This window comes from Hoplias malabaricus, chromosome 3, assembly GCF_029633855.1.
Source record: "Hoplias malabaricus isolate fHopMal1 chromosome 3, fHopMal1.hap1, whole genome shotgun sequence".
Classification (NCBI taxonomy): domain Eukaryota; kingdom Metazoa; phylum Chordata; class Actinopteri; order Characiformes; family Erythrinidae; genus Hoplias; species Hoplias malabaricus.
Window position 1 is genome coordinate 1,024,943 of NC_089802.1, and position 72,089 is coordinate 1,097,031.

General features: G+C 41.9%; 2 protein-coding genes across 2 annotated transcripts; both read left to right on the forward strand.

Moving 5' to 3' along the window:
- Positions 1–16,381: 16,381 nt before the first annotated feature.
- On the forward strand, positions 16,382–32,184 carry kcnj16a (potassium inwardly rectifying channel subfamily J member 16a). Its single transcript, XM_066666302.1, has 2 exons — positions 16,382–16,395; positions 30,352–32,184. The coding sequence occupies exon 2, from the start codon at positions 30,368–30,370 to the stop codon at positions 31,460–31,462; it is 1,095 nt and encodes a 364-aa protein (XP_066522399.1). The 5' UTR covers positions 16,382–16,395; positions 30,352–30,367; the 3' UTR covers positions 31,463–32,184.
- Positions 32,185–35,349: 3,165 nt separating this feature from the next.
- On the forward strand, positions 35,350–43,324 carry kcnj2a (potassium inwardly rectifying channel subfamily J member 2a). The gene is made up of 2 exons (XM_066664872.1): positions 35,350–35,564; positions 38,690–43,324. Exon 2 carries the CDS (start codon positions 38,946–38,948, stop codon positions 40,227–40,229), a length of 1,284 nt encoding a protein of 427 aa, XP_066520969.1. The 5' UTR covers positions 35,350–35,564; positions 38,690–38,945; the 3' UTR covers positions 40,230–43,324.
- Positions 43,325–72,089: the final 28,765 nt, after the last annotated feature.

Genomic DNA, 72,089 nt, shown 5'->3' on the forward strand with positions numbered 1-72,089 from the left:
GAGTCACGCTCTGGGTGACTGTCTGTGAGGAGTTTGGTGTGTTCTCCCTGTGTCTGCGTGGGTTCCCTCCGGGTGACTGTCTGTGAGGAGTGTGGTGTGTTCTCTCTGTGTCTGCATGGGTTTCCTCCGGGTGACTGTTTGTGAGGAGTGTGGTGTGTTCTCCCTGTGTCTGTGTGGGTTTCCTCCGGGTGACTGTCTGTGAGGAGTGTGGTGTGTTCTCTCTGTGTCTGCATGGGTTTCCTCCGGGTGATCACTCAGACCAGGATCTAAATGAAGCTTGACAATATGCTGATGTCTGTCATAGATTTGCAACATTAGCGGAGTCACTGCAACATTTTGCAGAATTACAGTGGAATACTTTCGTTATTTTTCTGCATAAATGGTAAATGTTTTAAACAAATGTGTGTGCCCATATGTAATGTTTAATGGTTATGTTTTAGTTATGTCATATTTTTGCAATGAAAATACATCATAAAATTATAATGCTAACAGTTTCCTTACATCTCCTTGTGATTCTGCATCTGAGGAACTTGTGAAATGATAGGTAAAGTGTTTACTGCTGCTGAAGTTTCTGCAGAGGCTTTGGTGAGCAGTGAAAACAAAAAACAGCTTGAGGGTCAAGTAACACACATGTTCATCCTTCCTTCATTCATTGTCTGTGTCACACCTTGACACTTTCTGTTTTGTTTTCCCCTTTCTATGTGGCTCTGTTCGTTGTTTTCCTTCTCCTCACATGGCTTTGTTTATGTTCACTCGCTCCACCTCTTGTTCCGCCTCTTAGTAATTGTCCTCGTTATCTGTGTCAGTTGTGTCTAGTTAGTTCATGTATTTAAGCCCTCTTCCCTCACTTCCTGGGATCGGTCATTTTGAGTTTGAGTTTGAGTTTGTTTGTTCGTTCTCGTTGCTTTGTTCATCTCTTTGTTTGTTTCATGGTTTCATTGTGTTTGTTTCACGCTCACGTTTCTTCGTAGTGTTTCTCGTTTGTGTTTTGTAATGTGTGATCTCTAGCTTGCCCTGTTTCCTGCTCGTTAATGTTATTTCGTGTTTCTCGTCTAGTTCGTTTGTTTTGTTATTTCTTTATTAAAATTCCGTGTTATAGCGAGTGTGTCCGCCTCCCTGAATCTACTCATCACACCACCCTGACAGTCTGTAAGAGCTCCAGTTCAGAAGCCCACACAGAATCACTGGGTGCAAGGCAGGAACACACTCTGGAGGGGGCGCCAGTCCTTCAAAGGGCGACACACACTCCGTTTGACCGTGGGAGGAAACCGGAGCAGCTGGAGGAAACCCACACAAACACGGGGAGAACACACCACACTCCTCACAGACAGTCACCCAGAGAAAACCCACGCAGACACAGAGAGAACACACCACACTCCTCACAGACAGTCACCCGGAGGAAACCCACGCAGACACAGAGAGAACACACCGCACTCCTCACAGACAGTCACCCGGAGAAAACCCACGCAGACACAGAGAGAACACACCACACTCCTCACAGACAGTCACCCGGAGGAAACCCACGCAGACACAGAGAGAACACACCACACTCCTCACAGACAGTCACCCGGAGGAAACCCACGCAGACACAGAGAGAACACGATGCAGTAAACTAAGAATGGACAAAAATGGAGATACATGTTTTTGATTGGACAGGGACGATATGAAAATAATCATTCACCTATAGTCTCTGTTAGCAGTGGTCCTCTGTCTCCATGTTCTGTACATGGCTCTGATTTTGGGACTGAATACCCATGTTTGGAGGATATAGAAGAGAGAGAATGAGAATAAAGGAGTGCGACAGTCTGTTGTGTCCCGGGGATGATCCCCTTTACTGTATTAAATGGCGTCAGTAGGCTCTAGGAGGTAATAAGTGTGTTTATTGTCGCAGGTGGGCCAGTGTGTGCATCTCGGTGTTGGAAACACAGCTGTAGGAAACTGTCTGCCGGAGTGTGTGTGTGTGTGTGTGTGTGTGTGTGATACCCAAGTATCTTTCTCATATTGTGCTTTGCAGTTAAGACACTTGACCCCAGATTAGCAGGATTGAGGATTAGTTCAAAAGCAAAGTCAGATAACTCTGTTTTGTTCGTCCTTGGGATGCACATTTTGTGAAGTGCTCTCTCTCTCTCTCTCTCTCTTGTTTTTTATCTGACTGAGAGAGTCCACTGAGTTCCCCGAGGAATCGTGCCAATACTGTAGCTGCTGAAAGAAAGACATGCTGCTTTTCAATGATTCAGGGAAAATGGTTTTATTTTTAACGAACAATGAGCTGGCCGCCCAAGAGTCCAAGCCTCAACGTCATTAAATGTATTTGAGATGACTTTTAAAGTGAGAAGCAAAAAAATCAGTTTGTTCATATTGTCTCAGGGACAACTGAGGTCATAGATCCTGGGAGCAAGGCATCCTCTTACTTAGGGACAAGGCCTTTCCTCCAGATTGGATCTTCTCTCATCAGAGGACTACTTTAAAGTTCCTTTTTGTACAGCTCCATGTTCTTTCAGACCCATAATGAGTGTTTGGTGGTCTTCCTACAGTGGAAGGATGGACACAGACTGCTGTGGATTGGTCGTGGTCAGGTCAGAAGAGTTCTAGTGTGATGTCAGGTCTTGCACTGCTCTTACGAGTCACATTACCTCTTTATCTTAAGAGTGGACTGATCTGGATGACAGACAGGGAACAACAAAAGGGGAGAGAGAGTAAAAGAAAGAGGGGGGAACCTGGATTTCAGAGAGAGAGAGAGTGAAGAAAGAAAATGGGAATAATAAAGAGAAACAAAGTCACACAAAAAGAAAGGAACAAAGAAGAGAGAGAGAACATGAACTTGGGAAACAAACATGAAAGAAAATACAAACAAGAGGCTGAGTGAGAGAGAAGAAGAGAGAAAGAAAGGGGGAGCCAGTAGTTTAGATAGATAATGAAAAGAGAAAGAGAGAAAAACAACAGTTTAGAGAGAGAGAGAGAGAGAGAGAGAGAGAAAGGGAAAGAGAGAGAAGGGGAGACTTGCAATTTTGAGACTATGAAAAAGAGAGAGAGCAAAAGAGAGAAAAAAAAAAAAGAGAGAGAGAGAGAGCCTGCCAGACAGTGTGGTGCGTGTTGGCTGGGCTTCTGTTCCTCCTAAACAGCTGATTTCCTTCTGAGCGTGAGCCTGAGGGCTGGCTGTGTGGATGGGAGCTGACTTCGTCTTCTCACTAGCTCTCAGTTCATCCCAGGACAGATTCTCATGCACTCGCTCACCAGGCAGTTTCCAAGGCCAAGAAACAGACAGGTCTCCTCAAATACACTGCAGTGACACATGCAGGGCACAACGAGGGTAAGAGAGTGGTCTTAAAAGACAGCCAACCGTCGATAAGCAGCATTTCTTTGCGAAAGAAAAGGGGACACAGATTTGCGGTTGGCCTCCAGGCCCGAGGCTCCGAGAGATAGCATCGAAAAAGGTAGAGAGTCCATCACAACGAGAAAGTTGAACACATGGAAAAACCCAATGGCTGGAAACATTCACATGGCAATACTCCTCCTCCACTTCTATCTACAAATAAACTCCAACAGATTTTCCAAAGCTATGCTGAAGTGTGAGAGTGAGAGGGAGAGAGAGACAGAGAGAGAACTCTTCACAAAATGTGCATCACAAAGACTTCTAGCACTTAAAGACAACATGTTATGGTTGGTGGAGCCCACCAACCCACACACTGTGAAACAAGACCGCCCAGTCTGTTATTTTGTGAGATGCCCAATTCCGAAAACATGGGATAAAAACGTTCAGACTTTTTGCTGCGTCTTACAAAGGGTGCAGACACTTCAGAACTGCCCCACCTCCTCATCTGAGTCTCTCTAATCACCGCGCTCCCCAAGTCATTCGCTCATACACACCCACACATCTCTGGACTGTTTTACTTTCATTTGGACTGTTGGAGAAAAATAGAGCACCCACACAGACACAGAGAGAACACACCACACTCCTTCCAGACAGTGACCGAGGAGAGGGACCCGGGAGACCTGTGGCAGTGTCACTAACCATGCTGCAGGGTATATATCAATACTAGAAAAGTATCTCAATACTTTGTCATTAAAAACGGTGCAATACCACTTATAATCAGTGCTCGTACTTTAAGAAGGAATGAGCGGTATTTCCAACGAGTGCCACAGGGGGCCAGTGTGCGCCCGCAGCGCTTTGCCTCCTCTCCCTCTGGATAGTTTTACCGACTTTTCAGACCTTCTAGTGAGTTATTTAAAAAACAAAAACCTGAGTAGGACCAGTGACTTTCTGTACAAACCTTTGTTACCTTTTAAGAAGAGATAGCACAACGCGTTAGAACACCGGGAGTGATCGTGAGCGGGAATGTCGGCTCTCACTCGCTCTCTCTGAGAGACACAGCTCCCTCAACACGGCTCGTCTGCTCCAGAGACGGGTCAGAATGAGCTGTGAATGTGCAGTAGGTGCTGCCAAAGACACATTTGCTTACTTTTATTTTAAATGTATTCCTATTTCCAAACTGAGATCACATAATTGATTAAGGCATTCAGTTTTATTCAAACAGTACATATGTCTTATGAATGTGTGACATGGAGCCGAAGGCACAATTGGACCCAGAAATGGTGAAATGCCACGTGCTGCATCACACTTAACAAACAGATCCCATAGATTTTGCTGACTGCCCTCAGCTTGTAGAGAAAGTACATTATTTTTCCTGATGATTTATGTTTTTGTCATGGTATCATTTCAGTATCAGTATCGAAATATTTAGGTATTGTATCGAAAGTCATAAATTGGTATCGTGACAACACTACTCAGTATTCAGGCTGGATGCTTTGTCTGATTTGATAATAAGGGGCAACACATCTATATAAATATATGTGTGTGTGTGTCTGAAAATATCTGCAGCATAGAGACTTCATTAAGTTTAAAACCAGAAATAAATATTGCGGTTGAACTAAGGCACATTTTGTGCTGCACATGCTCTCAACTGCTTGAAGTTACATAACAATAAGTGCTCATCTATCACTGTAAGTGCTCTCTCTCTCTCTCTCTCTCTCTCTCTCTCTCTCTCTCACGTTCTCTCTCTCTCCCTCCTTCCCTTCTTAATCACAGGTATCAGGGTTATAGAGGTCAACAGACACACGGCTGAGAAGACCCATAAAGCCTCCACATCCAGCTGCTCAGCAAGTTCACCGATACATGAAAAGCTGATTATCTTAGGATGCTATTATAACCGTCACTCTGTATTGGGTGCTGTGTAAAGAGGTATTAATGGAGCTATATACAGGATTATTCCCTTCAAAATATAGTCAAATGACCACGCTGAATCAGTAGTTTTGACGCATGGTCAGGCTGCCGCTGTGAATGCCTCTGCCAAGTCCAGGCTAGCCGCTGTAGCTTGCTAAGCATTGTGTTTGGGACATATTTGGACACGTGCCATGTGAGTCGATCCAATCAGGTTTAGCTCCAGGCGAGAAAGTGTTGTGTAGAAATAGAGGTTGAGATTTTAAAGAGAAAAACGAGGGCTAAAAGAATGCAGTTTGAAACTCTGGATGGATATCTGTGGTGAAACTTTCAAACAAAATGTTGCAAGAAAGACTCTCCATGCAGCAAAATGAACAAGACAACAAGCTCATATTTTATGGAATAATTGTTATAACATTTGTAATATTCTCAGTATGAAAGGCAATTAGGCAGTAGCTATTATTGTGATTTTTTTATGCCTCTCTCATTCGGTCCTAGAAGCACTACAAGTTTAAATTCCTAAGTCTAAGCAGAATAAACGCTAATAAACCATTTAAGCAGCTGTAAGCATTAGCTGAAAACCACCAGGTTGTTACAGGAATGTTACATTAAAAAAAAAAACAAAGAAATCTCAAGATAATCACAAGATTCTTCTTTTCAATCAATGAATAAAGAGTTGTTTCATTATGCCGTCAGGATACTATTGTATCATAAGAACCAAAAACACGCTGCTATTATCACAGAACTCTGTATCTGTTGGAACTACTTTCAGAAAAGCTACAAATTAATGGCAAGACAATTTACAATCTGTACCTCAAGTACCATTTGATTTTAGCTGAAGTTACATGACAGGTCCGTTAGATACCATCAGTTTTATGACTCAAAACTATATCACTCATATCTTTAAGATGAATTACTGAATAATCTCTGACTAAAGCTTTTATTAAGAACTGCAGTCCAGAGTGAAAATTGGTGCTAGACGTTTGCTAAAATAAAGTGTGTAGTTACCACAAATAATTAAACTCTCGTCGTAGCCTTTGACCTGTTGTACTGGTAAATTATTCGCTACAGAAACCCGCAGAGAGGTAAATGCACATGTGCCCACACTACAGTCACTGGATGTGTTGGACACAATTTATTCACAGGGAACGTTACACACAAGGCTAGTAAACTCAATCAAGGCCAGAAGACTACATCTACATCTCGTTTTCTCTGAACATTATCAGTGCTTTCGCTATTCCATTTTTAGCCTTTTTTCTCTTAAACAATGAGGTAGCTAAAAGTCCCTGTTAGGTAACAGAAGTGAGTCCACATTACAGAAAGGAGGTCAGACACTGGCACAACAGAGCAAACATGGCAGAGCAGCCAAAACTCCACTCAGCGCGTTGTGTGTTGGTTTGCTCCATTCTCTCTGTTCTACAGTCATTGTTTGGGTAGAGGGCTGGTGTGAGCTTCACGGCTCATCAGAAAGACCAAACACGGCGACGCTTAGCCCTGCCGGCTGCTCGCACTCACGTTAATCAGTGTACTCAGCCCCTCCACAGCGCAAAGGAAAACAAGCCTGTCACACATTCTTCATGGAAATCATTTTCCAACGAGAAACAGGAGAGGGATAAAAGCGAGAGTGCGATAGAAGAGGACAACTTCCTTTCATAATAGACATGTAAAATTCTAATGCAACACATTCAGACAAAAATTCTTCATGCAACAACGGACACGAAGCCCAACTCAGGAATCCAAAAGAGCTCTGTCCAAAGCTAGTAAACTTTCTGCTACTCAGACACTAAAAACAAATGGTATTTTTAGTGCAGCTGGAGACAGATCATTTACATTTGATTATTTCCAAAAAGAGAAAACTTATTAAACCCCTCAGCCCCAGGGCGCTGTATCAATTTACACAAACAAGAAAAGAACAGAGGAAAAAAATAATACAATAATGTTCAGCACTCATGAAAAGTCAGCAACAAGGTTCAAATGCAAAACAAGGCCAAACAACACATTTAAAATACAACTCTCATTAATACCAGTTATACACAGTTCTACACAGATTAGGTCTCTTTCTGACAATGAGACAAGCTCAAAGTCTTTGGACTGAAAACGTTCAAAAGTCAAAGGCCAAATAAATTCAGTGAAATCATTATTCCTAGTTCTTGCATTTTAACTCTGAAAGTACTGGTGTAATGCCTTTATTTCAGTTGTAATACGACAAGACACTATCCCTTCTTCAAAAGTGAACACAGTTCTGTGACCTGCTTTAGTCAAAATACCACAAGGATCAAGTCCCACCGCAGCGTTCTCTCCCTGTCTAAACAGCCCTGTTCACAAGGCTTGCCGCCCTGACCCGAACACACAGCAGTGTGATCAGGGAGATCAGACATTAATATAATAAGGAAGATTAAATCTAACTATACTTCAGCAAAAATGCAAAACAGAAGCAGCTCTTTACTGAAGGACTCACTGAAAAACTGCTTTATACAAGTTAGAGCTCACGGTAATGTCTGTTACAGCATCAAAATTTGTGATAATATTCATGCACAGTGTTAGCTCAGCACTCAATGTACAAGTAGAATCTTATTTTGGCCTCAGAATCAGACTTGTTTTTCAACCGTTTTCACATTTCTGACCTGACCTAAGCCTACGAAATTTACAATTTTGAATTTTCCATTCTCTGACACAATTCGACTCATCATGTCACTGTAAACCCTGAGCTCCATTAGTAGACCACAACATTGCGCATTGCATGGGGTCAGCGGGACTGGCCTTGAGTAGCTCTGAGCTACTTTAAGCAAGCAAACATCTAAATAGCCAGTGCCAGTGTTGTCCAAGAGCGGAAACATAATCAATGTGAATTTGAGTGGAAGAAAGACAGAGTAAGGACAGTGTAAGATAGACCCAATTGTGGGGGGAAAAGTAAGGGTCTGGATGCAGCATGCAACATGGAAAAAGTGGGTTGGAGATGGAAAGTGACGGGGGGAGCCAGATGCTTGGGTCAGTTTGGGCTGGGCTGCTGCAGAGCTGGAAGAAAGTAACTGCTTCCCCTTACGCTGTTCCTTCAGATTAGCGTCAACACACCGCCTCATCAGCCCTGACATGAGAACCCTTATGAAACTGAGACACAAACAAGCCAGAGCTACTGACCAGCACCGGAGGTCTCAGATATATCACTGTTTCATACAAGTACACACATTTTTCGCTTAAATTGTAATGCTGATAGCCTACAGAAGCCCTTGATAATGTAACACTATGCTGCACTAGTCAGATAGAATGGCTAAGGGCACAATAAGCTTTTGGGTCAGTGTGTGAAATAGAAACTCCAAACTGAACTGATTGCACGTTTAAGTGCCTGTGGACACTCAAGATAACCATCTTCCTCTAGATGGCACTGAACATCTAAATCTAACCTAGACCTAAACACTAAACCACACCCATCCTATTACTCAGAGGCATAACAGGGATTTACTGTAAAACAAATGGAATTTTAGTCACAGCTGAAGACAATACATACAGTGATTTTGCAAAGCACAAACACTAGATAACTTCAATGCTTATAAAATTATACGGTTATGAAAACAAACACTATCCATTACATGATGTGCCCCAACCATGCTGACCTTTAAAGTTTCCTGGACAAAAAACAAGGCCGGGAAATAAACGCATCCTCAAATCTATCCATGTCTCTTCTTATAAAGAATATTTAATTATAAGGACTTTTACATGAATAGACCTAAAATGGACAATGGTCAAGTAACAACTAGACAGGATTTCATACAATTTACTCCTGATTCTAACCATGATTTGGCCCAAAAACATCAGTTTTATGTTTTTAAATTGTTGTTGATCTGATGAGGGATGAGAAGAATTGCACTAAAGGAAAATAGCAAGGGTGTCAAAGTTAAAACATCGAAAACACATTAATGTCATAAATTAAAATCACAATGCATTCATCGCTATGAACCATACAGACGTAATTTGAACCCAGATATACCCTGCTGAAGCTACCAGAGATTTCTTTTTGTGTAAAAGATGTAACAGTGAATGGGCAAAAGATCAGACTTTTCTTTAAACCAGCCAATGCTGAACGAGTATTTGCTGTGTGCATGAAATGGCTAGAGATACACTTTGTGTCTGTGGAACCCTAGCTTTGATGAAGACAGTGTTATAATCAGGTTTTCGAGAGTTACTGATGAACGAGGGCGAGTGCTAGCGCCTGCTTACTTTAGCCCGATTAGCTCAATTTTTAGCATTGGATACTGATTCTGGTAACAAGTGCTTTTCTGTTGGTTGCTGTGGTTATAACGGCTAGTGTACCAGCAAAGTTACATTTACTTTTTACAGTTACAGTTACAAGTTACTTACGGTCCAGTGTGTATTATGAGCAATATATGGGTTTGATCATGTAGTCAACATCATTTTATTCGATTACACACTTTCCCCCAGCTCAACATCAGCTGAAGCCCAGAGAGCCATTTGTGACCGATGTAAATATCCCACTGTCTATGTGTGTGTGAGAGAGAAAGGGAGAGAGGTGAGCGTGTGTGTTAGTAGAAGCCCTGAGAGCTGGTGAGTGAGACAGAGGGAGAGAGAGAGAGAGAGAGAGAGAGAGAGAGAGAGAGAGAGAGAGAGAGAGAGAGAGAGAGGGATTTGATTTCACGACAGTACTGTAAACATGAATTACACTCAGCAGCAGGTAGAGGGAGCTCAGGAGACAAAAAAGCCAATTCATACATTGTATTCCTTTAAAGGTCCATTCACATCATACAAAAACTCACTGCAGAAAGAAACAGAGCGAGTGTCTCTAAAGCTTTTTTCACATATGATCACTGGAAAATGACAATTTCTAGAGTAGTCCTTTCACACATGTAGCAAACAGCTGGAGTCAGACAAGCTCTCAAAACAGGAAATGTTCATTGGGCTTCAGGCATGGGTCAATCCAATGTGCATGCAGGAGACACAGCACAAATTCACAATGAATTCTCCAGAAATCACCTGCTCTATTTACACATACTCTCACTCGGACATTACCAGGACGAGGCTGGCACGATGAAGTCCAGGCAATGGCTGATACAACTGATTTGGACATTGGTGTTCACACGTACAGCTCCTCCAGGTGATGAAATTAAAAGTCTTTCTAATATAACTGTATTTTGGATATTTTAGTGTGCTATAGCTTCAGAAAAGAATAATTATTTTCTCTAAAGGATCTATCTGTTCACTGCTAAAGTTACTGTCTCACGGCTGAGCATCAAATAAACACATTTGGATGAAGTTCATTCTGTTCGCTCTTATGTTTGTAACTAAATACACTTATATTTAACAGGAAAATCTAGACACTGGAGTCAAATATGAGCAAACTATTGTCATTAATTACGATTAAGTACACAGAAATGCTTAGCTGCAGACTCAAAAACACATCCATTTTTATATAATTCATTAAATAATCAAAATCAGCCAGAGACATCATATCCAAATCCCAAGTGAAAAAAAAGAGCAAAGAGAAACAAGGCAAGCCTAGTTTAGCCGAACCGCCATAAGCCATATAGTCATTGTCACTGAGGTTTCAAAACCAGGAAAGCTCAAAATACATCCCCTCATCACTGGAAGGTCTGGAGAAGATTTGGTGCTTCATATCAATGTCTTTATTTACAATAATAACAAAAAATAAACTATAAAAGTAGTTTCTCTCAGTTGCTGACAGTGTGTGTGTGATCAGTGAAAGCCTGTTATTTTCTGTTCACACAAAGCTACAAAACTGAAGAACTGTGTTGAGTCGACATTAAAGCCACTCTTTTACCAGAAAACAACAAGATAACATTTAAGTTCTTGAACATTTCTCAAACCACATGCTTTAACATTTTATCAGTGATCTACACTCGATAAAGGAACAGGGCCTCGCTGGGAACTAGATATTTATCACTGATTTACATTTCTATAAGTGTCCGACTGATAAAACAGTGCTGTCACTGATCCACAGACTCATTTATTTTGAGGAACACCTCGCTCTGGTGCTCTTTAATGATCCGGAGATTTCCCCCGTCGTGGTGTAAAGTTAAACACAAAGCCGTTCAGATGTAATTCACTCGTCAGAAAGTCAATGATGGTGAGGTGTGTCCGTGTATTCGTGTCGTTATAGAGACACACAAGATGACTTTCTGTTTGTTAAATACACAGTAGAAAACAAAAGGCTGTGTCACAGAAACATTCTCCAAACATAAAGAAGAGACTATGATAAATATCACCTCAACAACGTTCAACACATTTCTGTTGGAGGCTCCAGTAAAACACTGAGCTGCTCCGCGGCGGACGGTGGAGCTACAGCGCTGAAGCGGCCCGAGTGTGTCCCGATTCAGCTCTCAACTCTCTGACCCCTTGAACATGCATTTTTAGGTCCCAAAATGAGACTTGTCCAGGGAAAAATTAGAAGCATGTTTAACCTTTTGTAAACTCAGTGTTCCACACTTTAAATATCAGAAAAAAAACTAAACTGATTAATATAGAATTACACAGAATATAGCACAAACTGTGCTATTCTTAAATTATAGAAGTGAAGAAAGCCCAGAACAGCTTGCTTTCATACTCTTTGTTCGTTCCCTCAGCTCCACTGAACACAAAGATGCATTTTGCAGATTTACTACAGACTGTATTCTGTCTGTTGCTCTGCATACTTTGTTTGCCCCCTTCCCCCCTGTTCCTCAGCGCTCAGGACCCCCACAGAGCAGGTGTGATGTGGTGGTGGATCATTCTCAGTGCTGCAGTGACACTGACGTGGTGGTGGTTTGTTAGTGTGTGTTGTGCTGGTGTAGAGTGGATCAGACACAGCAGTGCTGCTGGAGTTTTTAAACCCTGTGTCCACTCTCTGTCCACTCTGTGAGACACTCCTCCCTCGTTGGTCCACCTTGTAGATGTAGAGTCAGAGACAGTAGCTCATCTGTCGCAGCACAGTGTGTGTCAGTCGTCCTCTATTCCTTCATCAGTGACACAGGACGCTGTCGGCTGGATGTTTTTGCTTGGTTGATGATCTTCAGTGACACTTAGGGATTTAAAACTCTAGCATCATTGCTGTGTCTGATCCACTCTACACCAGCACAACACACACTTACACACTTTTGTGAGTGCAATTTATTTTTTAAATACTTATTTTGCTCAGTCTACTTTGAATATAATAAAAAGTAAAACATAAATAAAAATGAAAAGGCCATTACAGAGACATTTATTTACATACCGAAACATCCTGCAAACAGCAAGACTTGTAGAGCACATGGAAAGTTATTTAAAGCCTGTTCAAAATCATTAGCCTACTTGAACTGTTATTAGGAAGCCTTTGGTGCTCTTTGGGAGTCCACTGCATAAATAAACCTGTCTCAAGTCTTTTATTCTCTTAATCGTTTACATGTGAGAAGAGCTAATGACCCACCTTTAAGCAGTGCTCATGCAGTGAGGGGATACAGTGGAGGAGGGTGGCCCATGAGGTCCCTGCAGAAAATGTCCTGGGTCCTTCTAGATCTTGTTTGTTTGGAGAGATAAACTTAAAGGAGGGATTCTTCTGGAACAATTACACACTAAATACCCGGAACCTGTTAACACGCAAACTCAAACACGCACACGCGCACACACACACACACACACACACAACATGAGTCAGCAAGCTAATAAAGCAAATGAAACAAAATGCAATAATGAGATTATAAAGGACATTGAGGTTATGCAATAAGTCCAACATTTGAAGACAACCTTTACAAGCCAATTTAAGGTACACCCAATATAAATGTAAAGATGACAAAGATGTTCAACTGTTTACTCTCCATAGCTGAGCAAGAATGAAAAATGACACTTTGGAGCAGCTGCACATGACCCTAAATTGACCATACCCAATTCTAATTGTGAGTTAGAGGTGTTTACACTCCTGCTGTTGAGCTGTCGTTTCAGGTTCCCATGACTCAAAGCCATCAAATCCTCACAGAGATGTTCCTACATCTATTGCAATGCCTTATAAGAAGAGCTGAAGATCTACTGCAGCAAAGGGGGACAAACAACATGTGTCCACGAGCAGGTGTCCACAAAGGTTTGACCGTCTCGTGTATGTTCCAACATGAATAGAAAAGATGTCCAGGAGCTAAGGAGTAACTACATGTTTCCTTTTGAAGACACACACATTGCCAGACACACAGCAGCCACAGGGAGATGATCTGAGATCAGAGAACTGGAAGTGAAGGCACAGTGGACATATGGGCTCAGGTAATGGGCCTAAATGATTTTAAGTGAAGTGCAGTTAAAAGGGTGAGAGCTTTGGCACACAGGCCACACAAAAGCACATTCTCTAATTATCCAACCACATTAAAGGCCCTGATTGGATTACAGCATGGGACACGGTGCTCTGTGATCCTTGGAGCACTGCTGCACAAACAGAGCGACAGTGGGCTCCTGAGAACCAGGGCAAAACAAAGACCAGGGAATGTTAGCTAACAAGTTTCCCCTGTTTAGAAAAAGGAATAAAAATACTTCTCGATTCTTTTTATTATTATTTTATTTCATGTTTTATAAAATAAACAATAAACAAACCAAAAAAGAAGGTTTCAATCTCCTCTGGTAGAGTTGCCATTTTGAAAACCCATGGTCCACTGAAATCACAGGCATCTTTAATAATAATTATCTTTTTAGAACATTTTGAAATATGGTGATAGAGTGCAATTGCTTTTAGATCAGTACTGTTGTGAATTAGCTTAAGCTAATTTACACAATACTTCCACATAAAATAAAATAAAAACATCAAAATAATAGTACATATTTTAGATATATGGCACTTCAGATATTAGTAATATTTGTACAGTTTGAAATTCAAAGTTATAAATCATAGGTCATGGAGCAAGCTCCCATCCACTGGTGGCGCTGTTCTGCTGAATCTACTTAAATTCTCTGTTATGTTCTTCAAAGGCAGTTAAAGAAACTGTAAGAAGATGTAACCTGTTTATGAGAGCATTACACAAACAGTAAACACTGCGCTTGTTAATGTTTTAGAGCTGTGTAAATGTTTAGGATTGTGATTTAGTTGCAGCATTAAACGAGGACAACATTTTGCTGTTTCTATCTTTTAGAGCCTAATGTTAGGTTTAGTGTTAAAGGAAGGGTGATATTCCATGTTGGTTTGCTAGAAATTCATATGAACATCCACAACTGTATTTAGCACATGTTTTACAAGTGCTAATTATATTTCATACACAGCACAGTCTGAATGCAATGTCTCTGGATTATAAGTACTATATATGGTCATTTCTTTTAGCTGTTGATTGATGAGAAAGAACATATTTAGTCTCCAATGTCAGCCGTTAGGGACTGTTATAATATTCTGATGAATCTGACATCATTTATTGTGGGTTATCCATTTTCTATCAGTAATCAGTAACAGACACTTGCTCACTCACAACACTTTTACACATTCCATTACTACAAAGTGCACTGACATTCAAGGGTCACTTTCTCTTGTAGCATGTTGTTAAAGGGTTCAATAGCCACATATCTCCAATTTCCACCAAGCAGAACGGCAGAAACAATCCACCCCACTTGTGTTTACGAGTAAAGCTAACCTTGTTTCCAAGCCGATAAGAAGACAACACACTCCAATGGCTGAAATCTGAGCGAGAGCCTGTTCTCCACAAAGAATGGACCAGTCGGTCCCCATGGGAAAGACAGATGCACGTTCTCAGATAGCTCACAACCTGGGACGTGAAGAATAGAGATCTGAACCCAGACTCCTTTGTCAGTCAACACAATCATCATTGTCAAGCTTCTTTGTCACATTGTGTTTTGGAGCATTGTGTAAAAGCTGTTCCTGGACGACATCTCAGTTTTTCCTCTGAGGAACACTGCCAAACCGATTGGTTCAAAGTGCTTTTTCTCAGAGGACTGAGTTGTGTTTGAGTGGTTCACGCTGGGTGTAAACAGAAAGCATGTATAACGCAAGTTAGTCATAGTTTACTAGTTAACAATTCACCCACAGCTACTGTTTTTGTATCCTTTGTAGCTGATGTGAACACAAATCCATTAGAATTATACTGGAAAAACCTCTGTTTTCTTTTGTCCACAACAGAGCAGTGACAAAAGCATTTTCAAAATGTCCTCCATGTGGACGGGGCCTATATATTATTTCATAAAAGGTTTCCCTCTTTTCTCTTATACCTCACACAGAGACTTCAAAACTGCTCCATATTATGCCCTGTGTGATTAAAGGGTTCAGGGTTTTTGAAGGTTTAAAACTTAAAGAACCAGAGAGACACTGGGGATTTTAAAGAACTGAGGTCATGTTATTTAAATGCACACAACATACAAGAAGAAGAAGACAATGGTCTACCTGATCTGAGCAAAAACCCTGAGAAAACCAAAGACTACAAAAAAAAGTGGCAACCTATCACGCCTACAACCAAAAGTAGACCACAGCTAGCGGAACATTGCACTGCAATATTTTGTGATTTAATACACATTGCTTGACAAAGGGAGATACAGTTATGAACCTCAGTTCAGACTTGTGCTTGTCCACTACACTGCAGTGTAACATGCAGTTGAGCAGTCTGAAATCTGATCTCCAAGTCAGCGTCCTTTAACCCCTGTGTAATGTGATCCCTACTGTTTTCACATCTGTAACTTAATCTTTTTAGATTGTTTTGTGGCTACAGCTCTTGTAGCCTTGGTAGTTCTGTGAAGCATAATCCTAGAAATGAATGTGCAGGTGCATGCAGTCACATGCGCAGTCTGTTTTTTTGTGCTGGTTTCTGTGCATAGAGATTTGAACTCCAGCTCAGCAGTGCTAGCTCTGTTACATAAACATTTGCATAACCATATGTACAGGGTCTCGGTGTCTATGACTGAAAGGAAGTCTTTCTTGTTTAGTACAGAATCCCAGAATTTTCCTATTCTCTTGATAATATTTGTAAATAGGTGAAAGCATGGTTTCATATTTATTCCTGTAAAGAGATTAAAACAAAGTACACACCCACCCTCATGCACACTCACAACTTTTACCCTCTGGGAATATGCGAGTGTGTTTCTAGGTAAAGGTACAGGTGGGTTGGTACTCCCTCACACACTCTTGCCCAATCCGGCCTCTGCTGCCAGCTAAGCTCAAGTGTCGTCCTGTTTTCACGTCCACACTCCGCACAAACTCAGCAGGGAAGAGGGACACGACTCAGGTAAGACACTTCTCCTCCTCTCAGATGATTAGGATCTCAGACACATCTCTGTAAGAGTGCTTTTCAGACTATGGAAACAGAAGCATTTATGAGAATGAGATTGCGAGGACGTGAACCGAGTGGCAGCCAAGCATTGAAACCGTCCCAAGCATCAAATATAGTCGTGGCCATATTAAGCTGTGGATTGTGGGTGTGCGGCATTAGAAAGTGTGAGAAAATGTGAGGTGTGGTTAGGAACATGCATTCAGTAAAGGCTCTTAGCTCAGGCTTCCGACACCCTTTCTCCATTCTGTTCGCTTGCGGTTCCCTCTTTTCCTGTTGGACTCAGGGAGGGATCAGATGTGGTGTGTGGGTGTGTGGAGATAAAGCCCGCTGGGTGGGCCGGGGGACCGACAGAAGGAAGGGCTGGAACCGGGCGAGGGGGACACTTGAGCCATTTGAGGGAGGAGATGCTTTATGCAAGAGCCCCTCAAACATGAATGACACAGGAACAGATTGTAATCTGAGGCATGTGATCACAGGAACCGAATCACACGGCCCAACAAGTGCAATCTGCCCAGAACAGACCGTTGACAGAGAGCAGATCAAGATCAGATTCTTTAAAAAAAAGTAATAAATACATGAGAGTTTCGAAACCCAATGTGTTCAATAAACTGGTGAAGATCAAAGACTGCATTACACTCACAATACAAAAGGAAAATGATAACTACATCATAGTCAACTCTAAACAAAACACACAACAGATGGTCCACTTTGTAACCCCTTAAAGAGGACATATTCTGAAAAAAATACTTGCTCGGTGTACATTAATTTGAGCATCTGGAGCCCACCTATCCACACACTGTGAAGCAACACCTCACAGCCATAAGTCAAGTCAAAACGAGAAAGGAAAGAGAACCAAGTGAAAGTGGCTAAAAACCAGAGCTTCTGCTCCTCGCTCCTCACTGCTGTGCGCTCGGGGTCGGGGTGAACAGCGAGCGGCTCATTATCATTTAAAGGAACAGACGCTGAAACTGGCCGTAATGATCAGGGCTGTTTACACAGGGGGAGAACCCTGCTGTGGGGTTTGATCCTTGTGTTATTATCAAGAAAGCAGATCACATTTGTCTTATAGGAAAGGAGAGAAAATGTTCCTTTCAAAACATCATTATGCTTAATTACATAACCGAACATGCCTCCTCGTCATGGTAGAGGAGATGTAGAATGTTGTTGTTTCATAAACATGCCTCACAATCTCTCACAACTCACGAATACCACAAACCATCTCCAAGTTCTGGACTGTTACGGTAAGAGCTGGGGTGGGGCTGTCATGTGCCATTGTTTACATTTCAAACATTCTTTCTGGTGCCATTTATAAGATTTTTGTATTTCCTAGAAACACAGTTTGAGCACAGGTGTCTGAGCCAATGAGGTTTATTCCTATTTTCTTATTCACAGCCGGCATTAAAGGGGACATATTCTACCCCTTTTCCATAAATGAACACAGTGAAATGTGTGTTACTTTGTTTCTCAGAACCTTTTACTCGGTTCTCATTTATTTCTCCGCGCTCGTTGAGTCTGTTTTGGTGAATTCAACCTTGTTCGGCGATCTCACATAAATGCGGATTCGAGGGGGCGGGGCAATTCTAAAGTCTCTGCACTTGACGTCAGGAGTGGAGCAGAATCAGAACGGCTGTGTTTTCTGACTTAGACAGCGCACAGAAATGGATTGACAGTTCATTTTACAGTCTGTGGGTCGGTGAGCTGTAGATCACAAAACCAACGTGCAAATGATTTTTCTTTCTTTTTTATTTTAAAGACAATTGCAAGAAACATTGTAGAATGATTCTTAATGGACATCAGCAGTTTTAGCCAGCAGCAATAGCCGAGCGGTCAGATGCACTTTACCTTCCGCACAATTCGGTCCCTAACAGATTCCTTTGAGTCAGTGTTATGCAAGATCTAACTCAGACCTCACGTTCCAGTTCATAGGTCCTCTAATGGAGTTGGTGAAACTTTAGCTAAATAATGTACACTTGACTTCCAGAGCACAGAAAGAGTGAAGGTCAGAACGGGGGAATCTGGACCTGGGGCAAAACAAAAGAAATAAATGTCCTGATCTCCACACGGCATGGTTTCGTCCCAGTGAACCCTGAATGGCTGGAAGAATGTTACTTGCTTAAAGTGGGCATGTAATGGTCTTGTAAGGGCCTAGAGCAGTACAGGAAACATGACATTGGCCATGGAGCTCAGAGTGCTGCCATATGACCTGGATGACCAGGAGCTAAAGGCCATGCCTCCGTCCAGTTCCCCCATTAGCAGTGGGGCGTAGAGACATCCACAGGCCCTGAAACTGAAAACTACTGTACGCTGAAAGAAGTGGGTGTGTCCTGTGGTTGGAGTGAAGAAGGTGTCTTCCTGAAATGCAATACCTACACAACAATGTGCACGGAGGAAATAAATTTGAGATTCAGAAAGAGATCAAGGGAAAGACAAAACAGAAAGTCGGGAAGAAAGGCTGCGTGTGGTTGTGTTTTCCACTGCTTACAATCTTCCATCGTGTCCACATGAGACACTCGCTCCTGATAGTGGCTCTAATGAGCTGTTTTGTACACACTGAGTTCTAGCTTGACAAAACACACACTGTTCTGATACGCGACATTACACAGTTGCTGTTTTGGGCTAACACACTTCAGACCGTATGTATCCAGTGTCGTGTGGGTGAGAGGAATTTAAATGCTTTCAGGAGGGAATGTTTACTTGATTGGATATTTGTTTCATTTGGAAAATTCAGGCTTAATTATATAAACTAGATGTAAATTAGCTTTTATAAAGCTGGAATTCTGTGAGTAAATCTCTGAGCGTGTGAAATTGTCCACAGGTGTGTGTGTGTGTGTGTGTGTGTGTGTGTGTGTGTGTGTGTGAGAGAGAGAGAGAGAGAGACGGGGTGAGTTTATGACAGTATCCACAGGTCTGAGTGCATGAGTGACTAGGAGTGTTTGAAATTGTCCCCAGGTGTGTGTGAGAGAGTGGGTTAAAGTGTCCCCAGGTGTGTGTGTGTGTGTGTGAGTGACTGTGTGAGTATGTGATGTCCTGTGATGGATTGGTGCCCTGTATAGACTGATTAGATTGTTTCTGATTAGGCTCAGGACCTACTGTGACAATGACCAGGATGAAGTGGTTACAGAAAAATGAATGAATGAACAAATTTAAATCATGCGAACAGTTTAATAACCTTCGCCTCACTCAAAACTCTATTCCGTCATTAAAGGTTACTGTTACTACTTACTTAATAGGTGCAATAAATGCAATCAAACAGTTTGAGCTGTGATCCCTGTTGTCCTGTGTGTAGTCAACAGGTGCTGTTCACCACAACATGTCATAATTTACTCAACTTCCTGTTTGTAGAGAAATAAGTCATTATTTTGGCCCAGTGTTTCACAATGAATAACTGAATCAGAGAAGGAATGCAAAAAGATATACTTCATTCTCCTGATGGTAATGTACTTTCATATAAAAAAAAAACATCAAAGCCATTAAACATAGGTTTTGTGCTGGTAAAATTTCAACTGACGAAACTAGGCCTGTGTGTATTTGCATGGAAGTTAATCTTCGAACTTTGACCTTTGGAAAAATTGGAAAAAAATTGTTAGTAGACCAGTGGTAGGTGGTTCTTATTCTCCACATTTTCCAGAAGGCACCACATTTGTGGGTTCTTAACAAAACCACAGCAGGGTTCTCCTCTGTCTAAAAGGTTCAGCGCCTGTTCCTTTAAATGATAATGAGCCGCTCGCTGTTCACCCCGACCCCGAGCGCACAGCAGTGAGGAGCGAGGTGCAGGAGCTCTGGTTTGTAGCTGTTTTTCTCATATTTCTACACGCTCGTTGTGCCCGTTTTGCTCCATTTAACGTTGTCTCACATTAACACAGGTCGAGGGCTGTGATTGGACAGACTCAAACGAGGAGGTGGGACAATTCTAAAGTCATTGCACTCTATTTCAAAATGTAGCACACAATCAGAACGACTAATTTAGAGTGCAATGACTTTAGAATTGTCCCACCTCCTCGTTTGAGTCTGTCCAATCACAGCCCTCGACCTGTGTTAATGTTTTCAGACACAGCCCACAAGAAAACAGACTGGGTGGTCCTGTGTCTCAGTGCGTGGGTTTGTGGGCTCTTATTCGCTTGTGGGACACACAATAATGTGCTCACGCAGTGAACAAGTGATTATATTTTTCATAATATGCCACCTTTAATGTAAATCTGAATGTTGTTCTTCGGCAGTGTGTCCAGCTGAATTAAGGTCAGTAATGCTGCACACGTCCCTGCAGTAATGTGTGTTATTTACAGTGAAAGTCTGAGCAGATGTAACACGCACAGCAGGGAGTTTAAGTATAAACTGTGCCCTCTTGTGTTATGTGAAGTGTGGTCTATGCAGAAGCAGGTTTCTACTCAGTATCTTTGCTGATCTGAGTAAACTCAGGCTCAAACTGTGTGTATTCAAAGCATGCAGAAGTTATCATTAGGACTTGGTGTTATTTTATTACTTTTTAATTTTTTCGTGACCATTGCTTGTGATATTGTAACCGTTGGCCTTCCTGCATTTCTTGGGCTTCCATCAACTCGAGAGGAGCCAAGTAAAACCAGAAGGGGTTTGGATTGAACGCCCAGTGTGACTCACTGTAAGTGCCAGCATTCTTCATTTCAGAGATGCTGGGGCTCACATATAACACTCTCCTAGTTTTGTCTAACATGATTTAGCAGCGTTTGAAAATAATGTACAAATTGATTTAAGCCTCGTTGTGTCCCAGTGGACAATGTGCATGAAATGGAGGGAAATTTGGGTCTTGAAATAAACCAAGAAGACTTTGATGAGCCCATGAGACTTACAGCTTTAACCGTGTTAAGACTTAACGCACTTTAGAGCGAGGAATTACCAGAGTGTCGGCTCTGATTAGACCGCATGAAGGGCCTGTTGTAAACTGCATTAACTCTTCTTGCTGGACACAAGGAAGGCTTTGTATGTGGAGAGATGTGCAGCTTCATTAGGCTGCACTGGTTTCGATTTAAGTGAATATGCCTGTGACAGGCTTCAGGGCGATGAGGGCAGTTAGACACCTGCAAAGCGGGGAGAGGAGTAGCACCGCTGTTATATGTTTGAACTGGGTCTCCTTTAAATCAGACATTCATTCAATATCTGTAAGCACTTATCCAGTTCAGGGTCGCGGTGGGTCCAGAGCCAACCTGGAATCTTTGAGCACAAGGTGGGAATACACCCTAGAGGGGGCGCCAGTCCTTCACAGGGCAACACACACTCACACACACACACATTCACTCACACCTACGGACACGTTTGAGTCACCAATCCACCTACCAACGTGTGTTTTTGGACTGTGGGAGGAAACCGGAGCACCCGGAGGAAACCCACACAGACACAGAGAGAACACACCACACTCCTCACAGACAGTCACCCGGAGGAAACCCACGCAGACACAGAGAGAACACACCACACTCCTCACAGACAGTCACCCGGAGGAAACCCACGCAGACACAGGGAGAACACACCACACTCCTCACAGACAAGAAAATACATAATGACCTTGACCCCAAATAATAAAACTGATTTACAACCAACTTACACTGACCTTGAAAATGAGTTCTGTTGGGAATACGTAGGTTGTCCCTCTTTACAACATGTGCAGACTTTGCTCCTCTGGGAAACTCATTCAAAACCTACTGAAGACTCCAGAGAACTTTTATATACCAGTCTAGCTGATGCTAGAAACAGAGAGTGGTGACATTAGGCTCTTTTGCCAGTGCTCTAGAGCTTTCTGTTTCATTTCATGTTCTTTCTACAACCTGAATCACTTTCATTTTATGTTTAAATCATGTGAGTTCCCATCACTAAAAGGCCTCTGGGCCAAAATGTGAAGCACTTGATCAGATTATTGTGGAAGCTGCAGAAACAAAGCAGCATCAGAACAGGACAAGATCCATTTTTATGACCTCGCTTGAATATTTTGGAAACCTGTCACCCAGGGCGCATTACTTTTAGTGGTATGCGGTGGGAAGATAACAGGATAACATTTTCCCTTTCACTCTTATGAGCATATGCTGCACAATCTGGCAACCACAGCCATGCCTGTGTCCAGGAAAAGAAGCCCGGGTTTGTATTTATCAAGAAGTGAGATCCCCATCTTCCTAATCATGAGGATATTAAAGGCAAGAGCTGCTCCTAAATCAGCACTCTTAATCTAACCACACGCTCGGTTCACACAGTTCAGACCTTCAGCAAGTGGAGCCTGAAGCCCAGCAGGGTGGGGTTAGCGCTTAACGCTGAGGACGCTAGTAGCGGTTTGGCTGTGACGGATCTGTCTCTTGCCTGTGGATTGCACGTTGAGATGCTTCCAGTTTCCATCTTTTCTTTTCTCGCCCTCTCTCTCACCCGGGTGTCTGGAGTGCACCAGAGCTTCCTCCACTGGCCAAGGGACAGCGCTCAACACTCCACCCAGATCTCAGACACTTCACACAGCCAGCAGAAGACCGCTCAAGCCTCCAACAGCTAAGAGAAAACAAGGAGATATCATTTGTGTCTCTAGTCCCTGGACAACATCATCGTCAGAAGGAAAAGCTTGAGGCTTGTACTGCTCATATATTTCTCTGGAGGAGCACTGATGCACTGATGGAAAAGACATTTCAGTAAACTCTCACAATGTGCTCACATATGTTGACACCTTTATCTGCAACTTGATTAATGCTGTGAATAACAATTATTGATTATTCATTTTCCACTGGGAATTATGCTTTCAGACTCCAGGATCAAAAAGGGAAAAATAAATGTGTGGCAGGAGGAAACAGCACTTTAAAATGAACAGCTTAATGGCCTTGCTAGTATTTAGTGGCCAAATATGTACATTACAGGGGGTCTCTGACATTTGCACAGCATAGTGTTAAACAGGGGAGCTCAGTTCTCTGGTCATATCTGGGAAAAGATACAGAAAATCAATGAGATCAATGAGATTCAACACTTGTTGTGGCACTATACTTTCAATAATTAAGATACACTAGTATCACCAGTAAACAAAAATATGACTTGGATGACCTAAGAAATATTGGAACAACTGCCTCAGAATCAGTCAGAGTCAGTGAAAACATTGGAGATTATTATATTCTTATATTCATTCATCTTTTGTAACCACATCGTCCTGAGTCCAGGGTCATGCTGAGTCCAGAGACTATTCAGAGTCACTGGGAGCAAGGCAGGAACACACACGAGATAGAGCACTGGTCCACACAGAACATCACACACTCACCCAGTCACTCACACTGTGGACTGTTTCACACAGCCATTCTACCTACCAACACCTACCACACACACACACACACACACACAGGGAGAACGCCACCAAACTCCACACAGTGACCTGAGGCAGGGACTGAACCCACAACCCTGGAACTCACCGAGCCACCCTCATATTCTTACAACAATCTCAAAATGAGAACTGCCACAAACACAGACTACGCTTAGAACGAGCTACACAACCCTTAGCAGCACCTTTTTAGCAGTGTCTTGTTGTGAGGAATTTAGCATCTCCAGGCTACCAACCTGCTATGACAGACTTTACTGACAATAAACAATGAAAGTATGGAAAATAAGAGAATCACAAACAGTAAATATTCCCAGATAGACGTCTTAAAATAGAGCTAGGAAGTGAGCAAAGAGTACCAGCCGAGCAAATGACAGACAGGAATATGAACAAACACGTGAATAAAATTATGACAAAAACCACTGTGGAAAAACTATGGAATGAATTCTCTCCATCAACCCTTTCCCAAAAAACCGCTGCCACTAACACACACACACACACACACACATGCATGCACGCACAAACACACACTTTCTCTCTGCTCCATTTGTCTACATTTCAAAGCATCCAAACTTTTTATGGTCAACCAAAAGAAAGAAAGAAAAAAAAAAGCACACAAATCATGTCCATTTATTAGAGGACGTTGCCATGGAGAAGGAGACAGAGGGTAAGAGAGAGAGAGAGAGAGAGAGAGAGAGAGAGAGAGAGAGAAAAGACAGACTGGAGAATTCCACTGATCGGCCAGTCCGCGTTTTGATACGTAGCAGACGATTCCGCTTAATTATTTCCTTTAACGGTAAGAGTAGGAAAAGCAGGCGGAAAATGGGCGAGCCAGGGCCCGGGTGAGTGAGAGGCCATGTGGTCCACTGACAACAACACACTCAGAGGCAGCATGCCTGCATCTCAACACAGCCGCAGAGCTCCGGTGGCGGCCAGCAGCTCGCTCGCCCGCTCATTTATCTGTCACTTACAGGCACTGCTTTGGGAGAGGAAATGGAAATAAAACTTTATCTGTGCGGGCGTAGTGTTTTTTGGGCTTGTGGCTTGGTTTCATTCATTGAACAACGCGATGGGTCCTGCGTCAAGGCCAGCTGTAAATGCGCTCGCAACAACCGTTGCCCATTTTTCACTAATACACACTGAAGTGAGTGGAGAACATTTACAGTACTGGCATTTAGAGCTTGAAATATTTATCTGAACCTGAAGGCCCAGATTTCAGTTGGCATCTCACATAAGTGTCAGACATAGAGGTGAGCACCATGAGAACATTTTACTGTTATTGTCATTAGTCTCAAAATATGCTTTGTTTGTATTTCTTTCTCTTTATTGCCAGACCGCCTACCTCCTGTCTGCATTAATTAGTCCTGCTCTCCATATTTTCTGTACAACACAATCACAGAATAAAAACCACATGGAAACAAAGACATTGATGTGAAGCACCAAAGCTTCTCCAGACCTTCCAATGACAAGGGGATGTATTTTGGGCTTTTCCTGTTTTTGGAATGCCAGAAACACCTCTGTAACAGTGGCTATAGGGCTAATGGCGGTCCGGCTAAACTAGGCTTGCCTAGGTTCCTTTTGTTGTTTTAGAAACACAGTACGAGACGTTTTTTAGACGTTTAAGGACTAATAATGTTTGAAATCACTGTTTGATAGATACTTTTCTTAAAGCTAAATGAAACTAAAATTGAGCCGTTCGGAATATTCTTAAAGCAACTATAAGCTGCTCTTTGTTTATGTTCTACTCTTTGTTCGTCATGGTTGCTCTCTATGGTTGTTCCTCTTTTTCCGAGGGAGTTTTTCCTGCGACTGTTGCCTCAGTGGCTCTCACTAGAACCCATTATTTCTTAAAGCTGCCTGTTGCACAAGTTGATCTTACTATTTTTGCACTTTAATTTTGTTAATACCCAGCATACATCAGTCTCAGGAGGTCAAAGATGATCACATCCTTCCTCAGAGAATCATGAGGCCACCAATCGCTCAACTTCATACCATTGATCCAGAATCCAGGCAGAGATTTTAACATAGCTGGCTCATAGGACACTACCTGGCCAGTGAGGTGCATTAGGTGTTGCAGCTATAGTGTCTAAACAGCTGTCTGGCAGACAGCGCTCTGGCAGACGGTGTACGGTTCGTTTAAAAATGTGAGTAGTTTTACGTCACTGGATATAACGGTAGACACGTCTTTAAAGCAGTCCTCTACTCTTCTCTTCACACACAAACTCCCACAGAAGTGCTAAAGCGAGAAAAACAGCTACTGCCACTTTGGGATTCATCCTGTCTAAATCACTGGTACAAACGAAGGTAAGCTAAATGGCTAAACTTGAGTGACAGCTCTGAGTAAACAGCTCACAAGCGCAGCGCACTAGACGTATGACATATGATGACTGTCCTGAATGAGGGAGCTGCCTTTGAAGTCAACGACTGACTAGGCAGCCTTCAGATTGGAACACACCTTTTGTCCTATTATTTTAAGTATATTTTTTAAAAAGGTAGTGTCACACAGCTCAAGGGTCCTGAGGTTGTGGGTTTGAGCCTGTCTTTGGTGTTTTATCCCCGTGTCTGCATGGGTTTCCTCTGGGTGCTCCTGTTTCCTCCCACCCTTCAAAGGACTGGCGCCCACTCCAGTGTGTGTTCCCGTCTTGCGCCCAGTGATTCCGGGTAGGCTCCGGATCCACCGCCGCCCTGAACTGACCCTGAATTTAAGTCATGTGACTCAGATCAAGTCAGTCTTGGGTAAGATCTTGTCAGACTGTGATTCTTTTTCAAAACTTGGTGCTGTCAAGTTGGTCTGAGATAGAAAGGATGGTTTTAAAGTGTGGACCAAAGCTTCAGCTCTGATTAAAGCTCTGTAAGTAGGAGTGCTCAGTTCCTTATAAATGTGGGTTAACGTGTACAATGTATTTTAATGCATGTAGTGTAAGTTATCACCTGCTTCTCTGAACTCTTTAGGTCACGGGCAGCTTTATGAGATGAACCTTCACACGGATCTGTCCTAGCAGCGATTAAGATTAGCATCTGTTTCTGTTTGAATGTGTGGCTCTGAACATGTGCAAGTATGTGTGTGCTTCTGTGTGTAAACCCTGAACAAACCCAGAGTTGCCTTGTCATAACCTTTGGAAAACGTGACTCTGTGGTTCTCACTGGTGTATGTGTTTGTGCACGAGTGTGTGGAGGTGGGTTGATATTTGTGTGTGTGTGTGTGTGTGTGTGTGTGCCTATGCATGAAATGAAGCATAAACAACGTGGCCTTCTGTTCCGGCAGGGAAAGTCCACATTACAAAGTAATTGCACAGACACTGACGCTGCAGCTACAATAAGAGACGTAGATATAAATTATATCATGCACCATAACTTTAGAACATAAAACATGTTCGTTTACTCTACAAGCTTAATCACTGACTTGGTGTCAACACTGCTAGAGCACTGCTTAGAAACAGCCAAGGTCTGAGTTTACAAACACAGAAGCCGGTCAGTGCCTGTGTGAGTGCAGTTGTGTCTTTTCAGTACTACATTACAGCCCTATTCTGAACCCTAACCCTACATGTTATATATCAGATATCCTCAGGGATATGACCCTCATGTCTGGACAGCAGCATAATAAATATAAGATGAGCAACTCTTACATGTTTATTATATATGGTCATATAATTATGTAATAACCCACAAATAGTGTAGAGATTGTATTAAAGTAACACTATGTAAGATTTGCTGTGAGGAGTGTGGTGTGTTCTCCCTGTGTCTGTGTGGGTTTCCTCCGGGTGCTCCGGTTTCCTCCCATCTACCATCTTTCCTTTTCTACCATCTTTCTACAAGGGAACACAGATCTTACAGAAACATCTGTGGCATGCTTTGCCCAAAAATACCACAAGGATCAAACCCCACATCAGCTTTCTCCCCTGTCTGTACAGCCCCATTCAGACCAGCCAGTTTCAGCATTTGTTCCTTTAAATGATAGCGAGCCACAAGCAGCTCACACCCAAGTAAGCAGCAGCTTCAGGCGAGGCACACAGCTCTTGTTTTTTGTCGGTTTTAGCTCAGTTCTCTTCCCCCTCTGTTGCTAATCCAAAATCCACCCATTTAACCTTTGAGAGTGGAGCACAATCTGAAGTGGTTTTATTCATGTTTTCTGACTTAGGCAGCCCACAAAACACAGACTGGGTGGCCTTATGTCACAGTTTGTGGGTTGGATGTCATTCCAGATCTAATTTTTTAATAATGGTTTAGTTCATTAGTATACAACAGTGGAGTCATGCTCCTACGTAACCACTCTCCCAGAGCTTCAGCAGGCTATGTTCAGCAAGCTATGTCATGTTTCCCAATCCCATTCTTGTAGAGCCCACGGGTTAGGATTTTCCCTGGTCTAGGATATAATCTAGCTTGTTTGAGGAACATTGATTCATTGCTTGCGGTGATTACAAAGCTTTTATAGTGAACTGAATCAGAGTGTGGCCGTGTTGGAGAAACAGAATCTGGGCAGATCATGGCTACTACAAAACAGAGTGGGAACTACAACTCTGAAGTGAATCAAAGACGATGTTACTCTGATTCTCACTCAAAACTCATAAAGCCATATTTCATGGATGACCACAACAACACAACTTTAGAGGAGAGGGCAAAAGATATTTATTAATAGTTACGCATTCACACAGTGTAGATAGCAGCAGTTGTGTTCGGATGGTGTTAAAAACCTGGAAAAATATAAAGATGTGTGGGGGATTGTGGGGGATGCAGTGATTTTATGAATCACATTATTTAATCACTGAGCATTTCCACCATTTTCTATAACCATTTAAATACAGAAGTGGCAAGATTTAATACCTGTATGATATCAGGGGAAGCCCCTGTAAGAGCCTGTTTCCAGTCTCCCTGCTGTTAAATCTCTACCCTGGAATGACCAGCCTCTTTGACCACAACCTTCTTCCACCTCCACCCAAGCAGCTCGGGCTCCGCAACACTGATGACCAACACACAAAATATGCCTCTGTTTACTAAACAGCTTACTGCTGCCATATTTAGGCAGGTCTAGTTCATTAAAATAACAGTGGTTAGAGCACATTGTTAAAAAGAGAAAGTACATTGTAAAGGTCATGGAGCTAGTGAAGTATTACAGCAAGGAATCAACAAATGTATCCATTAATATGATTCAAATTCATTCATTCATATTCTGTAACAGCTTCATCCTGATAAGGGCAGCTGTGGACAGAGCACCAGTCCATCACAGAACATCATACACTCACCCAGTCACTCATACAATCCACCTACCAATGTGTGTTGTTAGATTGTGGATGGAAGCAGAAGCACCTGGAGGAAACCCATACAGACACAGGGAGAACAAACCACACTCCTCACAACAGTAACCCCAGGCCAGGTTTGGACTCACAGGCCCATGGCACTACAGCTATGTTGCAGTAAACCTACCTGTAGCACCACCCAGCCACTCCACAGCTTCAAATGTGTGTTATAAAACCAAATATCTCTAGATACATAGAACACCACTCTCAACCCCTGACTCAAAATATCTGCAAACAGGGCTCCAGACTGCGACTAAAATGGTCACAATTGTAACCACAAATATTAATTTGTTGGTAAAATAATTAATTAAGTCGCCAGTGGTGACAGGTGGCAACTTTTACTTATTATGTACATTTTTTTTACATTGCAATGTAAAGTATATAGCCTGACACGAGGCATACAATCACACGCATGTGACCGGCTATCAAAACATTCCTGCGTGCTTATAAGATTTTGACCAAAACGTGACAACCCTTTAGCATTAGCTAAGCTAACTGCAGCCTGACTCCATTTGGACCAGAGGAGTAGCTATCCATGTCAAGTGAAAGTACAACCACAGAGAGATGTTTCAAAACTTCTTGACTTCAGTGCCTTCTTGAATTTGCGTGGTGCAGGTACAGTAACGTAAAGCAGACCATATACGGCGAACTCTACTCAAAAGCAAGCAAGCTATTGCTTGAAAAACAGACTCTGCAACAGGAACAAATCATCTATAAAAAGAGACTGTGAAAAAACATGGCAAGAGTCGAAGTCATGAAAAGGCATGCGATTGCATTACGACCTTTTATTATGCATAGTATTATTTGGCACTTTAAAAAGCTATAATGGCACCTTGTTTTTTTTGTTGTTTTTTTAGGAGTCAGTGGCTCTAGAAGCAATTTGACAAATTAACTAAATGTAATAGTGTGCAGCAAAAAATGATAGCATTTTTTTTAAAAACTTGAACTTATACAAGATTATCTAGGATTAATTTACCTTCCCCTGAATGGGTAGATATTGTCAAAGCCAACACACTCTGCTAATGTAATTCTCTTTGAGAGACACTGCTCATGACTTTTCTGTAATCAGGTAGAAAACCTGATCAATGATTGTTTCTGGAAAACTGTTTAACCAAAGGTATCTAGTCTGTTTGCAAAAACCTGACATATCAAGGTCTTCAAGATCACCTGAATATTAAAAGCAGGTGTGTAGAGTTGGGCTGAGGACTATGGGCCAGAAGATTTCCAGGTGCAGAATCAGTCATGGATTGTAACCTTGTAGAAATACATCTTGCTACTCCATCAATCCCAAGGCCTTGATTCTGTTTTTGTTTCCAGATTTCAAGACAGCAGTATGAATTCGAGCATGGCACAATATTCCAACATCCATCACTGCCAAAACCACCTCAGCGACTGCACCGATAACGGCTGCTGTCCCAAGAAAAGACGTTACGTGAGCAAAGACGGCAGCTGCAACATGATCTTCCGGCATGTTCCTGGGGAATGGGTGATGTATGTGACTGACATCTTCACCACCCTGGTGGAGATCCGCTGGAGGGTCATGTTTCTGACTTTCGCCCTCTCCTACATCTTGTCCTGGCTGTTTTTCGGGATCCTGTTTTATATTATTGCGCTGGCTCACGGCGACTTAAAGGATCCAATGAAGGAGCCATGCATCTATGAGGTGAGAAGCTTCACGGCAGCGTTCCTCTTCTCTCTAGAAACTCAAACAACAATTGGCTACGGTGCAAGAGGCATGTCCGAGAACTGCATGCTGGCCATCGTCATTGTGACCATCCAGGATGTTCTAAGCGTCTTCATTGACACTTTCATAATCGGGATCGTTGTAGCCAAGATGGCCTCAGCTAGGAAGAGAGCACAGACGGTGGGATTCAGCAGCACTGCGGTCATTAACCTGCGCAATGGAAATCTATGCCTGTCGTGGAGAGTGGGCGACTTCCGGCGAAATCACATGGTGGAGGGGACCGCACACGCTCAGCTGATCCGGCAGACAGCTCACATGTCCGGAAAAGTTGACATATCCTACCAAGACCTGGAAATCCAAAATAACCACCTCATTCTGGCCACACCAGCCACCATCATCCATAAAATCAGCCCCAGCAGCCCCCTGTATAAGGTAAGCCTGCAAGAACTGAGAAGAGACAGCTTTGAGCTAGTGGTGTCTTTCACTTACACAGACGACTGCACTGGGATTCTCCACCAAACACGCACCTCTTACACCCCCAACGAAATCCTGTGGGGACAGCACTTTCAGGAGATGCTGAAAATTACCCGGAGACACTACAGAGTGAACTATGCCCTGTTTCACCAGACCGTTAAAGTCCCGCTGCCAGAAATCAGCGCAGAGGAACATGAATTAAAGAAACATACTGATTGTCCCATACACGAACCTCAACACACAATTCCTCTGATGGCATCTGAGGAGTAGATACTGGAGTTGAAAATGTACATTAACCTGTTATTTAAGACAGTAAATTATAGAACAGTAATGTATCTTTAGGGCACAGTAGTATAGACTGTCTCACTCCTGTACATACTGTAGTGGCACTTTTAAATGCTCAGAATTGTGTGGTAAATTCATTTCATCTACATTACTTAAAGCAATCCTAGATAAAGATGCTCTATCAAGGGTTCTAAAGTACAATCCCTAGTTCTATTTAGAACCTGGAGTTTTATACAGAAGCATTAGCATGCTAAGTTGTTATTTACATTGTTAAATCTTATTTCTGTTGCAAATGGCTCAAAAGAGAACCAGTTTGAAAATGATTCTATTATAGCATTTAAACAGCTTCTTCTGTTGTTAAACGTTAGACACTGAAACATCCGAAGAACCCATTATTGTGCTATATAGATTTAATTTCGAACAAGAATTCATGTAGTACTATTTAAAACACATTGCCTTGAATCTGAAGAAACATTTCTGCATGTAAAAGTGCCTGTATAAAACTCATGGTTCTAAATACAACTACTGTCGCTAATCAAGATCCATATTTTAAAGTGTGTAAAGCTACAAGTATTACATTTTTATTTTGCAAAAAAGAGTTGAACAAATATCAACCGAGGTCTGCCATGTGTGTGACCATGACAAGCTGGACACAACAGTATAAACATGCAAAAAAGTGTGCTTGTTTTATTCATTGCAGGGTTCGATGGTTTCCTGTACATTGTTTATAATTGAAATAAATGTCTTCTGATTCCTGTCTTATTTAAGTGACATATGGAACGCAATAAACCAGAGCAAAGGCAGGACACCTGATGTTGACCAGTGAGTTGTCTGTAAGGTTTGACAAGGTGTGGTTTTTATTATGCAAAATTTCTGATTTAAAAAAAATGTAAAATTCACATCATCTACTGAATTCACTACTCGTTGATGGGGATCCTCAAAACTTTGGACTCTACAGTAGACATAAATACTCCAGTGGAAATGTTTGAAAGCATTATAAATATGAGATATATAAGGGTTGACAATGATGTTAACATATTTTCCTGTAGTAAGTTAAAAATTGTGCATAAAATATGACCCTTACTCCCCCAAATAAGATTAAGCCCTAATAAAAAGATTATCACTGCATGTCATCCTGTAAATATCTTAAAAGCTCATGCCAACAAAGTTTCCATTTACAAACTGCTTTATCCAGTTTCATGCTCAGGGTTATGTTACAGTTTACATGTGTTGGAATGCGCCTTTAGAGATGTTCATAGGTTTATATCAGTTGTCGTGAAAGGCTTAAGAGGGTGTTATGTTCGTTTATGACCAACAGTAAAGTTCTGTTTACACTAGTCTACAACTTACATTCTTATAACTTGCTTACAGCATTGAGAACCGTGCATGTTCACTGGGCTGCACACATTTTACCTGACATTAACTCTGGTCGTCCTTTGTTTACACTTCAGTCGCCATTTAAAATGAAAGGGCGGGAAAGTCTACGGTGTTGTCCACCCGTTTTCAGACAAACAGGTGAATATGAAGGATTGGCTAATCACAGCACAGGACGCGGGAAAACAGCCAATCATAGCGAAATGAATAAATAAAATTAAAGATCACCATGGTTGGATAAAAATAATAAGCAATAATAATATTCATACAAAAACGCATTATAAAGACAACACGGGCATAAAACAAATATATAAAAAATGATAATAAACACATTCAAAAATGTATATATAATATTTTTGTTATAATTTGTTTGTTTTTAGTTCGTTTATTATAGTTATTTATTATAGTTGTTTTCGAGTAATATTAAGCCTTCAATTTTATCGTATCTTATATTTTTAATTATTTTATGATCCTATACATTTTAAATGTAATATATTTTTCACTGAAACTAAAACTCTGAACTAATTACAGGTTTTGTTTATATAAATATATATCTATACATGTGTGTTATTATTTGAAATAAAAGTTTCTATTCGTCCACAAAATCAATAAACAATAATAATAATAATATTATAAAATTAAACTTTAAACGTGCTCCAGCGTTTTGAGTGGTTGAGGAGTGTGATCCACAGCCAATCGCCGGGCTGAAGGGCGGGGGCTCTGTCGGAAAACGGGTGGGAAAATAAAACAAAACAAACGCCTCCAGTTCTCCACCTTGTGGTCAGAAACAGCTGCGTCCGAAACGGAGCCGAAAGGTAAACAGTAGCCGCGCGCTCACGGCCTTGGGGCGGCTATAAATAGTCTGAATTATTTATAGACCGGACAAGAAAAGATCTAAAAGGAGCGCTTCGAGAAACAGCTTCACAAACACAGTCCGGGTCACGGCTCATTGGCGACCACCGGTAAAGTGTGTGCCCTGGGCTCTGTCCGAGAAAAGGGGACGTTAGTGCAGGACGGGAGGCGAGCTGGGACCAGACCGGTCCCAAATGTGCCGTGACATTTAACACAGTACAATTTGTCTTTTATTTTTTTTGACCCTCATTTATTGTTTCCCCTCTAAAAACTAATAAACTGCATTACAATGAGTTTCACAAAACAGGAGCCCTCAGTTTAGCCAGATAACTTAAGCCCAAAGTCAGAGTTAAAGGACCTTCGTACTAGGCATCAACTTTGGGCTCAAGTTGAGAAACAGGAGGACAACTAGCATTAGGCCGATTTGTGGAACACCCTCCAGAACTGTGGTCCCTGAAGGGAATGCGTAGAAAATGACAGTATATATGAAATAACAAAGGAATATGGAACCAAATATGAACTACATCATACATCCAGATAAACAGATCTGTATCCAATCATTCAAGCTTTACATCCACACTGAGACACACACAGCCAGTACAGAATGTGATGTGTGACCAACCCACGTGGCTTACCTCTATATTAAGGGAAGTACAGCAAGTGTACAGCAGTTAGACTTAGCCATACATCTGTATAAATGGAGGTACAGGGAAGGAACGAATTTATGCATTAATATAAAAATGTGTGTAGTTAATAACCCAGCTTAAAGACCCATGTAGGGCCCAAAGGACCCCCGAGCTGCGTACCACCAAGTGTTATCCACAGGGTCAGTGCTGGCCCTGCATATGGATGTGCTCTTTGATCAGTGATGGCACCAGGATGGTAATAATAACCCCAGGGCCATTACAAGCAGCTCCCTGGAAAACACAACTTCTCACTGCATTAAGAAAACCTATGGGTCCACAGGGGCCACTATATGGTGTGCTGGCTGGGGAACTGTGTGTGTGTGTGTGTAACTGGGTGTGTTAATTCTATTTTTCTCACATTGAAGACACATGCTACACGTGCCAAAAGTTTGCAGACACCTGTTTACTCATCTGGTCTTGTGGAGTTAAGGGTGTCACCAGGCACTTTGTTGGCCTTGTACTGAGGTAATGACACTTACTCCTCTGGACAAGGCTTTGAAACAGATCTCGTTACATTGCTGTGAGGATTTGATGGCATTCAGCCACATTATTAAACACCAGTGGGGTCTGAATCACAAACACCACTCCGGCTCATCCCAGAGGCACTGAATGGAGCTCAGTCACTCCAGAAAAACACAGCTGCACTTCTTTATAATGCGATGCCAGGGAGTGTGTCTGTCTATGTGTGTGTGTGTGTGTGTGTGGTGTGTGTTTTAAAACCTGCGCGTGCAGATTGTCTGTGCGTTATTTCCAGTGTCTTCTGTCCACCTCTGCTTTACCGAGACTCTGTCCGCTTCTCCTCCGCTCATCTCTCCATTTATTCGCCTTCCAAACCGAACTCCCGCCCATCTCGCTTTCTGGTTGGCTGGACGGGAGCTAGGGGGCGTGGTCAGCCGGCGCGTTCTATTTAAATGGGTTTGGACGCGCGCGTGAGGGAAAATTCAGATCTCTTTGGTGCTGGACACGTGGGCGCAGAGCTGGTAGTGTGTGGGGGAGAGAGGAAAAGCTGAGTGTGTGTGTGGGTGAAAGAGAGAAAGTGTTGTGTGTGTGTGAGAGAGAGAGAGAGTCAGAAAGAGTAAGAGAAGCTCTGTGTGTGTGGATGGTGTAACGGTGGTCTGTGGATGTACCGCAAGGAGAAGCTCGATGTTTTAATTCAACTCACAGATGATCAACAGGTAAGAGCTCAGAGCTGAGAAACAGAACGTATTTGGAGATGATCATAAACACACGCCTCGGTGCTGTTTGAGGCACCGTGGCAGAGATCAGGCTGATGTTGGGGTCTTTAGTCGTGGTCGTTTCATTGATTGAAGTTTAACATTAACTGCGAACTGTGGCAACGTTTGGAAGCCTCTGGTCAGATGACAGGGTTGTGTTGATTTTCCTATTGAAAAGAACTCAACACAATGTTAAACGTTTTAAGAAAAAAAAAAATTTAAAAATATAAACGTGCTGGGTTTTAACACGCTGGAGGAATTCATTATACATTTTCTTATTCCCATTATATGTTAAACAGTAGCCTAAAAGTGCTAGAAGTTTCTATTTTGTAGATAATATATAATTCAGCCGGGGTGCCCAAACATTTGCTTCAGCCTGTGTCAGTGTCTGTAGTGAAGCAAATATGAAGTTGACGTTACAGTGTAGAAACTACTGTTTTATCATGTGTTTTCACAATGACGATCACAACAGCCTCAACCTAATTTTAGATTCATAGAAATAGTAAGTAATACGCAAATACAGATGAGACAGAAACACGTATTCGTGATTTGTTTGATGTTACAGAGTTGGGCTTTTGATTTCAGGTTCAGTTATGGCTTGTGGTGCTTTATGTAAATGAGTATTGTCTTGCGATCTTGCGATGGCACAGTGTGGTAAAAGTTGTGAGGCTTGTCATTCAGAAGAGGACATTTAAATATGCATGAGATCTTGTTTTACAGTTATTATGTTACACAAACTCAGATAACATTTTATACTCGGCATGAGAATGAACAATCAGCATTGCATGGGCATGTACAGAGGGTATACACCACGTTTTACCGCAGGCTATTCTACTTAAAAGTGCTTCAACCAATGGACAAATGTGGTTAGAAGTAGCCTGCGCATAATCACACACACACACACACACATACAGGGAATGGCTGTCCTGCACCTGTTGTGCCTCATTCGTGCCTTTCTACAGATGCATTCCCGCTGGATTACAGTCAGCAAAAAAGGCAATCCGCTGCAGGCGACCTGGGGATACTGACCATCAGTGTCTTTTAACTTGTGCTTAGGCGGTCATTTCCCATCCTAATCTCACCACCTCCACGTTATTATCCTGCTTTTATTTCAGATAAAGTTCAGAGAATGGACGTCCAGTTCTTTAAAATATAAGACTTAGTTGATGTGATCTTATTTGACTGATCGATTAAAGACTGGCCACACTTGGAAAACTCCTAGTAATTGCTCACAGGAAGGAATTCACCCAAAATACCCAGCGTCCGAAGGAAGCATCAGATTGCATTAGATAAAAAAAGCTGGACCTCATTTTTTTTTTTTATGTAACATTTTCCACTGGGTCTCCTCATCCCGTGCTATTAAAATAAACACTTTCTCCTAGACATAAACATTGTCATGCTGCATTCTCATTCACTTAAGTGAAGTAGCCTTAATCTGTCTGTAAGGGTTGCCAGGTATTCAACTGCCATTAAGATGATGAAACAGATTGTGCCATTTCTAATCTGCAAAATTCAAAGGGCTGAATTTGGTCAAAAGGCGAGTTCACCAAAGCTGCCACCTTAAATGCTTTATCAGAGTCCATGCAGGAAGACTCCTTGACCGAGGAGCTGCATTGCCGTATCTCACTACTTAACAACATTCGACCTTTTCAACCTTCATAACCCCTTAATGCTCGCTTTGAAGTTCACTGGAATTAAAGGCAAAACATTGCACTCCTTTCCCGAGCGCCGGTTGCCAGGACTGTGACTCCAACACATGTAGCACAGACAGAGGGCCTTAATGACTGATGCTCAAGCTGTGCCACAGATCTCAAAGGTTTGCCTTTATACAGCTGAGAGGAGACCGGGTCCCAGTGGACCAGCTCTCCAGTCCTCTCTCGATCTCTCTGCAGAAAGAAGGCCTTGTTATTTTTTCTTCTCCGCTGGAGCTTAAAGGTTAGTCATCAGAATGAAGTTGTTCCCTGCCAGGTCCACATCATTCCCCCTATAAAAATATAACAGGTCAGGTTAATTTGCACAGGGGTAAGAAATATTAAACTACAAACTGTAATGATCCATATTTCTGTAAAGAGTTTTTTTAGACCAGCGTTCAGCCTTCTCATCTATGCATCTGAATCTGTTACAACTGTGTAGCAAGCCACTGTTCGGGATCTTAGTGGAAAGCACTCGGCTGTAGAACGCTCTAAATAACAGTCCACGTTTCAGAGAGTGGAGAGTGGTTGGAAAAGTTTCCAGGACCCTGCTGCTGGTTAGAGAGAGCTAGACATTGTGTACCAGCGCACTGGTGAAGGACATAGTCATGCAAAACATTTTCCACCCTCCCTGACCGCGATTAGCAAAGTATGTGAAAATAGGCATTAATAATGCACCGGTGAGCAATAAGGCTTGTGGAGCGCCGAGCTAGCCGTGTGACAGATATGCTGGTGTGGCATTAACTAGTGCTGCTAGCAACTGCAGGAGAGCAGAACTGCGCTCGGGGCGATTAGAAATTCCTGTCCGAGCCCTAATTGCAGCAGCACATTTATTGTTTGTTCCACAGGTGGAACTGGACAAAAACAGATTGGACAAGCGTTGTTGGCAGAGCTCGGTGTAGTGCTGACGTGACTGAGGCCTGAGTTTCCATGAGATCTGATGAAGACATAGTGACCTGGAGTCAAACCCTGAAATTATCATGTCATTCCAGTGCTGCCAATGAAAACCATTGACCATCAAAGAGGGTACCCTCAACCAATTACCGTCCAATCTCTCATCCCAAGAGAGTGGACAATGGAAAACTAGGGCTGTACACTGTTGTTTTATCCAAGTGAAGTTTACTTTCAAAACTGGCAGTTGGTGCTTGAGTTTTGGGCTAATTTTGGTATTAATTCCAATGATAAACATAGTATTAGGTTCAAGTAACAGGAGCCTGTTAAGCAAAATGTCCAACATTCATGTCAACAAATCCATTCTAAGGGACAAATCCTTTGTAGCCGGACACACACTGAGACCAAGAAGCAGGTCTATAAACATTGAACCACAGAGATGTTGTATTTCTCAAGTTTCTACCAATCAAGCCTAATTCTCTCCTTGTCTCTTGTTTCGGACAGGAAGTCTCATTGATGAGGACGAGGGAGCCGATGAGAGCGGAGTGATCGGCGCACTCTTGGTCCTGCCGACCTTCCCATCAATCAAAAGGTCCAGCTGGAGCCGAGCCACGCCCGCTGCGTTTGGCTCTCAACAATCACACCATTTCCTTCTAGTGTTGGTCCCCGTAGCGTTTCAAAACTGTTTCTCCAACGCTTTTTCCAGAAACTCAGACTGTTTTCCAAAGCAGAAGCAGCACAGTCCTCCCAGACTGAGGTGATGGGAAGTGTGCGGGCCAACCGCTACAGCATCGTGTCATCAGAGGAGGACGGGATGAAGTTGGCCACTATGGCGGTACCCAACGGATATGGGAATGGGAAGAGTAAGGTGCACACACGGCACCAGCCCCAGAGCAGGTTCGTCAAGAAGGACGGACACTGCAACGTGCAGTTCATCAATGTCAGTGAGAAGGGGCAGCGGTACTTGGCTGACATCTTCACAACCTGTGTGGACATTCGCTGGCGCTGGATGTTTATCATCTTCTGCTTGGCTTTCCTGCTCTCGTGGCTCTTCTTCGGATGCATCTTCTGGCTGGTGGCCATCTTCCATGGAGACCTAGACAATAAGAGTCCGAAATGCGTTTCCAACGTGAGCACCTTCACCGCAGCCTTTCTCTTCTCCATCGAGACACAGACCACCATTGGCTATGGCTACCGCTACGTAACAGATGAGTGTCCCATTGCTGTCTTCATGGTGGTATTCCAGAGCATCGTGGGCTGCATCATTGACGCTTTCATCATCGGTGCAGTCATGGCCAAAATGGCCAAACCCAAGAAGAGAAACGAGACCTTGGTGTTCAGCCACAATGCTACCGTGGCAATGAGGGACAATAAACTGTGCCTGATGTGGAGGGTAGGGAACCTGCGGAAGAGCCACCTGGTGGAGGCACACGTTCGGGCGCAGCTTCTCAGATCCCGAACCACTGCAGAGGGAGAGTTCATCCCACTCGATCAAATGGACATTGACGTGGGATTCGACAGTGGCATTGACCGAATCTTCCTGGTTTCTCCCATCACCATTGTCCACGAGATTGATGAGGACAGCCCCTTCTATGACATGAGCAAGCAGGAGCTGGACAGCTCGGAGTTTGAAATCGTGGTGATCCTGGAAGGAATGGTGGAAGCCACGGCCATGACCACCCAGTGTCGTAGCTCATATCTGGCAAGTGAAATTCTCTGGGGCCATCGCTTTGAGCCTGTCCTGTTTGAGGAGAAGAATTACTACAAAGTAGACTATTCCCGCTTTCACAAGACCTACGAAGTGCCCAGCACACCTCTATGCAGTGCCAGGGAACTCGCAGAGAAAAAGTACATCCCTTCCAACCCCAACTCCTTCTGTTACGAGAATGAGGTAGTGCTTCCGAACAAAGAGGAGAAGGAGGAAGGGGACGGGGGTGGACTGGGGCCCGTGAACACACACACAGACACAGGCTCGGACTCTGACCACAATCAGGCCAGCGTACCCTTAGAGCCGCGGCCTCTGAGGCGGGAATCGGAAATATGACTGTGCCGGACTCACGGAAAGGTCTAGCAGATGCCTTTCAGTCAAACAGGCGCATAGGGCAGAACTGAGTTCTATAGGGGAGGCAGACTTAAGCTGACGGTACAGCTGTGACAAGGGGTTACTAGACGAACTGAACAAGAGTGATCTTATGAATATGCATGGATTAAAAAAAAAAAATAGACAAAAAATATCACTAGAGGCATTGCACTGTAACAGAAGTGCATGTAAAAGAGGAGCGTGAGGGAGGGGTTATTCAATTATGCAACACTACCTTTTTGAGACCGTTGATTCTGTATGTCACAAAGTGGAGAGGATGTAACTGCTATGCAAAACTTGAAAACGTCAGGCATGTCCTCCTGTGCATTTGTCCTCCAATGGCAGGTCAATGTGAAAGGACAACTTTTGTCCCACAATGACATTCCTTCTTACAAATCTGTGGTGGAAGTTAGGTGTATAAGAAAGACAGCTCATGGAGCTGAAACTGGACACGAGTACGTCTTATCCTGAAACAAAGCACTGTCCAGAATGTCTCGGAAGTAGAGCGGTAAAGTTAATCCATTAGTACTTAGAGGTCCAGTAAGAAAGCTGTCCTATTTTAGACCTGCTCTATTTCTGTAGTCCCATTTTTCAGTACAGATGTGTATTGTTTAACATCTAGACAGTGAATGAAATGGACGTTGACCGGACATTACCATAATCACATAGTTAATTTCAAACTACTCTACCATAGGGTAAGATATATTCAGTTACTAAGTAGCTTAGATACTTTGCACATTGTGCTTCATTTTTTTATATTAATATGGATAAATAAATAAATATGAAAACATTTATATCCGTACAGTACTGTAATAGGTACAGTGTCTTTGTTGTCGCCTGCTTGCCACCTGCTTTGGGTCTGTTTATGGCTGCTATCTCTGGCATTAAAATACCGATGCTATATCCTATTAGAATTTTTTTAGACCTCTGACATTGATTGGAAGGACGGTAAACAGCGTAAGACTCTGTAAAAAATGCATCACCTATCTGTTATTATTAATATATTTATTACTATATGTACCACAACATTTATCTGTCTTCAGTATGAGTCAAGGGCCTCGGTTCTATCAGAGGTGCCACTGAAATAGTCCCGATTTAGGGACTTAGGAATTAGGTGCATGTGACCTGTGGCCACAATACAAAGAATGCCCTTACAGTGAATGGAGGAAGAGTCGGGCTCAACTGCAGCCTTCACAGAAGTGTAGGAGCTTTGGGGGACATGCAAGGAACATGCCTGTTTACAGCGCTACTCCCACAGGGTCAGAAAGGTGTTACAGACACACACAGCAGTCATCCCGTCCGCTGGGACGCAGAGGGCGAGAATGTGCTAATGAATGTTTATTTTTCTATACATGCTGCTATGTTGCATATTGTAATAAGGGGTTCTGGAGAAACCAAAGAGTATTTTAAAAACATGCATCAGATCCTTACACAGATGCTAGAGGTAGGTTTATTGGAAAGACTGGGAGAGATGGGGGAAAAAAATCAGAGCAAACGAAGAGGTTTTTTGTTTGCTTGTTTTTTAACGTTTATTTTATTACTCTATCAGCTATTTTCATATTCAAAGCCAAATGTTTGTAAGACAAAGACGACCTATAATAAAAACCCTTTAGAAATAATGACGGCTACAGGTTAGCCTCTGTGTTTTTACGTAGTCTCATCCTTCCCTCCCCCCTCGGTGTCAGTGTTACTAATATTCTAGCGCTAAGTGTTTTGAGATGAAACTGTTGCTAGAAACCTGTAGATCTGAAGCAATGTATGAACTGAACGTATATTATTTTTGCAAGGAAAACTTAGATGTGCAATGTGTACTGCACTGAATTAAGGCCTGGAGATTTTAAGGTAGCTAAACTTTTGTAGCATTTGGATAGAAACTATCCCACACTTTACCTTTAAGAAGTTTAGCTCCTCTCGTATTTTGCCACTTATCAATCAACAATAACCTCTTAGCTTTGCCTGACGCACTGCAATACAACACTAATGGCTCATTCGGGACATGTATCGGGGCACTGAGGTTGTGTAGGAGTGAGTAATTAGACCGAGATTACATGCCGTGATCCAATAGCGCCATCACATCACCAGCATAGTGCTCAGGATCTGACATCAGACATGTGCCCAAGCTGGGGCTGATCCATTTGGATTTTTTCAGCTCATTTTGCAGCCACAGTTGAAACAGATTATTGTATTGTAAGTTTTTGGGTCATGGTTATGATGTCGCAGCCCCTGTGTGTTTGGTTACTTATGATTGCTCTAACTCATCTATAAGCAGTTCACCAACTGTGTGTTACTGGGTTCAGAACAAACCTGTTTTGTTGTCCCTTAATGAACCAGAGAATGCACCATTGGGGGTGGCTTTGATTAACATTAAGGTTTAGTTTTCATTAAGGAAAATGATTTATTTTCCTTCAAATCCTGACAAATCAGCATTGTCTATAAACCTCAATTAAAAACAAATTTGAAAATTGCACTGAAAACTGCAGTTGTAATATAAAAATGATACAGAAGTGATTCATCTTTCAGCCCTAGCCCAGGATATTTGACTTAGCCCTTGATATCAGTCAATATCCTGCAATTAAACCACTCCACACCAGCGTCTGCACTCTACTAACACCTGTGGTGAAGTGTCTACCAGAGCATCTTCTCTCCAACGCTCTCTAAAAGGAGAAAATAAAACCAGACCAACAGATCCTTGCTTTGTTAATGTTGTTGCTGTTGTTTTCAAAAGCAAAACCCTACACACAGCATACTGACTGTGTGAGTCAATGTGAATTGACGGTATTCCTTGTTTTGTTGTTATTATTATTATTGTTCAAGCCTTCATTTCTGTTGCATTTCTTTGAGAAAAATTAGGTTAGTACTGACTTACAGCTGGTTCTCTCTCAAACAGAAAGAGCCCCTTTAAACGACTGAAGGCCTGTATGCAGCGTTTCTCCTCGGTTTGTAAAAATCACAGTACCTTTTGCAGTCTTTGTTTTTGTATCAGTCTTCCTTGTACTGCAAAAAAACAATGGAATGTACAGATTTTTATATTATGATTAATATTATTGACGTTATTATTATTGTACATGATATTTTATTTCCTTTTTCAATAAAATATGAACGAATGATCAAAATGTGTCATTCTTGACTGGGGGTGTGTGTGAGAAAAATAGCTAGTTTAAGTAAATTAAAAATAAAGGAATTTTCTTCATTAATTTTTCTTCAATGTTTGTCTGATGAGATTAAAATAACTAATATCTAAGATAAAGGGTAGCAAAGGGGGATAATGGAAAAAACAAAGGGGAAATAAGTGAAACACCAAGGTTCTCTCATTCTCACTGATTGTGTAGCTGTGAAGAAGCTGCTGTTAAAAAGGAACATTTGCAAAACAAACACAGGAGCTGCTGTTGCGCTAAACCCAATGGATCCCAGACCTCATCACAGACTGTGCTTGGGATTAGTATAGCTGGGAGGAACAGGAAATGCAACCAAATTATAAGACTGACCTGGAAAGGGTAGTCCTGGGTTTTTTTAGAAATGCTTCAGTGCATCTTTCCTGTAAAACCGTTGTCTTCAGAATGCACAGCTTCTAATTAATGACTAATCAGACTAAATGAATATGTAGTAATATGCACTGCACTGCACTCGAAGGTAAATATATGAGTCACAGCATTATTCCAGATCACTGTTCATCTATATCATATATCATAAGAAAAATACGAGACTAAAACGTGATTCATTATTACCTTAAGTAGCATGTTAACTGTCTGTATTTGTCATATTCATTACAGCAGTCTGTGTCCCTCTCATGAATATGGTTTTATAAAACATGAGAGTTCAGCTGAGTTTTAACAGCTCATACACAAAACATTCATAAACCAGTGGTAATCTTCTTGGACATTAAGCAGGAGGTCCTTACAGAGGCTTAGTACTTCTCCCTCCATCCGTCTTTCTCCTTCTCTTCATCATTTTACAAAAAAAGAAAATTAATAGACAGCAGACACAGGAGTCACATGTTTGAAAACACAGTCCAGGCCGAGAGAAAAGAGCCTGTAAACTACCACTGTGAATTTACAGTTATCTACAGTTTATTTTACAATAACACACTTTTTTACATACACTATTTTCCTGTATTTTGATGTGAGTTATGGGAGCTGATGGTAGATGAATTTACAGTTTATTCTACACCATATTTCCTAAAGTTTTTAGACACAAATTCTAATTTATACAAACAACATTTCCAAATAAGTATATAAATAAATATTAGGATGTTTTATAAAATACAGTACAGAAAAGTAAACTTGAAGTGTTAATCCTCTGGAAGCTTTATTAAACTTTAAATAGCAGTTCATTTCCCATGATGTCAGTCAACCATTCAGTTGGGTTTTGTAAATAAAAACAGATAGAATTTGACAAATGCAACACGCTACAAAAACTTTGGGACAAAGGCAACATGAGAAATAAAAGTTTATGGAATATTCAAGGCACAGAGTTTGAAAATTGTCTGTTAAATATGTATATATATATAAAACAGGTATCTAGCAAAAGCTGTGTCTCTGAAGCAGAAATGGGGGGGTCACCAATTTGTGCCAAACTTTGTGAGAGAACTGTCAAATATTTTTCAATGAAGGATCACAAATAAATTCACCGTCTACACTGTACATAAAACTGTGAAAGAGAGTCAAAGGAACCCTGAGAAACCTTCAAGCCCTCAGACAGCACTGCATGGGATACTTACATGCTACTGTGACAACTATAACCACACAGGCTTGTATATGCTGTATTTCAGAAAGTGTCATTTAAAGAAAGGATGATGCTACAAAGTTGTAAACTTCCTTCTGTCCCAAAGATTTTGGACTGTTCTGAATCTAAATGTGTTTATACATTGATCCACCAGAACATTATGACCACCTCCTTGTTTCTACACATACAGTCCTCTCTTAGCTCCACTGACCAGACCTGAGCACTGTACAGTTCTACAGTTACACACTGTAGTCCATCTTCCCTTTCGACCCTGTCCTTCAATGGTCAGGACCCACACAGAGCAGGTATGATTTGGTCCCGACAGTTCTGCAAGCAGCATTTGTAAATTGAGCTAATTTAATCGGCACCCATTGCTGACACAGGTGTTCAGCTGCACGGAAAGAGCTTGTATGATCTTCATAGAAAAGCAAGAAATGAACTGAGATGTTTTGGAGCGGCTGCACATGAGCCTAAAGTCACTATACCTAGTGCCATTTGTGAAATATATAGATTGGTATAAATTCCACTAGCTTTGAAGTGGGTGACAGTTGAACTATGTGCGAAGCCGTTGGAGCTCCATACAGTACCTTTGTAAAGAAGGTCTCGGACCTGATAGAAAAGCACTGACGGCACGGTCATTTTAATCCTATACACTTACAGTAAAGGTTGAGTGTGTTACTGGTAGCTAAGATAACACTAATATACTGTACGTTTTATGCGTCCATGCACTCTGATTATTATCTAATCACAGATGCCACAGTGTCTGTGACAGAGCATAAACGGGCCATGATGTTGCACTTCTGAGATTAATCCAGCTTCACTGGGACAAGGTGAGAAACTCCAGGCCGCTGGAGAGGGGAAATGGGCTTCGTTCTGAAAAATACCAGCTGACAGTGGCTCTGGTCTGTGCCTCTAATGTAGACAGAGTATGATTTATGTTTCAGAGAAGTGATGGAGACACTGTACTCAGGTCTCTCTCTGGACGGAAAAAATCCCAGTGAAACTGACAGTAACGTCAGCTTGAAGAGTCTGGACTCCCGACACTGTGGAAAAGAGGGAAAAAACTGTGGAGACGTGTGTGTGGGGTGGTGTGTGTGCATGTGAATATGAGTGAGTGAAACAGAAACAAAAGAGTAGCAGGGGAGTGATATTGAGAAAGAGAATGTGTGTAAGAAAGAGAAGTGGATAAAAGAGAATGAACGAGGGGGTGGGGAAGAAAGCGGGGTAGAGAAAAAAGTGGGATAGTGTGTGTGTGTGTGTGTGTGTGAATGAGAGTGGTAGAGGGAGTGGGAAAGGGAGAAAGGAAGAGAGAGAGATGTGCTCTATTTGCTGATGGTCATTACAGGATCCATTAATAAAGCAGATGGACAGGAGAAGTAAAAGGATCAGCTAAAAGCATTTGTTGCATAACTGAAAGTATTCATTCTCTTTTCCAAAGGCTATAAATGACAATAATCAAGCTCTTTACTTTAGATCTAGTCAGGTACAGTTAACGCGCTACACTGTGGTTCAAAAGTTTGGAATTAATTGCTGCTGTCACAAACCGTTTAAGACCTTCTTCAGATTGCACTGAAAAACCATTAAATAGATGCTAGGAAATAACAGCTAGAACCAGCACGATTCTCTGGATGATTAGAGTGTCCCCTTCCCCAGTCATTGGCCACAATGCTGTGGGTAGGGTATCTTTCAGCTGATGGGACAGATCTGGGCGATTTGCATTCACCCCTGAGGCACTAAACTGTGTGTGATCTGGAGAGATGTGTGGAACTGTAAATGACTAATAATTTGGAAGAAAACTGTGGATATGCTGAAGTAATACATAAATTAATAATACAAAATATATATTATTATTATAACAATACAATACTGTAGATATTTCATTATTAATTATTGCCTCTGTCTCTGTCTCTTTATGGAATCTGTAAATATCTGGTCATCATTCGGGACACTTCTCTTCGTTTATTTCCAGCTTGAAAAATGAGCTGAAATCTATGAAGTTGTAGAATCGCAACGTTGAGTTAGAGTCGCTCTTCAAAGCGAGTTTGAGGCCGGAGGGTCGCCGGTTCAATTCCAGGGACCGAGGGAAAAATTCATTCATGGCTGAAGTGCCCTTGAACAAGGCCCTAACCCCCAAACAGCTGCCCGGGCGTCGAGGTGGTCACAGCCCTCTGCTCCGGTTGTGTGTGTGTGCACTGCCCCTAGAGTGTGCTTGAGTGTTCACTGCCACAGATGGGTCAAATGCAGAAAAGTAAAGGGGATCGATAAAAGAATCATCTTCTTCTTCTTCTATATTTACCTCCATGTTTTTAACAGTAAAAAAAAGTATATTAATCCCTCAGTGGGCTTTAATAGGAATTGAACATTCAGTAACCGACCTGGGAAACCCCAGATTAGTTTTACAAACAAACATATGTCTCATGCATTCATTCATTCATTCATTTATTCATTCTTCTGGGACGGCTTCATCCTGATCAGGGTTACGCTGGGTTCAAAGTCTACTCACTGAGGGAAAGGCAGGAACACATCCTTTCCATGGCCCCGGTCCGTCACAGGGCATCACACTCACCCATTCCCACGCACCTGTGGACAATTTAAAACACTCACTCAGTCACTCACACTGTGTTTTTGGATTAAACTCAGAAATCAATCACAGAGAATAAACCACACTCCCCACACACACAGTGACCCATGAAAATTATCTGACCCCAGACCCCAAGACCTTAGAGTTGGGTGGCAGTGAGTTACCTGCAGCAGCACTGTGTCACCCCTTAGGTCCCATGTGATATGGAATTGTGAAATAGAAACATTCACTTCACATTTTGCTCTTCATTTTCTTCTTCGTTCGGCTGCTCCCTCCCGCCAGGGGTCGCCACAGTGGATCAACCGCAATCCGCATCATCAATCTGGCACCGTTTTTACACCAGATGCCCTTCCTGACACAACCCTCCCTATTTCTCCTGCCTTTGGGACCGGCACTGCAACGTGATTCATTCCAGTGTGTTTTGTTCTGAATTAATATCTCTTAAAAACTAAGAATCAGGAATATCATCAGCCTGAAACCTTTTTTTTAAATAGCTGTGATGTGCATGTAACATACTGTGAGGCAAAATAGCAATAATATATATATATTATTATTATATATATACTATTATTTTCCCTTCGTGCTGTCCTCAATGACCTGCGAAATGATAGGTCATTGAGGACAGCACCGTGAAGAAATAAGAGCCTGTTTCTTCATGGTTAACCATTTCAGAGCAAACCCCTCTGAATGACTGTTCATATCTGACAGAATTTAACAAACACTGTGAAAAATGGGTGGAATTGCCCTTTAAGGTGTTTAAACTTTATAGCATCACATAAAAACATCCTACACTTCAGACTTCCAGTGTTTAGCTCCTGTAATCCTTCATGACGCCTGTTGTATGTACAGAAGGTGAAATGAAAAGCTAAAAATGTGCCTCAGAGGAGACGGGCTCTGGGAGTTGATCGAATATAATGCGTCCAGCAGACTGCAGTGGTGGGAAAATATGGAGGCTGGAGTTACCCTTTTCCGGTCACACCATTTAATATTCCATTTATTTATTGAATTATTAATTTAACGTGCTGACCAGGAAGGCCCGGGGGCTGAACTTCCTGCCCGAGAGGAAGAACAGTTCACATTGTTAAGGGCCGCACAGAGATTAGTAAGTGAGGTTTTGTGTATTGCTGGGATAAAATTACCACACCCAGACGTTTCACACTGTTCTGTGTGAAGCGCACTTGCAAGTATAGAGTGAAGTCAGTGATATGGCTACAGCTGCTCGGTTCCACTTTATCTTTATTAAAGAACCTCCCCCTTGGATGTGTCTTTGAAGAATCACTTTTGTTAAAAGTTTAAAGTGTAATCTGCACATAATTGGGAGGTCATAAGGTTTTCCACATACGTATATGAAAGAAAAACTAACAAACAAATGTATTTTCAAAGGATGTTTTTCATTAGATAATTCATTCATTCATTCATGTTTGTTCATTCAGCACTGCAACTTAATCATGGTCTCATCCTACACAGACTCTCAGTCATCCTCTCACACGGGTGGATGGTTTCACACACTCACCCAGTCACCCACACACTCACACCGGTGGAAAATTTCACACACTCACCCAGTCACCCACACACTCACACCGGTGGACAATTTCACACACTCACCCAGTCACCCACACACTCACACCAGTGGACAATTTCACACATTCACCCTGTCACTCACACTGGTGGACAGTTTCACACACTCACACAGTCACTCACACCAGTGGACAATTTCACACACTCAGCCAGTCACCCACACACTCACACCAGTGGACAATTTCACACACTCAGCCAGTCACCCACACACTCACACCAGTGGACAATTTCACACACTCACCCAGTCACCCACACACTCACACCAGTGGACAATTTCACACATTCACCCTGTCACTCACACTGGTGGACAGTTTCACACACTCACACAGGTGGACAATTTCACACACTCACCCAGTCACCCACACACATGGACAATTTCACACATTCAACCAATTTACCCACACACTCACACACATGGACACTTTCACACACTCACCCAGTCACTCACACACCATTTGACAGTTTCACACACTCACACCATGTCACTGGAGACACTGAAGCAGCAATGCACCAATGTGACCTGCAGCACCAGTGTGCTGACCTCCTTCCTTCTGTTGAAATCAAATGCACATGGTCTGTAAATGGACAGAAACGGAGTAGTGGGCTTTACAAAGTATTCAGTTAGCAATGCCATCGAAGAACCTTCATAGCTTAATTTGTTTCTAATGATACTTGATATATTTGGTATAAATAAAGTGACCTCTGTGACCTATATAACTATGAAAAGATAAAAAAATGCAGTCTTCTGCACCTTTAAAGCTCAGTGGCCAGCTGCGATCAGACACAGGGGTAAACAATGCAGGTCTGAGGGGGGCCTTAATTTCAACAACAAGCACAAAACACTCCATCCTCCCAGCCATCAGCGGAACACCCTTCTAAGAAGTGTATGTCTGGGAACAGCTCTCTCACACACTCGGAAACCTGCCATGAACCTGTGATCCTCACACTGTTGTGTCTGTCTGCATCAGGCAGTTTCCTGATTCACACGGACCACCAGTGAGCACTGCCTCAGCCCCACACGCCTCCTAGAAGAAATCCCTGGCAACACCAAACCAGAGACCCCAAATCTGAGCAAAACATATCCTGAAATGCAGAGTTCACATCGTTAAAAAGGATTATCTTTGTTTATCTGAGAAGATTTGATGTAAGAATGTACACACTGTGCCATGTAGCTTTTACTCCCCTATTTCCAAAGCATTTGGGACAGTCTAATAAATTACAATAAAATGTTTGAGTGACTTGTGTGAAGGTACAACACCAGATGTAGAGGCATGTCCTGCCATCAAGGTGATGTGCTTTCCAGGGAAGTCCATGGTTATTTCAGCAAGACCCTTCCAGGCCTCAAACATTGCTTTATGAACACGGAATGCATGTGCTTGCCAGACCTGCCTGCAGCCCAGATCTGTCTCTTATGGTGCATAACGAAGGGAAGAATCTAACAATAGCAACCATGGACTGTGGAGCAAATAAATTTTGGTATTGAGGCAGAATGTGTATCAATTCTGCTCACTAAAGTGAGAAGGATGGCTGTAATTGATGAAGTGAAAGAACATCCACTAAAATCCCCCAGCTGCACAGAAGAAGTCGGATATGGAGCTTAATGGATCGTTTTTCTAGATGCTGACCAGGTCTTTTCCTAGTTCTTTTCTGATCGGAAAACTACTCACAGCTCAAGCCAGTCCAAGACTATTGTGCAAAACTCTACTCTCAAGAAATGTGTCTAGAAACCGGAGGAGAGACTCCAATTGCAACTTCCTTCCTCTACATCTGTTCATTGTATGGTGCAAGGGGCACTACACTGGTTCCCCAACAAAAATCCCCCTGCTTTAATACAACAAACCCCCTAGCATCTAGGGCAAGACACATAAATTGTGAAGTAGAATTATGCAAGAAAGGAAAAGCTGTGATTGAAATGAAACTTTGTTTCACATAAGTTCCTGTTTAGTGAAATTCTGAAAATACATATGCAAAAGTCTGAGTATTTCTGGTCTGTTGTGTTGTTTATTTTCTAGGTGACACATCTACCATTGTGAATTTTTGTTATACATTTCACATTGGAAGTGGATCATTTCAAATTAGTTAATGGGTTTAACATATTGGAAAAAACAGAACATGTATCCTTTTCCATAAGTTTTGCATAGACCACACTTCAGGATTTATAGCTTCCTTAAGTTATTTTAACCACATGAACTATATCTTCACATTACAATGCGTAGATATGTGTGAGAAGATCTGTGCTTACCCTGACGGAAGTTTGTATCTTTCTATGACCACTGTCTTGCAACAAGTTTCAAAAGAAAAATATTGTCCAAATGTATCCTATTTTACGTGTTTTGTTAGCCACAAAGTGCAACAGCAACACTTGATAAACATTTATCCATTATGTCACTAACATCAAGCTTAGACACAGAATTTTTAATATAGGCATGACATAAAGTGTTAAAAAAATTCAGACAGATTAAAATATATTCAGATCAATTAACATAAATGTTCAAATCATTTTATCAAGTCATTTTATGGGCATCTTTTGGTTCATTGCTAGACAGGGCTCTGATCTGTTTTGACAAGGGATCAAATGGACATTTTTAATATGTGGGCCACTTCTGTTTCACATACAATTTGCCAGCACTGACCGTTTGCCAGCAGTGCTGCATTCTTGGCAGAAGTGGCCCACATCCACAGTGCCATTTGGGTCATGTTTGACATCTTTATTTTCAAAAACTGGCTTGTGTTTTTTGCTTGTAAAACTTAGTATATATTCTGTACCTTTTACATAAATAGGCCTAAAGGAGCCAATAAAGTGTAGAAAAAAATGATTAATAGTAACATATAAAAGAACTATTCGGTGAATATTTGGTATTTATAATAACTAAACATATAATTTATAATACCTATAAAAGTGTCTGCTTAATGTTGAAGGTAAGATTTTTTTAGCAGGATTGCAAGGAGACTTGCTGCTAACCTGAAAGCAAATAAATTAATTGACACTTGCAAAAGGCCAGGATTTAGGTTTTGCAGGATACTTAGAGCATATATTGGTATGATTTAAGATAAGATTCAGACAGCAATTTGCTTGTTGCCACAGTTAAGGTGGATTTATGATGTTCCAGTTATGGTGATGGCGAGACTAGTAAGGATTATGAATAAACCTAAAGAAATGGCTAGGCATTCCTCACTTTCTGAGTAGTATGGTGTGGTTTGAAAGAAGGATTTTTGCTCTACCACTAACCAGCTTATTTGAGGAATTTAAATGTTCTAAGGCAGGCAGTAAATTTATGTTGTTAGGATCAGAAATGGGCTGATAATAATGCCCCAGTAACAAAAGCAGGAAGAAGCAGAAGCTTCAAGCAGAAGTTTCAAAAAGGAGGGCAAGGCTAGGGTCGGGTGATCAATTGAAAGTAATTAATATAGTCAAATCACCAGAGAAAAGACAAATGATCACTAGTTTTATTCAAGAGCAGAATAAAGAAGTTTGGTGCACAATAGCAGCCTTTCAAGAAAAACAGGGACAATGGCTCAGTTAGGAGGGTGCAGAAAACTGGAGATTTACCTGTCAAGAGCTATGGGCAATGGAGGCAGGTTGGATAAAATTTATTTTGGGGGCTACTTTTGATTTCCTTCCAACTCCACAACAGTGTGTAGGTGACAACTCCAGTTATAAATTATGTGCAAAGAATGGGACATTGAAACACATTTTGTCAGCATGCAAGGTTAATATTTCAAAGGGGTGTTACATATGGATTCCAGATTACATTTCGTTAACTGTGCTGGGGCTAGATATGATGGATGGAGATAGCAACCAGACAGATAAGAGCAATGTCTTGTTGAATTTGGATTTAGTGTCAGTGTGCTAAGGGCAGGCATGAAGGTGTTATATATAGCTGACATAGTTGAAAATGCATATCAATGGTTGTTGAATGGAAGAGCAGAATAGAAGGTTGGCTATCGAAGTGTGGTAAATGATTGATTGTGCCATTCTCACTGGACAGTGATGGTTTAAGAGGCAGGATAAATAATTGGTCTGTAAAGTGAGCTTGAATCTTGTGAGTTAGTGATGCCAGGCCTCACTGTTGAGCATTCTGGAGGGGTCTTATATCAGTGAAACACAGATGAAGGGAGATGCCTAGTTTACCCCTGTGAAAAACCTGTGAGTTAGCAGGTACTTAGTAAAGTTTAATGATAATGTGGTGGGCCCTATACATAATTTCAATGATTAAATTCAGGATTTAGCTATATAGCATAGTTTTACTCCATTATAAATAAAGAAATGTATTATGATTTAGATTGCGTTTTTGTTACTGAATGATCTGTCTATGTTCCAAAAAGTAAAGAATACATGTTAAAAATAATTTCGGTACAGCAACTCTAATACATCCAGGTCACTAGGTGTCAGTGTAATGAATCATTCATAATGTGAATAAGAATCGTTAAGGAAAATATCTGACTGCTCCCATAAGAACCAGAAGGACCATGATTAGTCCAAGAACACTGAGTACATGAGGGAGGAAACATGATGGTAGACATTTCCCTGGCTTTGTCAAAGAGGACTTCAAAGTTTTAAGTAAACAGCAGAAGCCCAGCCAAGCTCTGTCCACTTTCCTTTCATGTCAGGATAGACACAGTGACCAGAAGAGGGAGAAGAAAGGGCTTTCCAAAATGCACTTGCTATTACACCACTAGTGCTATTATTCTCGTTATTCAGAGCAGCTGAATCAGCCAGTCTGGGTTCTATGGTCTTTAAAGTGGCCTACATTAGAAATGGTGGTTGCTGTTTATTTATTAACACCCTTATACTTATTTTGTTGGCTTTTGACAACAAATATTGCAGCAAAGTAACATTTTGTCATTTTGTACATATTTTTATCAAAACAAAGCTTTCTGTATATGTGGCAAACCTTAAAATAGTGTCCATTAGGCATTCTCAAAAGAAAAAAAAAATAGCCTGGAAAACAGGCAGAACCATGAATTATGCAGTTTGTGGCATACTGGTAAGTTCCAGTTTGGCAGCTTAAACCCACAATGCAAAACAAGTTTTGAATCCATCAATATTAATGAAGGAACCTGATTTTCTAAACCAGGGCAAATCTTTGTTACACAACAATAATTTCTAACTACACACTACACAAAACTGTTACTGTGGTGGTACCTTTCACTGTCAATGTTGTTGTACCCTTGAGGGTGCATCTTTAGTACCATTAGCTAATAAAACTATGAAATATTGTATGTGTACATTATTTTATGTTGCATTAATATCATATGAATTATTACAGTTAAGAGACACACACATTCCAAATTGCTCTGCAGTGTACCATTCAGTGTGGTCTGAGGGCTCAAAGATGCATACTTAGAGATGCTTTGCAGCCTTTCCCTGCATGGACTGAGATTTCTCTAGGTTTCCTGAATTTTCTACAGTATAATGTTTTGTAGACAGTGAAAGACCTAAATTCTTTGCAATCTTACATTGAGAAATGTTGTTTTTGAACATTTATTTTGGCACACTCTCCACAAAAATATGAGCCATTGCTGCAAAGGCTGAGCTCCTTTTATAATTTTGAATATTCTATATTCTATAACTTGAATATTCCATAACAAACTCTTATTTTGCCTCTGTGCAAAATGAGTTTGCAGGTGTAATTTTTTTTTATATGTACAAAATAGGATCAAGTTGAAAAATTTTGAAGTGTTTTTTAGTGATTTTGTCAGTCAAATAAGGCTTCAAACACATTAACACACATATTTTTGTTCCTCTTGCAAAGGTTTGCTGTCAGCCAGACAGAAAAATCTAAACTTTCTTGTTATGAACATACCCAGGTAACTACTCTGTTAACTTCAGCTTTTATCTTGTGTAAATCATATATAAATAAGGAAATAAAAATATAGAATAAGACAAAAATATAGAATAAATAAATAAATAGGATATAAATATAGAAGATAAACTAACAGTAAGTGTCTTATAATAAGAAAATCATAAATGAATATATAAGAGTGGTGTGTAAGGATTTATTGTCTCCCTATTGGTAGCGGCAGCTAATCAGAGACATTTACAGAAGTTATTGTTTTTCAAAAGTTCCTCCCACATTGAAGATGTATCACTAGCAGAGTGTTTTCCTGTTTTATAAAATGGAAAATCTTACTCTGGAGGCTGCTATGAGTGTCATGTTAGCTCCTGTTTACTGAGAACAGAGCTTATGAAACACTAATAAATAACCTGTTTGAAAACTGTGGTTTTCAGAAGGATAAAGAAATCTGGAGGCAATAATTTAATTTTATTCTTTTGACTGTAAAAGATTTAAGATGGAAATTCTGTGCTTACAACAAGCCACAATTACTGAGCTCATCTCAACAGAAAAAAACAAAGAGAAGCTTTTAAGCAAATCGAACAGATTTTCTGTTCAAATCAAGGATCTTCCATTTCACTGTAAACTTGCAAAGCAGACATTTTTCCCGACAACATTTTAGTCCTGTGTCCCATCAGCAGATTTTTACTGTGTCTTGTTGAAAGTGTTTAACCTAAATATTTAGCTCTGGCATTAAAGTATGATAGAGCAGTTAATCACTTATGAAGACAGATAGTTTCTGGACAGTTTTCACAAGTGACAGTTCAAGCTAAATCCTCATAACAAAGCATGGAGATCATGAGGGACTTCTGCACTATAAGGCACAATGTTAGCAGTATATTTGTCATCCTTTGATGTATTTAATGCAAGTCAGTGTAAAGAGGTTTTAATCCAAGTCATTTCGGTGCCTCTGTGGTCCATCTACTGCAACATTTTCACACAGCGCTAGGAGCTACTGTGTCCATATGATGGAGAAAAAATGTCTAAACTTTCACTGGTCGGGACACAAAACATTTGATTGTTTAAAACTACATTTTAAAATGTAAGAAGCATTATATATTCCCTTTTCATAAATTTGCTGTCATCACTTGATCCTGATTGATGTCACAGTGGGCACATTCACACCAGTGAATGATTTCACACAGCAAACACCTGCCAATGTGTGTGTTTGGATTGTGTGAGGAAACTTGAGGAACTGGAGGAAACCTACACCAACACAGGAGGAATAATCCACACTTCAGACAATGACCCCAGGCGGTGATTGAAGCTGTGTAACATCGACACTAACTGTACCACCACAATGACGCTATAAAGGTGTGAGTTTTGGAGATGCGTATTTATGCTAATCAAAGTAACCCAGGTCAGTATTTTCCACACTTCATCAAGGGTTCACCAGTGATTCACTAAGTGTGACAACATGTAGAATATGGTGTTTTGTCCAAAAGGCAAAAGCCCCGAACAGTGCTAACAATAACCTTCTCAGATAACCCTAGCTTTTCGGGGACGGATTGCAGTCTGTCTTGCTCTTTTTATTTGTTGGGCTGCAAACAAAGCCAAACAACCAGGATTACCTGTGATTGACAGCAGCTGGACCTGACACATGACCTTGACCTGGCCACACTGAGAGCCAGGCAGAGAACAGAGGGGAATAGAGGCGTGTACTGGAGTGCAGCGGAGGCCTTATGCAGCTGGTATCTTTCTGGCAGGCAACCTGAGCCCTGAACAGGGGTTAAAACCCTGACAAATGTTCCCCTCCAAGTTCACATTTATAACACACTGCTTCAAGAGGAAGGGCTTGGCCTCTGCACTGACACATGGACGAAAGCAATAGGACTTTGATTCGTCACTGGCTTGTGTGACAATGGTTTACAATTTCACACTTATATAAACGTTAGGATGGAAAAACTAGGTTCTCTAGGAACTGGGATCTCTGTGCCCTTTTCTACAAAAACAACCCCTACACTTTTGGGATGGTTTTAGACTATATGCTGGAACATTGCTGTGAGAATTTGAAAGCATTCAGCCCTATAAACATTACTGGGGTCAAGAAAGGATCATGGATAATTAGCTCTGGATCACCAGCACCTCTCAAACTCATGCTAAATGTATTGAGTAGAGCTCCATTACTTTAGAGCACACAGTTCCACTTCACTAGCCCCTAAAGCTTGATCTTGGTCTTGATCATGGTGACATTAGGCTCTTGTGTAGCAACTTCCCCCTTTGTACATTTGAATTCCCTGATGAGTTGTGGTCAGGGATGTGATCACCCGACCTCACTTCATGTTCTTGAGGCATAATGCAATCAAATTGTCGCAGCATGTTCCAACGATGCTACTGTAAACTCCTGATTGATTTTAGAGAAGACACTGGAAACGCAGGTGTCTACTAACATTTGGACATGTGAACTATTTTTAACCACTCCGAAAAGCCATTTAAGCCGCCGAACCTTGAGAAACAGAATGCAGGAGGTTTTTTCTAATTAGCCGCAGAGTCATATCTTCCTAAGGTCAATGAGGTGGTGACAGTAAATAGGGGCTAAAGGTATTTTTCCATCCCTCTGGCCACTGGAATACCCCTGTTTGAAATAGCTACCCGTGCTATACAGCCATAGAGAGAATACAGTTGACATGAATCAGCTGTCATTTCTAAAGCTGATGTGTTAATCCCATGGGTGAGATCAGTCTGATAAAGAGGGAAAGACAGGAGAAGATGTTAAAAGTGTTTATAGATAAATGATGGGTGGCAGTGTATCACTCCTCTACAAAGTACAGCGCCTCTCACGCACTGTGTGAGATACTCTATTGTTTTCCATGGCCTTGAGGATTTCTCATTACCTACAATCTTAAAAACGAGGGTTCTTTAGTAAAGGGAATGGTTCTATATAGAACCCTAAATGCTCTTGACACATCACGACCATGTAAAAGTTGCGATTGCAGATAATGAATGAATTAAAGCATGGAAACACAGGAACTGATCAGCTTCTGCTCCTCCCTCATCACTGCTGTGCGCCCGAGCGAGGGTTAACAGCGAGCAGCTCATAATCATTTAAAGGAACATGCCCTGAAACCAGGTGATGTTTAGACAGGAGAACTCTGTGAATGTGAATGAAGGTCTAAGGACAGTTGGTCTCGTTGGTACCTTAGTGATAGTCTTATTTCCTTGTTAGGGGTTGGTTGGCAATAAAAGGTTTAAAATCTTGAAATGCCCCCCCAAAAAAGGGCTCCAGTACTGTTGGGTTTTACCTGTCTAGACCTACAGGATGTGAACTCTTATGAGTCTTACCAGGTTTCAGTCCATTCTTAGGAATATAAAATGGCACTGGCTGGAGCTCTTTACAGAAGGAGTCACTGTTAAGTGTTTATGGAAAGTCAAGGTAAGACACTGATGTATTACACCTTTGCAAAAAGATTTTTGGTGCAAAATAATACATTTAGATCTGATTTAGATCAGTGAAACGGCAAATCACGCTAAAAACACATGCAGTTTCATCTGTAGCTGATGTCCATCTGAAATATCACCCACTGCACTGTGGACTGGAAAACTCTAAAAATAGCCCAGCAAATTATGTGTGCATTTCCGTCGTTCTTCTTCGTTTAGATCCAATATTGATAGAATTAGTGCTGGAAAAGGAAATTATTATGGCTGTTCTGCGCCGCCGCAGCCTAAGCGTGGTACTGACTCACTGACAGGCCTGTGGTTTGGGCTATAGCCTTGCGGTCTGGAGCTGTGCTTTCTAGCCTCCGTTAACACACACCACCCAACATGTCAAGAGGCCATTAAATAAAGGCCATCATCATCATCATAACGGCGCTAGATGATTGTGTTAATTTGATCTGGCCACCGCCCCTAGGTTTTTTTTTAACCATAACACCACCCACTTCCCACTGCTGTGCTGTGTTTCATATTGAATCTTGCTGGTTAAAGTGTGTGTGTTTGTGTGTGTTTTGTTCCTTCTGTAGGTTATATAAAAATAAAACCAAACAAATACAATGACAACAACATTCCCACAACAGCAGTATGTGGTGAGTGCAGTGCTGGGAATGTGTTTGTGTGAGGTGGCCACTGCAATGTCAGGCAAATCCACCACAGTGACTCAGGAGCGTTGCACAATGCAAATGTCATGTGCTACCACAAACAACATGCTGCTAAAACATGCCAAGTGAAGAAAGGGGCTGTACAGTTTGGCTGAGATTTGTCCTTCAGGAAAAAAAAAAAAAAAAAATCTCTGCAAATATTCCTTGGATGCTGGAACCGTACACAATCCATATTATGAACAAATAAAGTGTTTAGATTTTATTGGATCAGTTGATAATATTCTCAATAGTGCAGCAGTAATTTCATTTTTTCTTGTATATTTTCATCCATGTGTCTAAAAAAAAAAAACAATGTGCAGTAAACTTTAATAAACGAAAGAAAGAAGAAAGCCAGTATTATATGTGATGACCATTTGCTCGTTTTTTTTTTTTTCTTAAATATTAGTCCTAGGTACAGTTTATATATATATATATATATATATATATATATATATATATATATATATATATATATATATATATATATATATATATATATATATATATATATATATATATATATATATATATATATATATATATATATATGTGTCTATAAATAAAGTGATTTATTGAAAAAAGGTTCCATAAAAAAATTTTAAAAAAAAACATAATGAGGGCTCCTGGGAGGCACGGTGGCGCAGCAGGTAGTGTCACAATCACACAGCTCCAGGGACCTGGAGGTTGTGGGTTCGAGTCCTGCTCCGGGTGACTGTTTGTGAGGAGTGTGGTGTGTTCTCCCTGTGTCTGTGTGGGTTTCCTCCGGGTGACTGTCTGTGAGGAGTGTGGTGTGTTCTTCCTGTGTCTGTGTGGGTTTCCTCCGGGTGACTGTCTGTGAGGAGTGTGGTGTGTTCTCTCTGTGTCTGCGTGGGTTTCCTCCGGGTGACTGTCTGTGAGGAGTGTGGTGTGTTCTTCCTGTCTGTGTGGGTTTCCTACGGGTGACTGTATGTGAGGAGTGTGGTGTGTTCTCCCTGTGTCTGTGTGGGTTTCCTCCGGGTGACTGTCTGTGAGGAGTGTGGTGTGTTCTTCCTGTGTCTGTGTGGGTTTCCTCCGGGTGACTGTCTGTGAGGAGTGTGGTGTGTTCTCTCTGTGTCTGCGTGGGTTTCCTCCGGGTGACTGTCTGTGAGGAGTGTGGTGTGTTCTTCCTGTCTGTGTGGGTTTCCTACGGGTGACTGTATGTGAGGAGTGTGGTGTGTTCTCCCTGTGTCTGCGTGGGTTTCCTCCGGGTGACTGTCTGTGAGGAGTGTGGTGTGTTCTCCCTGTGTCTGCGTGGGTTTCCTCCGGGTGACTGTCTGTGAGGAGTGTGGTGTGTTCTTCCTGTGTCTGTGTGGGTTTCCTCCGGGTGACTGTCTGTGAGGAGTGTGGTGTGTTCTCCCTGTGTCTGCGTGGGTTTCCTCTGGGTGACTGTCTGTGAGGAGTGTGGTGTGTTCTCCCTGTGTCTGCGTGGGTTTCCTCCGGGTGACTGTCTGTGAGGAGTGTGGTGTGTTCTTCCTGTGTCTGTGTGGGTTTCCTCCGGGTGACTGTCTGTGAGGAGTGTGGTGTGTTCTCTCTGTGTCTGCGTGGGTTTCCTCCGGGTGACTGTCTGTGAGGAGTGTGGTGTGTTCTTCCTGTCTGTGTGGGTTTCCTACGGGTGACTGTCTGTGAGGAGTGTGGTGTGTTCTCCCTGTGTCTGCGTGGGTTTCCTCCGGGTGACTGTCTGTGAGGAGTGTGGTGTGTTCTCCCTGTGTCTGTGTGGGTTTCCTCCGGGTGACTGTCTGTGAGGAGTGTGGTGTGTTCTTCCTGTGTCTGTGTGGGTTTCCTCCGGGTGACTGTCTGTGAGGAGTGTGGTGTGTTCTCCCTGTGTCTGCGTGGGTTTCCTCCGGGTGACTGTCTGTGAGGAGTGTGGTGTGTTCTCCCTGTGTCTGCGTGGGTTTCCTCTGGGTGACTGTCTGTGAGGAGTGTGGTGTGTTCTTCCTGTGTCTGTGTGGGTTTCCTTCGGGTGACTGTCTGTGAGGAGTGTGGTGTGTTCTCTCTGTGTCTGCGTGGGTTTCCTCCGGGTGACTGTCTGTGAGGAGTGTGGTGTGTTCTTCCTGTGTCTGTGTGGGTTTCCTCCGGGTGCTCCAGTTTCCTTTCACGGTCCAAAAGCACACGTTGGTAGGTGGATTGATGACTCAAAAGTGTCCGTAGGTGTGAGTGTGTGAGTGAATGTGTGTATGTTTGTGTTGCCCTGTGAAAGACTGGCGCCCCCTCCAGGGTGTATTCCCACCTTGCGCCCAGTGATTCCAGGTAGGCTCTGGACCCACTGCGACCCTGAACTGGATAAGCGCTTACAGATAATGAATGAGGTTGCATGAAAAAAAAAGTGTGACATTCCAACTTCTTAAGACACTCAGTAAAACTACCTATCTAATTTTTATAATAAAATTTTTATCTTTATAAAACTGTATAAACTGTACCTAGGACTAATATTTAAGAAAAGAAAAGAAAAGAAAAGAAAATGGTTGTCACATATAATACTGACTTAAAATGTGTTTACTACACACTGTTGTCTTTTTCTTTCAAGTAATAAAGAATTAATTTCATTATTTTTGAATAAACTTACTTACCAACTTTTTTTGCATGCACCTAAAACCTTTACAAAAGAGATTGAATTTTAAAAAGTTATTTATCTGAGCAGTAAGTGTTTATTTGCTAAAAAACAAACAAATAACTCCCAACATTAGAATAAACCCAATCACATTATTCCAGTGTGATCCTCTGTGTGTGAATGTGTTGGTTTTACTTTTTCCAAATCCGTATTATTTGAGGTTATCATCCAGTACCTAGTTTTAGCGGTTAATAAATAATGACTTTAAATAATGTGTAAAAATTAATTAAAAAAAGAAAACATGATAAGTCTAGTTTTAGCCATTGCTCAGACCCTCACACACACACACACATGCAGACAGAAAATAACATTATGCAATGCTTGGTGTGCTTCTGCTTTAGTTAACGTAACTCAAAGGATCTCTCTTAAAGGCAACAGCAGGGATTCCAGCCTCGAACCTGTTCCACTCCGTCTTCTTCTCCGTTAGCGCAGTTACACTGATGTTCCCATATGAAACGGTCTGAAGGTCTTATTTCTAAATATATCAGCCTACAGCTGGCTGCTGTTCCACTGGGAAAACTATAGCTGGAGCTGGCATTTGGCTTTCGCTCTAATCTTTTGCTGAGTAAGCATACCTTTTTACTACCATCCCCACCGACTGAACTGGTCAAGGCCGTTTTCTATTAACCCTAATGAGGATGAAATATGTTGTTATATGAGTAGCACAGAGATGGTCAGTTATTCTTTTTACTCAGCTGCATGTACTCATTCTGGAATTTTAGTGAATTATGGAATATGGGTATGATGGCCTGCATGTACACTTCCAGTTACACATGTGCTTTTATGGTGCTTTTCCACTGCATGATACCTAATCTACACAACTCTACTTGCTGTTTGGTCCCTGGTACCTTATTTGTTTAACATTAACAAAGGCCAACCCAGAATGTAACTGTAGACATTGAAAACACCTTCTCTAAATGGAACTGCAGGCTTTGGAAACTACAACAATGGCGGCTGTAAATTTAAGCATTTGTACTCGTCGTGTATTGGCGTGTTGTTGTTAATGTTTTTGTTTTGGACTGAACACAGCTCCGTGCATCAGATCAGTAGAGTTTGTTTCTTCCTTGTTGCAGCATCCAGATCTCGCTGGTTTTTTTAATTGATGACCCATTTAAGGAGCATTTGAACCTCTTCAAAAGGCCACACCGTAATTCTTAGGAGCTGCCATTGTGAGTCGGATAAAAACAAACGTGATCTCTGTTGTAGCTGGAGATTTTACAGATGGAGAGTTGGTGCTGGTCGTCTGCGTTGCGTGGCATAGAGTGTTGGATCTCTTTGACCAATCAGTGCTCTGCAAGGTTTACACACCATGGTTTAGTCCCTACTCGGCTCACTCTGAACCACAGGAGAACAGGGATGAAGAAAATACCTGGTTCCAGGCTTAAATTTACCGAATGGAAAAGTAATAATCAGAGTAGAGTAATCAGAGTATAGTAGAATGGTGTAGGTACCATGCCGTGGAAAAGCACCATCATACATTAATGATGTTCATGGTCTGATTCCATTTGGGAATAATGCATGTAGCATGAAACAGCTTTAGAACTGTAGAAATAAAAGAATAAAACCCGCATTTGTCTTGTGGCTCGTACTGAAACACAACGCTAATTGAATCTGACCACACTTTAGTAGCTGCTAAAGCAGTGAGCAGTAAAGCGGTCTAATAATAAACCCCAGAGGGTTGTTACAGTGCCCCAGTAAAGTAATACCCAGTCTGTGTCCAGCCTCCGGTGTGTAGAGCAGCAGCCAGACCCTCGACAGCTGTGAGCGGTGGTCTGGCAGCGTGGGCAGGTTAGCCACGTCAGTGATAGGAGCTGTGAAGGTCAGGAATGCGAGGAACAATAGGAAGAGCTTTTTTTGTCTGCTCCAGCTTGTCATGCTTTTTGATTGAAAGATAAAATGAGGATGTGTTTAGTGCAACAGTTGGTTTCACCAGGAGCTGCCAAAATGAATTTGGTGAGCTAGCAGTTACCCACTGGTTATATAATAAACTTTCTCAAAAAGAGAGAGATGTTCCCCCATGGTGACATCAAGAAATAAACAGATGTTTACATTCTTATAAATTCCAGGTGTGAAAAGAGCACGGACAATGTCACATGTTGTTGAGCGAAATATTTTAAACATTAGAATTCATACGCACGTTGGTAGGTGGGTTGACTACTCAAAGAAAAATAAAGTGTCTGTAGGTGCGAGTGAATGTGTGTGTGTGTGTGTCGGCCTGTGAAGGACTGGCGCCCCCTCCAGGTTGTGTTCCTGCCTTGCACCCAATGACTGTGGGTAGGCTCCGGACCCACCGCGACCCTGAACTGGAGAAGCGATTACAGTTCAGACCTTAGTTTGATAAAAGTAAGGTAATACGCACCTCATTTATTTGCCTTGCTGTGCCCCCCCACTTTGGGAACCACTGGGTTATTAACAGTACGAGATGTGCATCAGTCCCAGTCTCACACTCCACTACCACTACCCCACTTTTCAGAGTCACCGCACATCCTACAAAATGATGGCGTTTTAGATGAACAGGTTTTGATATAAAATGCCCAGATTCCCTTTTGGATTTTGACACATTAACTAACATTTAACAAAAAAAACTAACCCCAAAAAAAAAAACGTTAAGAAGTCAGTTACAGCTGGATTTTACTGAGATATAGCCACTGCATTGGACTGGTCTCAAGGCCCATACACACAGGGCCAGGTGAATGTGCATGGTGAGGACTAACAGGGTGGTGTCCGTGAGCGCAGCATAGTGCCACACAGAGCAGTGTCTGCAGAAGGGTGCATCCATGTGTGGGTGCATTTCTGCACTGTGTGCATGGGTACGTGGATATCATTCCGCTGGCATGGGGTATGATGAGCACAGACTTGACCCTCCCTGCATGCAGACAGTTGCTCAACATGCTCATTCATCAAAGAGTGGGGAAATCAGCCACTGTCTCCCCCTCAGCTTTGACAGATGGGCATGTCGAGTGGATGCACACAAGTGGAGAGCGCTGGGTTCCTGCTTAACCTGTGGAGCATTAAGCCTGATAGTTTCATGCTTAAAGTTTGATTGAATACGTGTAGACGTGGAACCGAAGATACGAAGAGCCCACTGTAATTACAACGCACTTTGAAGGAGGAAATCTAAGTATGTCCGTATGACACTGCGGAATAGCCCAGGATTACTCTGCAGGGTCATGACTCCAGTTGTAGGTGACCCCTTCTCACATGGCACCCCTCATCATTGCGTGCATGAGCGCATGCTTGTGTGTGTGTGTCAGTCAACAAGTGTGTTTATCAAGTCTGCCGTACTCTCACAAAGCCCCCGGCACCTTTCAGCACTTTCTCTAATAACAGACCTCTGCATGGCTTTGATATCAAACAGGATTACCCGGGATACATCTGATACGTCCACAAGTCCGGTGACAACGGTCACTAAGGCCCGAACAGGTGGGACAGGGGCTAAAAGTGCAGCTCCAATAAGGTCAGGGACGTGCAGGTTCCTCTCTGCGAGAATGACGCCATTCTGGAAGGACTTTGTGAAATGTACTTGTCCTTCCAGAGCAGTCTAACACCGATAAGGGCTGAGTGAGTGACTGCTCTCCGCTGAAAGCAGGGAAAGGTTCTGATGGGTCAGATCGCTGGAACAGTGGCTCATCAACAATGGATGCAGGGGCAAACCTCATGTGGGGTAATAAATGTATTATTGCTGGCCAGTGTGGGTGGCCTCAGTGACGTCCTTGGAGATATGGGTTGTTTTTGTAGTAAAGAATCTTAGCCTCCAGATGACCACGGCTCTGAGGAGCACTGATCTGAACAACACTGGTCAAGGATGGTCCTGTGAGGTCGTTTATCTTGGCCCCCAGAATATTGCCCTTATCCCATTGCTTTACCCAATCAGAGGACAAACTTATTTTATACCAGACACCTATTAGCCATAACATTAAAACCTCTGCCTAATATTGTAAGTCTCCCTCGTGCTATGGAAGCATATCAGTAGCAAAATGAAAGTGCAATATGCAAAATTACAATGTAATCTTATGTTTGAGTAAAAAATGCAGATTAAAATTATATAATTCCACTTACATTTGCAATTTCATAGACTTCTGTTGGTATTCCATTGACACTGAGTGTTGAATGCTTTATAAGTTTCTATTTTTTTTAAGAAAATGTATTTCCCAATTTGTATTAACATTTTCATTTGATGTAACTGCTGTGTCTAAATGCTAATTAAAATGGTATACACCTGTATGAATTTGCACTCGTTTGTGCATTTGAAATGTAATTTTCAAACTCAGCTCCATTCTAGAAAGATGGCAAAAATCAAGTGGTACAGAGGAAATAACTCCTCCCTGCTTCCTGTGCTCATTCTGAGGCATAATGCTTGTTAAAATGCAAATCAAGCAGATTGCAATTTCATTTTCACTGCCTTCAACTCTAGTCGGCCAATCAGCGCAGGCAGAGGACGCATTCAGCGCACAGGGCTTTAACATGGAGCTGAAGAGTTCAGTTACCCTTACATTAGCAGAGGAGGTGAAGGAGAGACACTTAGCCACTTATTTGCTCAAGGCATGGACTCCACAATAACTCTGAAGCTCTCCTGCGGTCTCTGGCACCAAGAAATTAGCATCTGACTCTTCGAGCCCTGCATGGATGGGCCTTGTTTGTCCAGAACATCACACATATGCTCAGTCAGGCTGTGATCTGTTTGATGGCTTGGGGGAAGAAGCTATTGCACAGTCGGGGTATGAGGGCCCGGATGATTCCTTACCTTTTCCTGGATGGTAGAGTGTGTGAGAGGGGTGTGTGTGTGTGATCGTCCACAATGCTGGCTGCTTTGCAGACATAGCATGTGGTGTTGATATCTGTCCTGATACCAATTCCATAAATTCCATGTCATAAATAAATGTTGATTGATTGATTTATTGAACTGTTATAGTGTCGTAGTCACAGCTCCAGGGTCCTGGAGGTTGTGGGTTCAAGTCCCGCTCCGGGTGACTGTCTGTGAGGAGTGTGGTGTGTTCTCCCTGTGTCTGCGTGGGTTTCCTCCGGGTGACTGTCAGTGAGGAGTGTGGTGTGTTCTCCCTGTGTCTGCGTGGGTTTCCTCCGGGTGACTGTCTGTGAGGAGTGTGGTGTGTTCTCCCTGTGTCTGCGTGGGTTTCCTCCGGGTGACTGTCTGTGAGAAGTGTGGTGTGTTCTCTCTGTGTCTGCGAGGGTTTCCTCCAGGTGACTGTCTGTGAGGAGTGTGGTGTGTTCTCCCAGTGTCTGCGTGGGTTTCCTCCCACTGTCCAAAATCACATGTTTGTAGGTGGATTGGCGACTCAAAAGTGTTCGTAGGTGTGAATGTGTGAATGTGTGTCGCCCTTTGAAGGACTGGCGTTCCCTTAAGTATTTGTTCCTGCTTTGCACCCAGTGATTCCGGGTAGGCTCCGGACCCACTGCAACCCTGAACTGGATAACTGTGTGTACTGACACATTTCTGTCAGAGCCAGTGTTAACCCTTTCAGCAGTGTGTGCTACAGTAACTCCTCTGTGGGATCAGACCTGAGCATGTATGACCACGTTGCTTGTTCTTTGATAGGTACTAACCACTGCATAGGAGAAACACCTCAAAAGACCTGCTGTTTGGAGAAATTATTTTACTACCCATCAACTTCAATGACTGACTGAATATAACCCACCGCTCGACAGGGGCCACTGTAGTGATAAAATTAATCAGAGTTTGATCCCCTCAGGTAAATTCTATCCTTTGCAGTATACAAACATATAAATCCTCCTCTGAATCCACTGAAGGCTGCAGGGTGTTGCCGCAGTAATCAGTCTCTTTTCACTGTGAATGAATGGAGTGCAGTCTGAAACCTCAACTCTGGGACAGATTCCTGCATTAACTTGTATCTATATGCATCAATGCAGCTGATTATCAGAGATCTCTCTACAAAGCCTTGTTACACAGATCTTCTTAGCTTCTACACAGTGTGGCAGGTGTACTTATGTCAGCTAAGAGCAGCTGTGTTGTTGTCAATGTTAACTCATCTCCCACACACTGCCCTTCTGCCCTGATAATGTGTGTGTTTCTCTCTCGAGGGAGATACGTGCACCACTGAGCATTATGTAATTTCAGTACTGATACCATTAATGTAAGATACATACATGAATAGAGCCTGCAGATTATGACCATTTGAACACCTTTTAGCAGGAGAGAAATCAATTGTAGTTGTGCCATGTGTCCATAAGTTTGTAGACACCTTCTATAATAAGTAGGAAAATTCAGTGGAAAGAACATTCCTTGTTCAGTGCATGTGCAAATTAATGTGAAGATCTGGAGTCCGCCAATTCACACACACACACACACACACACAGTAAAAAAATCATGATATATTTTGATTCTGCTCTGCATCTTACGTGGAGTGCAGAGACTTTAGGATTCCTCTCACCCCCCTCACGTAAGTCTCTCCAATCAGAACACTGCACCCGCGTCTGTATGAGAACGCAAACATGAGGTTAAATGCAACAAAACAGACACAATGGGTGCAGAGATATAAGAGCATTGAGTAAAAACAGAGAAAACGGCTAAAAGCAGAGCTTCTGCTGCTCATTGCTGTGCGTTTGGGTCGGGGTCAACAGCGAGCAGCTCATTCTCAGTTAAAGGAACATGTGCTGGATCCAGCTGTTGTCAACATGGTTGTTTAGACAGGGGGAGAACACTAGTGTGATGTTTGATCCTTGCAGTATTTTGACCAAAGCAGGTCAAAGACATTTGAAATATATACATCGCAACAGTCGTAATCTACATTGTAACAGTCAAAATCTACATCACAACAGACGTAATCTACATCGCAACAGTCTTAATCTACATCGTAACCGTCATAATCTACATCGCAACAGTCATAATCTACATTGTAACAGTCAAAATCTACATCACAACAGATTTAAATTCCTCTACACATTTAAAATGAACCTGCTACAACAACAGGTTCTTTGAGCGATGCCATAGAAGAACCACATTAGGAGCCACAACGAACCATTATTGCAAATGTTTAAATGGGTAAAGTACTTTAAGATCAATCGATGTATTTTTAAACATTTGACAGGTACAACACAACGTATCTTGCATTCATTATCATTCAAGCAAGAGATTCTGAGCACTGCATGTGTGTGTGTGTGTGTGTGTGTGTGTGTGTGTGTGTAAAAGAGGAAGCAAGAGCATGTGTGAATATTTGGGAAGCACAAACTAAATATAAACACCACTCTGGATCAATATGTCTCAATAAAGTCAGGGCTGAGAGGGAGGAGGGCTGTAAAAGTAAATTTGGTTCCCCGGAAAATGCAAGCGAGGTATGAAACGGAAAAAAGGAAAATGAGAAGAGAGCAAACAACAGTTGTGGGAGAAAGGAATAGTTCTGGAGAATTAAAGTGAGTAGTGGCAGAAATCTGGCACACGGCATCAATCTCACACCCTGAAACTGGATGCTGGGTGAGTGTCCATTCAGAGCTACTGCAATGAAGGAGAGAGAGAAACGCTGGGCATGTGGGAGTTGTTAAATGACACGTGGGCAGTGCTCAGAATAAAGGAAATATGACATAATAGCTTTTATAAAAGCTCTAGATGAAAGAAATCACATGATGAACAGAGTATTTGAGAAAATGTTTGTGTTTAGCATTTCACTGAAGACTTTTATAAATGATGCTTATCATTTGTTAACGTAAAGCAGCTGGAGTGAAGTGTGTGAAGTGGAAGGAGCTCCTCCACTGAGCCCCCACTGCTCTAGGTCTGTGTTACTCTGGGAATAACCACTGGCCACACTGGAGCATTAACAAGTACAGAGTGGCTTCAGAGGTCTCCAGAGTGATGGGGAGCAGAGAGAGTTCATAGTGACAAATATATTAAATGGACCCATATCAAAGAAACCTGAACTTGTTTGATCTAAAAGAGCTTGGTTTAGTGGCGTTTAAAACACGCCTCTATTTTCCCTATCTACAAAACCCATATATTAAAGATAAAGTGTAGTTTACACAGTTATGATGCAGTGGTGCCTGGGGTTGAGCCAAGTTTCTGGAAATGTGTTTTAAACGTTTGGGGAAAACTGTAGTATATATTCAACATAAAGTATACTTGGGAAATATCCTTTAAATTTAATTTAAAAATAAATATTAAAATGAAATATAAGTATACGTTTTCGTTTAGTAAGCGTTAAGGGGGCTTTAATTTTCATTTCAGTCTTAAACAGAGGGTGCGTGTAAACATCATAACAGTCGTAATCTACATCGTAACAGTCGTAATCTACATCGCAACAGTCGTAATCTACATCGCAACAGTTGTAGTCTACATCATAACAGTCGTAATCTACATCTTAACAATCGTAATCTACATCATAACAGTCGTAACCTACATCGCAACAGTCGTAATCTACATCGCAACAGTCGTAATTTACATCATAACAGTCGTAATCTACATCAGAACAGTCGTAATCTACATCATAACAGTCGTAATCTACATTGTAACAGTCGTAATCTACATCATAACAGTCGTAATCTACATCATAACAGTCATAATCTACATTGTAACAGTCGTAATCTACATCATAACAGTCGTAATCTACATCGCAACAGTCATAATCTACATCGTAACAATCATAATCTACATCGCAACAGTCGTAATCTACAACGCAACAGACGTAATTTACATTGTAACAGTCATAATCTACATCGTAACAATCGTAATCTACATCGCAACAGTCGTAATCTACATTGTAACAGTCAAAATCTACATCACAACAGACATAATCTACATCGCAACAGTCTTAATCTACATCGTAACCGTTGTAATCTACATCGCAACAGTCATAATCTACAGTCATAATCTACATCGTAACAATCGTAATCTACATCGCAACAGTCGTAATCTACATCGCAACAGTCTTAATCTACATCGTAACCGTCATAATCTACATCGCAACAGTCGTAATCTACATTGTAACAGTCAAAATCTACATCACAACAGACGTAATCTACATCGCAACAGTCTTAATCTACATCGTAACCGTCATAATCTACATCGCAACAGTCGTAATCTACATTGTAAAAGTCAAAATCTACATCACAACAGACGTAATCTACATCGCAACAGTCGTAATCTACATTGTAACAGTCAAAATCTACATCACAACAGACGTAATCTACATCGTAACAGTCGTAATCTACATTGAGAACCTGTGTCTGTAAACGTCCTTGTGTTTATATGAATGAGAATAAAATAATATGTAATAATAATAATAATAATAATAGTAATATTTTGCAGTGGTCAGATGAGTCCTTGTTAAAAGCTGATATTTGCTTGTGCTCACGTTGTGCTGCACACATGTGCCTTGTGTCTCATTCATGAACCAGAGCAACACTCGGCCTCGGAAACGCTCCCATTTCAGGTAAATGTGATTTCCCTGGAGATGATGATGATGATGATGAGCATGGATTTGTGTGTGTGTGTGTGTGACTGGTTCTTTCAGTTGTAAATGACTCTGATCTTGTGAGCCGTCATTACAGAAGCAAGGAAGCAGCCAATGAGGCAAGGCCTCCTCCGGCCTTTTAGAACCAATTAGACATCCAATAATAGCCCCGCCAGCGCCACGGCAACAGGGCTCAGGGACAGCGGAGGAGGAGGGTGGGAAGGACAGAGCTGCTCTGGGAGCTGAGAGCGGACACACACTCACACAGACAGGTTTGTTTTTATACAATGTCAGGACATGGGGTTCATGACTGTTACTGCAGGAGAAACACACACTTCTGAATCTGAGATCTTTACACTAGAAAGAAAGTGTTAACTAATGGAAGTTAACGTAATATTAGAGTTGCTGCAGTTTAAATAAAAACTAAATCCCCAAGACCACCTTTGTTTACGTAATGTCCTAGGACTGACTGAGATGTCGGAACACATCCCTGCAGTCTCCTTTGAAAATCTGTAGCATAAGGGTCTTCCTTTTCGAACGTACAGACCTGCTGTTCCTTCACCAGAAATTACAGTCAGATATTTTTGGTGTGTAATTTCCTCAATGACTCAGCGCTAAAGTTTTGATATAAACTTGTTCATAGGTTTCTACATCTCTGCAAAACTACTACACGACTTCTTCATCTTCTGTAACAGCACCATCCTGAACAGGTCACAGTGGGTCCGGAGGGAAGTGCAGCGTGTACGTTTCCTCCCACACACACGTTGGTAGGTTGTTTAGCTCGTTCCCATGTGTGAATGTGTGTGTGTGTGTGTGTGTGTGTGTGTGAGAGAGAGAGAGAGAGAGTGACGTGACTGGGTGAGTGTGTGATGCCTTGTGGACTGGTCCCTTGTCAGAGTGTGTACCTGCCTTGCTCCAAATTATCCCATGCAGGCTTCTGACCCACAGTGACCCTCCTCAGGATTATGTGGTTATAGTATATGAATTAATT

Coding starts and splice junctions, on each gene's coding strand:
- kcnj16a (XM_066666302.1), top strand. CDS start 30,368: ATGAATTCGAGCATGGCACAATATTCCAACATCCATCACTGCCAAAAC.
- kcnj2a (XM_066664872.1), top strand. CDS start 38,946: ATGGGAAGTGTGCGGGCCAACCGCTACAGCATCGTGTCATCAGAGGAG.